At 40.0% G+C, this 72,089-nt stretch overlaps 1 protein-coding gene across 1 annotated transcript; it reads left to right on the top strand.

Moving 5' to 3' along the window:
* The first annotated feature begins 27,289 nt into the window (after window positions 1-27,289).
* Window positions 27,290-71,174, top strand: LOC121950991 (dynein axonemal heavy chain 11-like). Its single transcript, XM_042497145.1, is given in 89 exon segments — window positions 27,290-27,397; window positions 28,247-28,346; window positions 28,935-29,146; window positions 29,235-29,468; window positions 29,777-29,944; window positions 30,472-30,588; window positions 30,818-30,955; window positions 31,215-31,339; window positions 31,600-31,795; window positions 32,598-32,702; window positions 33,271-33,462; window positions 33,831-34,031; window positions 34,582-34,917; window positions 35,033-35,110; window positions 35,182-35,237; window positions 35,351-35,471; window positions 35,632-35,801; window positions 36,344-36,566; window positions 36,668-36,784; window positions 37,006-37,092; window positions 37,224-37,382; window positions 37,595-37,678; window positions 38,564-38,722; window positions 39,001-39,123; window positions 39,533-39,655; window positions 40,492-40,716; window positions 40,820-41,038; window positions 41,284-41,451; window positions 41,672-41,797; window positions 42,185-42,292; window positions 42,369-42,500; window positions 43,095-43,255; window positions 43,793-43,949; window positions 44,092-44,237; window positions 44,355-44,471; window positions 44,561-44,699; window positions 46,059-46,151; window positions 46,316-46,510; window positions 46,835-46,912; window positions 47,232-47,364; window positions 47,685-47,812; window positions 48,038-48,186; window positions 48,294-48,444; window positions 48,711-48,842; window positions 48,960-49,133; window positions 49,238-49,442; window positions 50,231-50,396; window positions 50,524-50,626; window positions 51,028-51,165; window positions 51,339-51,440; window positions 51,641-51,802; window positions 52,688-52,771; window positions 53,176-53,285; window positions 53,437-53,599; window positions 53,927-54,050; window positions 54,552-54,694; window positions 54,817-54,978; window positions 55,270-55,329; window positions 55,418-55,591; window positions 55,683-55,829; window positions 56,750-56,863; window positions 57,107-57,250; window positions 57,767-57,955; window positions 58,768-58,869; window positions 59,667-59,801; window positions 59,944-60,117; window positions 60,320-60,452; window positions 61,042-61,144; window positions 61,286-61,408; window positions 61,527-61,731; window positions 62,337-62,501; window positions 62,648-62,788; window positions 63,153-63,323; window positions 63,407-63,529; window positions 63,643-63,836; window positions 63,933-64,081; window positions 64,558-64,685; window positions 64,876-65,013; window positions 66,060-66,149; window positions 66,231-66,422; window positions 66,554-66,673; window positions 67,080-67,139; window positions 67,868-68,050; window positions 68,246-68,428; window positions 68,697-68,812; window positions 68,988-69,100; window positions 70,505-70,645; window positions 70,926-70,963; window positions 70,965-71,174. Coding segments are annotated over 89 exon segments (12,768 nt in total). The 5' UTR covers window positions 27,290-27,304.
* The last annotated feature ends 915 nt before the right edge of the window (window positions 71,175-72,089 follow it).

Here is a 72,089-nt window from a genome sequence, read left to right as displayed (position 1 = left end):
AATTTATTCTCCAGCCGAGATAAAAATTTAAATTAATTCATTATCATCTTTTAAAAAATCTAAATGGTCTGCAAAATAATCTCAATAAGGAATCGACTAAGGTGGATGCATGGTTTAAATGCATAAATGATCCTTAAATATAGAAAAGACAAACTTCACTATTTTTCATTCAAATAAAAATCAACAGAATGTTAAACATGTTTGTATCAAAATAATCGATCAGATTAATGAGTCCGCAAAATTCCTGAGGCTACACACTGATGAATATCTAAACTTAAAGGGTCATATTGATGAACTGATGAAAAAAAATCATATAAATATGTTTGCTTTTTTCTCTAATTGAGGCTTTTTCTTCCACTTACGTACTTTTAACCTTGTTTCTGTTTGAGCCTCATATAAATTACTGTAATGTTATATGGTGCAATATTTATCCTTGTTATCTTGTGAAATAACAGATTTTACAGTATCAAGTTACATGTGCCATCATGGTCCAGGGCAAAAGCTCCCACTGACCCTATTCTCCACAGCTACAGTCTTCTCAAGCTCACTACATGTAATATCTTTCACAATGCATGCTTGTATAATGTTAAATGTCATATGCACAGCAACAGACTTTGTCAGCGTATTGATTTACCTTCACTCGCATACATATAAGACAAGGAAAAAGCATTTTAGAAAGGGTAAAAAAATTGTAAGCTTAGATGTACAAGCTTTACTGTGATTTGCAGAGATTCACATGTATGAGGTGGCACTGGTAACAATGCAAAATTATTATCTGTGTTTTAGAAAGAACTTAAGGCAGCAGTTACTACTAAAATATGTTCTTCTAAACAAGTTACTCTACTTTGGAATTGCATATTTCCACTTGCCATATGTCTCTATTTGTTGTATCTATTAAATGTTTGGAAAGATCAAATAATCATTTTGGGATCATTTTGTAGTTAGCCCTTAAGGTCCTTGTTTAGTTTTAGGTGTTTTGTACATTGTAAATGTATAATATGTACACTTTTTCAAACAAAGACGTGCTAGTACACATATTTTAAATACTATATGCTGACGGTCAAGGGGGCAGAAAACAGATGGGAGACCTTGCAAAGCAAATATGGCAACATATTACAGCAGCACCGGAAGCATCATCCTCCAACAGAAAAAGCCTTGGCAATAGGAAAGGGGTACCCACACAGGAAGGGTGGATTCACCAAAGGCACTTCATGACTATAGGACCCAATCAGGAAGCGCACAGAAAGTCATCGTTTTCAAAAGTCTCTGTCACTGCCTGTCAAGACCAAAATGCACATCTGGAGTTTTCAAACTGACATGGAGTCAGCAGGGTTTTCAAAGGTGTTTGTTTTAGGGACTCCAAAAAGCTGACGTAGTGTGGATGCTTTGTTGTCATAATGCCTTGTTGTGAAAATGATGGTTTTCCTTGAACACCGTTGCCATCATGATGCAGTATGAGTGCCAAATTTCATAGGTGTGATCAGGCTGCAGACTTGAAAACATCACCATGTCAACTGCCTGTCATACTCACTGCGCCACCTACTGGCAACAGGAAGTAAGCATTGCAGGACAATTATCTTTAAATTTACATGAAATTTTCATGCTCTGGTCGACAAATGATGTACACCAAGATGACGCAGAATTTATGTGCCCTCCAGTGCCACCTAGTGGCCACTGGAAATACTACATCACGTGAAATATCTCACTCCAGAGTCCAAATTCTCTGCGCTTTCATCGCTGCTTGCAGCTTTAATGATTTTACTTATATTTCAACTGTCCTGCAAACGAGCCGAACTAAAGCCATTCTAAAGTTAGACCACTCTCTGGCCGAAGTTACGTGTTCTCGGTATTCTAATAGCTGATGTGACAATGACATATGTCAGAGTGTGACAATGTGTTAAAACTCACTAAATGAATAGCATGCAGTGACATAAAATAAATGGTATGACCTAGGAATTAAAACAGACAATTCACAGGTACTCCTACCTATGAGCCCCTTTTGAGAACAACAGACATAATAAAAAAGATATAATAATAAATAATGGATGACTCATATCTCATTCAACATGAAGCCTGAAGGCGAGACAAAGGCTCCCCTGGAGACCTTTATATTTTAACATCATCTCTATATTAGACATGCAGAAACTGTCTCATATATTTTACCTGCGCCCCTTTCAGACTGTGTACACCAAGTATGTGTGTCTGTGTGTGTGTGTCTGTGTGTGTGTGTGTGTGTGTGTGTGCGTGTGCGTGTGTGTAAAGGCTGATTCTTTTAACTAACTCAATTCTTTCATGCTGTCCAGCCGTACCAAAATCAATTCAGGTTCTTTTGATTCACCTTTCCAAAAATGTCAATTTTGTAGCTACAGTAACAGCGATTTAGTCTCAGACAAAATACGAAATGAAGAGCTGCAGCATCACTAAAAAAGAGAAATGCTGTACAGTATAAAGGAATTCATTTGAAAAGGGCACACAGGCCCAGCAGCTATTAGTGTAATCTAAGTGAAACTAGTTTAATTTTCCTTCTGCTTCCAAGTAACAAAAGGCATATTGGATATTTTTAAATGATGATGAATGAAGACACAGTTAGCCTGTTTGTACAATCAATGACAGATTGTAGCAACTGCAAAACAAGCTGAGAAATAATGGATGGCATTGTGACTTAAATCATATATGCTATTGGGGCATCTGTTCATGCTTTTCAGGATAACAATAAACTAGTCAGTGTGATAGAGTGTTAACACAGACTGTATAAAATAATGCACACAGCTACAGTGATGTCACCTAGTTAACTGCCATTTTGAAGCCTCCAGTTTGGCATTTTGGCTGTTGCCATCTTGGTTTTGTGGAGCCAGAAGTAACAATATTTGGATAGGAAGGTAAAGCTGGGGAGTACTGAGGGGTGGATCCAACTTGGAAGCTCAAGAAGCAACTTCTCACGAGGTAGCCACGCCCTAAACAATACCCTGTTTTTTTTTAACTTCATGCTGTATTGACAAAGACTTGAAACTATCGATTGAGACTATTCACTGATAAGGAAAATGATTACTGAGGTATTTAATCAAGTGAGAAGCAGGGTCATTTTTGCATACACTTGTATAAGTAGAGTTGGGGGCCTGTTTATTCCTATGAAAGTTGCTCAGTGCTGCATGAAGTCAAAAAACTGCTTTGTATAAAATCATGCTAATGGTTGGCACATCTTCCACACTGTGTAGCCCACAGAGCAGCGCTCTAGAGACGTCCGAAAACCAAGGCTATATCCTGGTTAGCACTCCACTAACTTGAATGAGGGTAAAATGATTCAATCATGCAGCTCTTCTAGACTTTCCATATGTTATTGGGCTGAATGGACCAAATCTCAATAGCAAAACAAGTTAATTCACTACAGTTGTGAAGCTAAAAAAAATGTACCTCTTTCACAATGTAAGTTTTAGGGAAAAAGGTGTTTTGGGGCCACATGGCATCATGTGACATGCATAATTCCACTATTATTCTGCTACAAAAGTTGGCTACAAAGCCCAGTGCACTTCCAAGGGGCCTGACTTTTATACACTGTCTTCTTTTTGCAACCAGTGGAGTCACACCCTGCTGGCCAATAGAAAGAACACAGGTTTAAGGTTCCTCCACACTGGCTTCACTTTTCAGACCTGGAGATAATCACTTTGTTTTAAATTATGTTTATTGACCTATCTTGGGTGTGCAGCTGCAGACACAGCCAAAGTAAGGCTCAAAAATACAATAAGTGACAATGACAGCTAAAACGGTCATTACCGTAGGGCATCTAAAACTATTTTTCCAAGATTTGAATTAAATTTGCATTGTAGTAAAATAAGGACAACACAATTTTTTAACTTCTCCCAGAGTAGGAAACTTCTTAGCTTGGGTTTAAAATAAAACTTAAAGGCAAATTTTTGTGACCAGCCACTATTTCAAAACCACAACCCAAACTTCCCCCAGCATTATTTCAATGTCAAATTCCAACCTGTTTATAGATATGTCTCCTTCATGAAACACTTTCAAGGAGGGCAGAATGTATTTCTCGCGCTTTTTGTGCATGAAGCACATATTTGCATTTTAGGACATTGTGCTCGTTTCACAAAATCTCAGGAGGCCAGGCTGTAAAGTAGAGTGACAGATTGTCCTTTTCTGCCTCATGGATTGCTTTGGCAAAGGTAGCCCGCTGACAAGAAACACTCTGTGCAATAATTATTAAATGAACGGAAGTATTGATAGTTATTTATGAGACAGGTCTCACATTAAACAGTCTCATAGATTAGGCGTAAATGTATCCAGTCTAAATGGTGTAATATAGCGTTTCTGCAATATTGCTTTTTCACAGACTTACTCCAACCCATAAGGGATAATAATTCATGGGGAGGGAGAAAGAGAGAGAAAGAGAGAGAGAGAGAATGAAAAATGTACAATGTACAGACTGAGTGGACACAGCCTGGCCGTAGAAACAGGCCGTCACAGGCAGAACAGACTGCCCACGGAGGCCAGGCTGTGTTCACACTCTCACCAAAGAGTAGTCGAGACTGAATCTCTCTTCCTACTACACTACGACAAATACAACGATTTAAGAGAACATTTCTTTGAAAAAATTAACAACATATATCCTGAGTTTATCCATTCACCAAATCTTCAGAAACTGCCTTATATATGTGGGGAGAAAAGTCAGTGTGCAGTTTTAGCAGGAAAAATATATGGAATACTGTCATAAACGAAGAGTACGCAAGCTCTACACTAAATGTTTCTATGTTATTTTGCTTTGGCAACAACGTGACAAACATTCATGCCAATAAAGCTGATTTGAATTCGAATTTAAGAGAGAGAGAGAGAGAGAGAGAGAGAGGGAGTCTGAGTATAGCTGCTTGTTAAGTAGTTGAGCTCTTTATAAAGGTCACATGCATCCTCTTTTAATAAACAACAGGGGTTAAATCCAGAGCACCTGTGCAAGCACGCACGCAAACACCAACATGTTTACAGACACAGTCCATCAATAAACTCATCACTTAGAGTAGAAACAAAGATTCAGTAATAGAGGAAATGTGCGGAGAAAGAAAAGAGCAGTGTGTAATTTTATGTAACTCCGTGTTGGCGCTTTGAGGGAGGAAAGACTCAACAAGTGTTCTATTGTTGCTATTGTTTGTTCCCAGGAAGGCTTAACAAGAGAGTCTAATACTCTCTTATTGTTCTCTCCAAACGCCAAACAGCATGATGAACTTCAAAGCACTTAGCTCCTGACAGCTATGCACACAGTCACACTACAGCATGCACTCCCACACACATGTGGCGACGGTGCCCAACACAGCCACAAAGGAAACTGCCTACACATTATAATGTGCCACAAACAAAAGCAGTAGACTTGGTGTGTAAAGATCCAACTAATGAATCAATATGCTAAGAGAACAGTGGCGCCCAAATAAAGCCAAGGAAAGTGTTTTAATGTGACACTGCTGACTCATTTCCAAAACCCCAAAAGAAGAAAACATGTTCCTCTCGCAAACACACATTACGGGAGAGAACGAAGCAGTGAGTTTATTAGGAAGATTAAAGCTCTTGAGGCCTTGGCCGCACGTTGCAAATGTTGACAGATCTGCAGTAACAATCTAACAGAGAGATGAAGAAGAGGGAGGAAGATAGGTGTGAGAGGAGAGCAAATATGATGAAATGTGGTAATAAAGAAGAAAAATCCAAGGACACAAGACGCCTGCAAACCTGAGAGAGGAGTCAAAAGAGACAAATGGGACATGAATGGATGCAGATGAGATGCAAAGAGGCATGACATCAGAGAAGGAATAGCAGGAGAGAGATGGAGAGACGACGGCATCAAAGGATGAGTAATGCTAAATTTATTCCTGTCCGCCATCTACTCCATCTAACTTCTCTCCATTCTCGCAGAGTGCAAACAGCCCTCCATCAACATGAGACGAGATTTTTTGCCTTTCCCTGCGTCACTTAAAACAGATATACTGTTATAGCTTCATCAATAGCAAACGGTATTTAGATCAAACACAACCACAGTTCGATTCATATTTCTCCACCAGACACACACGCACTCTGACTAGTCATTTCACAGGGTTACTCTCTCTTGCTCAATTTCATAAAACAAAATTAGCTGTTTTCGCTCAGCTCTGGGTGGGTTCACTGAGACTGATATGGATTTCTTATTTTATTCTATTCCTGATGGGGATGTCAATAGTTGAATGTTAGGCAGCAAACCACCAAGAGTATTTCTCACTGGTTAGACATGGTCTCAGTCTATAGGTTAAATATGATGAAAAACAGCAATGCGCACAACTACAAAAATCTGACAAAATAGAGCTGCATGGCCAAAATCAAAACAATTACAAGCATCTGCACCCACAGAAAATTTCACTTTTTAATATGGGAAATTTTTGATAGAAATGGATGCGTTTCAGCTAAAGAAACATGGTGGCAGTCCTATCTGTCCCAAGATCGCCCCAGTGAATAAGTGGCTCAATTTTGAGTTGCAAACCCTGTTTGGCATGTTAACTCTGTTAGTGCCACTGGCAGTGTCAGCATAGCTAATAGTGCTCACATAGCTGACATTGCTAAAGAGATTTCGCTTCTCAAAATGAAATCACTTGCTTATCAAGGCGACCTTCAGGGACCATGTGTCCGCTGCAATTTCATGCCAGCAGGGCGGTGTTACCAGCGGTAATCGCCAAACAAGCAGCGCCGCTTGCTCCTAACCAACCAGGGTGGTACACAGTGAGAGCGGCCAAGGCTAACCTTAACTAACCAGTGGAAACCATAGGTTTGGCAGTGGGCACTATGTTTCTGCATATTAAAGCAGCTAACAGACTGTCAAGAAAGCCTAAAGAAAATAAAGTCAAAGGCAAGATATTTACATCACAAAACATTAAAATTCCAATCTCTCTAAATGAGTAAATGAGTAGCACTTTGAAATGCGTTGCTAAATCTGACTATTTCATGTCAACTTGTGTTTTTGTTTGTTTATTTTTTGTTATTTGGTGTTAACCGGTTAGTTTCGGTCTACCAAAAGCAAATTTAACGGTAACTGACATCCCTAATTCCTGCTGTTCCTTTAAGTCTAACCAGGTTGACAGTGATGAAGATGTCCACTGCCCAACACTCCCAACCAGTTGTGAGGACACAATACAGCAGCCTCACACAGCTATGGAGAAGAAAAGAAGACATTACTCCCATTCTGTTTCTTTCTCACCCAGAAAAAATGTCTTTACATAGTCGTTCTTCTTCAATCCAGTCTGCTGCCCACCTTTCTTCCTGCATATCCAGACATCATGTGTGACAGAAAGCATTGTAAAGCTTTGTGCATGAATGAGCTCTGCACCACTTTGAGCTTGAGTGTTATTCTCCTCATTAGTGACACAATGACGTGTCAATTGTGTTTTTGTGTCTCAGTGGCATTCGTCAAACTGGCTCACACTTCAAACTCAACTATTACAACGATAAAAGGGCTTGGTTTGAAATCCTGCCTCTTTCCGCCTCAGCTGTTTCTCCTCTGCTCTTCATAGTGTACGGCACCATACCCATCAGTCTTCCTGTCGAATAAAGTGTTGATAAAAAAAAGAAAAACGCTCTCCAAGTCTGATTCCAAAACTAAGATCTACACTTGACAAAGAGAAGGAAAATAATTTGAGACAAAGAATGGAGTAACAGCAGAAAAGACCAACATGTGTGTTGAGAAAAAAGGGGAAGATGATGAAAGGAAGTTCAGGAAAAAGAGGGGGGGGGTGTCTCGGAGGTCTCGGTGCTTTGTAGATGCTGACATGCTCACCATTGCCTAACAGCAGCCAAATGTAATGCCAAACCAGCCAGTAGTTGTTGAGCTATTTCAGTCTGGAACAAATTGGTAGACCAACAGGCCCTAGCACCATGCAGCTAACGTGGCTAAAAACATCAGACATACCGTCTTTTATAAGATCATTGTAATCTTGCGCATGCCTTTACAAGCAATGCAACCTTTTCACTCTCAACTGAGCAGTGTAAAATTGTTACAGAAATATTACTAGGTTCTAAATAGACAGACTGCCGGAGTGACTTTTACAGGAAAATGGCTCAAGGTCCTTTTCAAATTTGACACCAGTGTATTAAATTGACAGAGATTTTATGAATTACATATGGTGTGAGAGGCTTAAGATAGAGAGACAGACTAATGTAAAGTGGAGGGGGGAGTCATAGAGAGGAGAGAGAGAGAGAGGGAGAGAGGGAGAGAGAGAGAGAGAGCACCGTGCTCCTACAGTAAATCAGGTCTGACGGAGTGACCTTTGATAGCCCCAGACAGAAAAGGTTACATGAACGGTGGAGAAAATGGGTCTATCTGTCATTTACCAGCTAGCTATAAATGATGCTATGTGTGTATTTGTGTGTCTGTGTGTGTGTGTGTGTGTGTGTGTGTGTGTTTGAGGTCAAAGGAACAAAGAAAACTATGTGCATCTTTCTTCCATCCATAAATGGAACAATAAATTAACAATAAATTGTTTTCTGTAAAAATCCCTTTATATACTTTCTCCTTCATGCTTACTGAAGGATAGTGAGAATGTTTTGTGTGGTGCTGCACATAAGCACAGGTGATCTGTTATATAGCCTGTAATGCATAGGTCATCATATATAAAAGCAATTTTTTTGCCAGGGAATGTAAGTTAACCTACAGTGTATAAGGAGGTTGTATGCAGGTTTGAAAGGCAAAATATGCATCACTTTCAAATAAATAAATATCCACTTTGCTTTTGTGGTTTCTCTTAAGAATACAACAAAAGAGTAATTCTATATATTCGCAAAAGCTGCACCAGTGGATTTTTTAGAACAGAAGTACCACGAACATAAAGTTATATGCAAGAAAGAAAATGCATCTCAATGTTGTTGACCCTGTATGAATGCACAGTGACCTCTGAGAGGTGCATCAAAAAAGATTTTTTTTTATAAAAGTACTTTACCAACTTTAAAGGGATACTTCGGATAGTCAGTGTATTACCTACGGTAGATGGCAGTCTGCACACCACCTGTGTAGAGAAGCAGGCATGAGTACCGCCATGGGAGATAAGTCATGTGCTGCTGTGGACGGAGGCAGTGGCAAAACATATACAGCCAACTAAAATAAAAACACCTGAAATTATTAATATGACTTTAAGTATATGTCATATTTAGAATATTTGCACTTTGCCGTCAGACAGACCTTTACAAAAGGGAACTAAGGCCATTATATCCATCTATGCTGTCTTCCAAGCAACCAGACTCCTTTGACAGAAGCAGTAGTTTAACCCTGCAGGGTATGGGAGCTGCTGATCTACTTGCTGACTCTATCTGTTAGTTTGTTTGCATTATTGTGTGATTCTGATGAATCCAAAGTAACCCTTTTAAACAACAAAGTCAAACAATAACACAAACTGCTGGTGCAGTGGTGCACCAGCAGCTCCTGTGTTGAGTGAGGTAAAATTACTTTTTTAGTCAATGGAGTCTGGTGGCTTTGAAGAGAGCATAGATAACAGCTTCAGATCGCTGATGGAATGGTGAAAATATTCTAAATATAGTATAAAATTGAACCGATTATTTAACCGAGTATTTTTCCACCTTTTTGGTGGAAAAATACTGACCCCCCCAACAGCTGCATAGCTTCTGTGTTGGTACTCCTGCCTGGTTCTCAAAACTGGTGGCGGGCCTACAGACATCTACTGAATGTTATATTCTAACTATGGAAAAGTACCTCAAACAACCCCACTTAAAAAAAATCCCAACTATCCCTTTAATGCAGCAGCATAAAATTAAGTAGCATTTGTCAGGAGGTTCAAATCCCAGTTACACATAATTATATTCACAGTGATCAGCACCTCTAAGGCAGTTTAATAAGTAAAAGCATTGTTGGAGGGCATCATGGTTGTGCTGAACAGCTCACCTATTACTGCTGGCAACACTAATTTACATCCCAAGCTATGCCAGTTGTCCATGCCCTTGATACTCCCTTAAGTCCCCTATGCTCCCGTAGTGCCAAATGTGCTAAATTAAGCTTACTGTATTTTACAAACCTCAGCGACCCATGCTATCTAATAAACTACTAATGGAGGGAAACACAGGCATCTCATTAGGAGGCTGCCAAAACACACACACAAACACACACAACTTGAAGTAACTTTCCTCTGGCTCAGAGCCAGACATTAATGATGTTCCAGCTGGTTTTAACAACTATTTATTTATTGGGGGAGTAATTTTGCAGTGTAGGGAACCTGATGAAGGTGTTTGGGGAATTCTTATGTATTAATCAACCTGCAGTGTTTGTCTTTTTCTGAGGAGAGGAGAGGAGAGGAGAGCTTTTACATTATTCACTCATGTACACACATGCATGCACACGCGCACATATTTCTTGAGTAAACAGAGGAAAACGGGGCTATTTAAATGGCGACTTGGTGACAATGTGCCGTGATTGACAGCAGAAGGAGGGGGGTTGATGGGAGGATTCTGTCAGCAACTGATAACAGCTGTCTGCTTCACTCACGAGAGAGACACAGACAGTAAGTGAGAGACAGAAAGAGATGCACACACAAACCTAAACAGATGCACAGTAACGCACCCTTGCATATATTTCTAATTAAAGTTGTTGCTTGCGTCATTCGCGAGTTACGTAATGCATATGGAAAAAGGCAGATTACAGAGTCCATCATGTAAATTTCCATCAGCACAAACAATCCATCGTTGCCTGACACTGCTCTGTACCCCAGATGATAAACAGAGATGTGAAGTCTCACACACTATCACACACACACACACACACACACACACACACACACACACACACACACTGACTTATTAAACATTCATCGGAGTGAGTTTGGGGTAATGAACGGGAGTCAACAATGAATTATGGATCATATTCTAATGGTTGACTTACCCCTCTCATTACTGGCATGCTAATGTGATTGGGAAACAAATGATTATCAGCTTTATTAGAAACGGGAAAAGCGTAGGAGAGGAGCAGAGGCTCCTAAACCCCAAGACACCACCTGATGGTTTCACCTGGAGGAATGAACGAGGTGGGAAGACAGAAGAAAATTGAGACACATGTCAGGAAAGAGAGATCATTTAAAAACTTTGGACACAATCCAAGGTCTTAAAACTATTCTCGTATTTGTAATAATAATAACATTCTCACACATAGCTATATACATATAGCACTTGTCAATAACAGTGCACAGCTCATTACTAATGATCATTTTGAACTGTTTTGTATTCAGTTTGGATTTCTTCCCCTAAAAAGATACTTTTTCCCGCAAATGTGCTGAAAATGGTAACTATCACATAATGAATTCCTCTCTGCATCACGAAATGCATCTAATAACAGTAGTTCTGCACCAATCTGCACAGACCTACAGCTCCCAACTGATGTAATACATTGGAGTGCATGCATACACACCCTCAGGCATTTATCACAGCACTGGTCAAGGTGGAGACATCTCTGGCAATCCATCTCTCAGGTTATTGGCACCAAAAGACCTGCTTTTATGTTTTGCCCAGAGATTTATGAGCGACTAAAGGCGCGTGTGTGTATGTGTGTGTGCGTGCATGAGTGAATACATTAGCAGCATATGCACACCTCGCAGTCTGAAAGGGATCAGGTTGATGTGCTTATTGACACCTCACCTCCCTCTCACTTCTTCCCCTCGCCATGTCCCTTCTCCCCTCCCAACATCCATCTATCCCTCAATCCATCACCTTCCTTTAAAAGCCTGTTAGGAAACCCAATACCTTTCATTAGCACAAAAAGATTAGCTTTTTAGCAGGAGGGGTGTGTATGTGTTTGTTTGTGTGTGTGTTTGTGTGTGCGTGTGGTTGTGTGTGTGTGTGTGTGTGTGTGTGTGTGTGTGTGTGTGTGCGCGCGTGTGTCTGGAGAAACCGTGGGTGGGAGGGATAAATAAAGATAATCAAAGATGCCTGTGCCAGACAGCCACTTAGCTTAACCTACAGTGAGCTGAGCGCGCTCAAACACAAGCGCACAGTTATTCACGCGGTTGCGAGACATCACACACCTCACCACTTAGATATCGAAGGATTTGGAACAGTTTAAAGAGTTTCATTCCAAAATAAAATATCCACCATTAGAGAGAACTGACACTGACTGTTACAAAAATCATTGGCAGCATGAAAGTAAAGCCGGTTATAGATTATAATTAAAGTTATGAGTCATCTTAATCCCTTTGCCTGCAAACTACTCACGGTTTTGATGATAAAATCATTTAAGTGATTGAAATGTTAACTGATGAATTTTAGATTGCATTAAATTGGAATGAAATAGCATGAAAGACATCCTAAAGTCATTGATTGAAGAGGAAGTAATATTTTTTTGTGAATTACATACACTGTGTGAAAAACCAGCTGTACTTCAGTATTCCACAGGAGCATGAACTCTTATGTTTGAGGTGCTTTATTGACTGCCAGCAGAACAGTTTGTCTGAATGTCAGCGAACACAAAGACAGAGCTTTGCCATATTATTTCAATAAGGGTAGCTGTATATTGCTAGAAACACTCTTCAATTCAGGTCTGTATTTATTGTATCAAGTGTGATTGGCCAATGTACAATCCTGCAAGTCCAATATACAATCTATTTTAAGCTCTATGTTTGGTGTTTAACAACCCCTGAGAAAAGTATCTTACTCTTTAATTGCTAAATGATCCACTTTGTTCTTTAGCTGGTCGCCAGCATTGTCTTTCTGACATTTGTTGCTTAGCAAAAACTTTGCAGTGGGTCTATCAGAGCTTTTGTGCTATTAATAGCTGCCTGCTGTGGAAATGCGGTTAAGGGCAATGCTAAGACTGAAGTAAAGAAGTTAAGTTGTGAGCAGTAATACAGAACAAAACAATTAAATGAAAGATATTAACACCCTCTGCAGAGCTGAAGGCAAGTTCTCAATTCTCTTTAGGTACATCACTATGAGCACGCCTTCAGTATTATACAATCATTAGACTCATTGAAAATATGAAAGTACTGATTAGTGCAGCTTTAACTTTTCATAATTTATTGAAGCAGTGTGCCTCAAATTTTTTGATGCACTTAATTTGTTTGATTTGTAATCAAAACTGAATTGAAGCTGAATTTAAGATATAAATAATGGTCAATTTACAATATGGCTGTTATATGTAAAATGGTTGAAGGGATTTCAAGAGGCCCCTGGGGAGCAATAAAGGTTTTCATTCATTCAAGTGTGAGGTAAAATCACACCAACCCACAGACACAGACAGACACACACACACACACACACACACACACACACACACACACACACACACACACACACACACTCTAATTAGGCACATTTCGAGTCATCTTGAAGGACCTGCCATCAGTAAAAACAATACCAATGCATTTCCCCTGGGATAGGACAGCAGTCCTATTAATCTATCAGACAAACACACCTTAGAGAAAACACATACACACACATAAGCAAAAAAAGACATAGTTATTTAACCCACTATTTCCCTGGAGAGAAGGTCTTTAAAAGTAACAAAGCAGCATTAAGTCTCGTGCTTTTTCCCTGGTGCCTCCTCTTTTCATAGAAAACAATCTGGAGAACAAGATTACGTCCATACACACAAGCATACATGCACACACTCATTCACTCACACACACACACACATATATACCTTCACCTAATACCCATCAGCTTTTGGGACAGAGGAAAATCTATATTTCATCTGAGAGGCTGAGGTGTTTGTGCACATGCTGAGTTTGTTTGTCATTAGGCCTAACCCCTGTGGCTCACCTAATCAGGTTGCTGTGTATGTGTTTAATTCTGTTTGCAAGGGTTTGAGCAAAGGGAGAATATGACTGTGTGTGTGCATGTACGGTTGACAAGTGTAGAGGAGTGAGGGGTGCGCGAGACGGAATCGTGCAAACACACACTTGAGGCCGAATTAAAGTTATCGATCGACCATGGCATGCTCTCACACAGTGATCAAAGCTTAACCCTGATCAATGACTAATCTATTTGTTTGTTTGTTTGTTCATGTGTTTGTTTGTGTGTGTGTGTGTGTGTGTGTGTGTGTGTGTGTGTGTATTTATGCTCAATATCTCAATTTCCATCTTTCTAGACAGCGGCATTAATATTCTTAGACTTCACATGTTTTATAAGCAGGCCCGATCTTCCCCATTAAGCTTTGATGTAACAAGTCTGCAGTCATGCTGGGGGCTCTATGAGGCTCTGCTTTTGCACAACCGTGCTTTGCGGCTGTAAGCTAACATCAGCTAATGTGCTGATAATGACAATGTTAACATGCTGATGTTTAGCATGTTTAATGTTTATCATCTTCACCATCTTAATTTAGAGTGTCGGCATGCTAACATTAGCAGTAAACACAAAGTCAAGCTGGGGTTTTGCAGGTATTTAGTCATGAACAATAAGCCTGATGATGGTAGATTACAAGTTCAGGGATCACCAAAGGTATTACAATTCATCCAGAGTGGACATAGATGTCTGAACCAAATATCAAGACTATAGAGTGGCAAAGTCCCTGCCCTTACAGTGTCCCCCATGGGACCTTATTTCGGAAAAAAATATGTACAGTTGTCAATAATGAGGGAAAATTAATGTTTTAATCCTGTCTGAATTGTGCCATGATTTAATCAGGTTTTTGTCAATATTAATGATAAATTGCCAGTCAAGAAAGTTGCAGTTTGTTGCAGGTTTGTCACAGAGACATTTATTTGTGTGTGAAAACGCTGAGTGAACTACATCTCTTGTCTTGCACATTATATGTCACTAACATGGTGACAAATGTAACATTATCTTATCTGATGTGTTTTATCCAGTGACTCCAGGTCTTTCTCTGGGCCAGAAAGCAAAGTAGAGTACAGAGGTGCTGTAGTTTCATGGAGACAGTAAACTATGATGTCACTTACACGACTTGTGTAGCCTTTCGAATTATGTATTTTCAGTCTTGTGCTTCAATGATTTTATGACAACTGCGACTTTCTTGACTTGCAAAACTTTCTTTTAAATTGACAAAAATCATGGGTCTTACAGCCGGTGCAAAGCAGCACAAAGTGCAGCGCAACTGTTACTACTAGTTTCAGACTGACGCCATTTTCATTTTCATAGCCAGCTCTCACATTGTGTAAGTTAATAGCAAATGGACTTGCAACCATCTGTGCCCCAATGGTTGTGTAGGTTTTTTTAAAAGGAGGTGCGGTCAGATGCATAGAAGGCAGATTTCGATTTTAAGGCAACTGAAAGCAACTGCATCATTAAACAACAAAAACCTGGTGTAAAGTCAGAAGCGTGAATGAATAGGTGGGTTCATAATGCATGTACCCTCTCCTTGTTTTATATATACGGGGACATGTGGGTGTGTTGCAGGTGGGTGACTTAATACATTATTAATGAGAAAAATATTAACTATATTCTCAGAAAACCGCTTGCATTTCCAATTTCCTGAATAAGCCATGTAAATAGCAGTGCGCCAGGTGCAGGCACACCTGGCTTTTAAAGGGAATGGGAGATGACACCGATATGCTAAATACATATTACACTCATAACACACTTATGATTAATTAAGGAGTAAATGCAATCCATTTGAATTTGCACTTACTTTGCACACAGATTATGTACCATTAATTAGCAGAAATGGTTGGACACTCCCCACATGCAGTTGCACCATGCACTTTAGGCCATGTGCCATAGATAATTTAAATAGGGCAATGTATGTGTAATCCATGGCACACTTTGAAACAGTATCAATAAATTATTTGTCTCTTGCCACTGACTACCATATCCCATGTTGGTCCACTGGAAGGGGAGGGACTTCATCTGTATATAGTCCCCAAAGTAATCTGGATTCATCCTCTGGACACCATTGATATCTGCACTACATTTCAAGGTAATCCATCTAAAAGTTGTAAAGGCATTTATCTAAAAAATAAAAACATGAACCTCATAATGGTGGTACTAGGGGAAAAGTCAGGGGGATAGGATACGTCCTCTAGTCACCATAAATGTCTGTACAAAATGTCATGGCGATCCATCCAACATTGATTAGCAAGTTGGAGCAGCAAGCAGGGAGAGCATCCTTCACCCAGAGAAATTCAAGCCTGTGTTACAACAAGCATCCATTTTGCTGAAGTGTCCTTGAGCAAGACATTCAGTTCTTACAAAAGATGTTGCTCTGTGGCAGATAAAGTTCCTCTTTAGTAGTCAAGCATCAAAAAAATCTAACAACATCCAAGAGGACCCTGCAGGGGATGACAAACACCACATGATAACTGTGTGGAGGTCAGCTTGAAGCCTCATTCTCCTGACCAGCCAACCCTGCATGCAACCCTGTTGCCTAAACTTTGCACTCACCTAACAATTACTCAGAGTTTCCCAAACAATTTTCAGCACAAAGCTGCCCACTTTCCATACGATAACAATGGAAGAACAAGTGTCTTTTTGCTAGTAAGGACATCGGACGGCACCGCAGTTAACCTATATGCAACATTAAACTAATTGTTGCCCGATGCAATAATTGCAAATGAATGGCAGCAAAATGACGACAATCAGGCTCTGTGCCCAGCGATTTTATTCATCAGAGCGAAAGCTCAGTCTATCATTTCCCCTCGGTCTACCTTCATTAGCACATCTTCGCATGTAATGGCCGAGCACCGTGGCAGCCAATCAGACAAAGTAATGTAGTCGTTTGAAAGGAGGGTGGTGGCACAGTTAGTGTGTCAGTATGTCTAATTCCCTGCTTTGTTCTCAGACACATTTTAATGGAACCATGGAAACGTACGGCTCCTTTCATGTCATTTGGCACAATCACGAAGCATGAAAAAAATATAGGCTACAGGATGGTATTACTCTTTATCTAATCACATAATGGGGTAAGGTAAATGTCTCTGAGTTGAGACAGCTCTGCTCATGAGCTTTACTAATCTTGCTTTTCTGAAAAGTTAAAGAAACAAAGTGGAAACTGAAAATTTCTGCAGCTCCGAATGCTCTGAAAATGTGTTCCACTGCTGAAAACTACCAGGTATGTGTAATTTGTATCTGTTGAGAGGTTACCCAAGTGTATTTCACTCCGCCTTTATTGTTTTATGGTCTTAATATCTCTGAGGTGAGCAGATGATGATAAATCAATAAAGACAATACTTTCGCTTCTTGTCAAAGACCAAGGGAACACTTTGAATCTGTACAAACACACGTCTGCTGGTTTGTGTGCTCTAGTATCTGTGTGAATACCTAGCATAGCAATATGTTTGCTATATGCCCACAGTGGTGGAGTTAAGCCAAATCCAATTCAGCTATTGACAAGGAGCACACATAATACATATCTCCCCAGAGCTTATATGGGTATTCATAAGCAACAAGAGGATGAGGCATGGGAGAAATTCTGAATTAAACCATAGAGGGGACATTCTCTGGAGCCTGATGGAGAAACAGCCCCATCTAGAGGATTTAAGTGTGACAAAATCAACACAAAACTTCCCCTCTCATACAGGGAAGGTTTTGTACCTAACTTTCAATTTCAGCACATCTCTTTGGCTCAGCAAAGCTTAATGAGCCTCCTGAGATGCACGCCCAGGTGAACTTGCTGTAAGAGGAAACTACCTGCGTCTACCACAGCACAGAACAATGCTAGCCTTTTTTTTTTAACAGAAAATACTGTATCTGCAGATTTTGGAGGGTACGCTGCAGTACTTTGCCAGTGAAATAAGGGTGTTCTCTTACACAGTGTTGACTTAGTGAACAATATCCTGGAAGTGGTCAGCATGGACTCAGCGTTTCCGAACACAAGTTGCTGGGTCCCCTCAACTAGAAAGCACAAACGCGCGCACACACACTTGATATACTCAGAGGAGAGCAAGCTCAGGACTTAAATTCACAAACACATACATCCTGAGAGATTGGCCATGCTCTCTAACCCCTTCCTGTGAACACAGACCTGCCTCTCAAATATCACTGAGTCCAGACAGAAGGGGAAAGACCTTTGCAGAACAAAGGAGAGGTTTGATAAGGAAGAGCTTGCTGGTGGCCTTTCCCCCCCCAACTACAAAGAGACTGTCTGCCCATGGTGGCTTGTCCGAATTGTCTCCATCTCTTAACTCATTTCTGGTTGGAGAAAAACACCAAAGACGCAGAAACAGCAAAAAAAATGGATGGACAAGAAGTGGATCAGATTATAGCGATGAAAGGCAAGAGAGGAGAGTTACAGAGTGGGGGGGGGGGGGGGGTAAAGAGACAGACAGATGAATACTAACAGAGCAAGAAACTGAAGGACTAAAGGGTCAGTGTGTAGGATTTAGTGGCTTATACTGGCAGAAATAGAAAATAATACAAAAAATATGTTTTCTTTGGTGCATAATCATAGGAAAATAAGAACTGTGGTGGTTTTGTTACCTTAGAGTGAGCCTAAATTACGGAGAGTGCCATGTTGCACCACCATGTTTCAACAGTATCCCAGAACAAATTAAACACTGGCTCTAGAGGGGGCTGTTCATGTTTTCGCATTGGCCACCAGAGGCCCCTCAGCATCAAGAGCCTCGGAAAAACACAGAATCTTTAAGTTGAAACTGCTTTATTTAGTGTTTCGTTCAAATCACCAGATCAGTTTCATTTGGAGAGGCTGAGTCCTCTGCGGATGATTCTGCTCATGTAAAAACCTCCTGAATATCTGGATCTTAAGTTATTAGTGGAAAAAAAGTGGGCACACATTAGCAGGTGCTGGGCTAGCAGCCCATCTCTCACATGCCAAACAGCAGAAGAGAAACTGATTTATAACAGGAATCTGCTTTATTCACTGTTAACTGGTTTAAATCACCAATCAACTCAGCTCCCAGTAAAAACCTCTTGGACAATGAACACTTAAGGAATTCTAACCAGGAGAAGTTTCAGCTGGTTGCAATATGTTACCCTGTTAGATGCCACTAAATCCCCCTAAATCTTACACACTGCTCCTTTAAGTAGAGTCACCTTGACAAGATGGGTCACATTTCATCCAAACTGAATCTCTATGTAAGATGCCTGAGGTGTCAACTAGCTGCTTACATTTTCACAGTATTACTGCCCACAATAAAATAACAAACTGCAAAACTGTAAAAAAAAAAAAAAAAAAATAGCATCAGATAAAATGAGCATTATAATGGGCTTTGCTTTCTCTAACCGACTCCACAACTCTCAGCCAATAGTGCTTGTGTTTATGCTTGTGTGTGTGTGTGTGTGTGTGTGTGTGTGTGTGTGTGTGTGTGTGTGTCCAAAAGAGCTGGCAGCCATGCAGAGGTATGAGACAGATGTGTGTGTCGGTCATTACTGTAATCGCTCCATTTAGTTCATCTACCCTGGGAGGGACGGCTGGTCAGCACCATCTGGACGCACACGCACACAAAGCACATACATGGCAATCTCCAGCAATGGTCGGGTTTTCATGGGTAGTCAGCCAGCAACAGGAGGCAAGCTTTGAAATGATCATTACGTGTGTGTGTGTGTCTATGACAGTGTGCATGGATTTGCCATCTTTGTCACTGTCTCTATTTTTTTCTCTTTCCCTGGTGACATTTTTCTCTCTGCTTTTCTCTTCTTGCCTTTTTCCCACCACCTTGTCTCTATCCTCCTTTTTCATCCATTTCTCTGCCTCCCATGAGTCCAGCTGCTTCAGTAATACATGAATTTGTCGTGTTCCCTGGAGACTACAAGGCAAAATGAAAAAGGCCGTGGTGAATGGTACCAAAGTGCAGACTTGTTCGAAACTCCCTGTGCCGGAGGAGACGATGGTCGCCAGTGTGTGTGTGTGTGTGTGTGTGTGTGTGTGTGTGTGTGTGTGTGTGTGTGTGTGTGTGTGTGTGTGTGTGTGTGTGCAGTTGAAAGATCAGAGACCTCGAGCTCATCTACATGTAATTTCCTCCCCTGACTGAGGACAGGCAGAGGGTGATGAGGAGAAGAGCAGAGGAGCGGTTGAGGGGGAGAGTCGGAGAGTGAGCCAGGCTGAAGCTCTGGACTCAAGAGCGGCAACCTGATCGTCAAGCAACACGTAGTCATGGCAACGGCAAATGGAGGGAGCGAAGAGGAGAGGTGGAAGAACACGAGGAGGAGAAAAGAAATGAGGGAGACGCTTCAGGTTAGAACTACACTGCTGGGAGATTAAAAAAGATTTTAGCTGGTGCTTTGCTATGCTACATTGGAGCAGAATATTACATCCACTTACAGGTGATATTTCACAAACAGTCAAGAGCTGGGAGTTTAAATATTGCCTGAGGATACGTTTTTTTTCCATCTGCCCTCTTACTCCTCCTGTTTACATTACTCAGCAATGACTCTGCTCTGAACTACTCTTGAATATTTATCACCGATAGCCAAGTGCATATCTCTATTCTGCTGTTGCTCTTCTGCTCCTTCATCACTCTATTCTCTGTCTCATTTGTATTCTGGAAGCTTGCTGCCCCTCCTCATTCTCCAAACCAGCATACACCCTCTCTTTTTTCTTTTTTTTCCCCCCTTTTGTCTCTCCATTGGTTCCCTCTCCTGCTCCTCTTGTCCCCCGTTTTCCTAGGATCTCTTTTTCTGGCCTCCATCCTTCTATCCCTACAGAGCACAGCTGACATTGGGCATGAGGTCAGAGAGATGGGCAGTCATGCTCCTGCTGTCAGCAGGCTCAAATGGGCTTAGATACAGTGTATGTGTGGAGACACCCAAGGGACACCCTCACTAGCCTTGGGCTGGACAGGCATGCACACACAAGCCCCACACGCTCAATCACACACCTCTGCAGGCATGTAATAATAGAAACACATACATACATTAATACCATATGAAAACTGCAGCCCTACATACCACATAGAGGACATTCATTTAAGCTGTGCACACACACACACACAGACAAAAACGAAGTGTGTAAAGAGCATGCACACACATGTGTTCACTTATGCAAACAGAGTGAGGCATGGAATTACAGATTTCAGAAAGGACAAATTCCCTTGGAAAACTGCCATGGATTATTGGCTGGTTTGACCAGTGTTGTGAACAATGGAAATGTTCACTGCTGAACACTTATGTTAAAAATAAAGACAGAAACCTCCGAAGGTCATATGCATCCATTAGGCATATATGCGTCATGTGAAGTGAAAAGTCGCTTTCATGAATTGTGTCTAATGTTTAAAGCAGACATTAAGCCCAAAGAGGAGTGCCTACAGAAAATGAAGTGGCTGTATGAACAAGGAAATTTTGTATAATCTAATGGGGAATGGCTCAACTGCATTTAGACACCATGACAGAGGAATACTAGAGATAGGAACATTTTGCAGCTGTTAAATCATTAGGTTTTGACAAGCCCTCTATTACAGGGTTGCTTTTATTATCAATTTGTAGTAACTGCATAACCTTACATATGGATCATACATATGACCAGGAGTTTAGCAATACACTCAAATGTCAGACATCTCAGAAAAGCTCTGCCTTCTACAGTCAGCCCATTTTAAATTGGGATGTGATTATATTTATGTATTAAGGTTAAACTCAGAAAGTGAAGGATCTTTAAAAGGGTAATCATTGCTGTGGTATTTTAAGTAACGCAGTTAGAGAAATGTCCCATTTTCCATGTTTTTATATAAATGGTATAATATGTGTAATAGGATGTCATGGCTAGGGTCACTTTGGATTACAGCTGGAGGATGCCATCAGAAACACTGTACCACACTGTCCCCGTGTGGTAATAAAAGACACTGCATAGTAAGGAGAAGCGTGAGAAGGGACTCCAAAGACCTCTTCTACTGTATTTTAGATGAATTTGAAACATTCTTCTACATATTAAAATACAAAACTTCCCACAATGCAAAAATTATGAAACCAATGTTTTGCCCTCTGGCATACATACACAGACACACAATGAGTACCATTTGTTAAAAATGTACAGGGTGTCTGACAGATATGAGACACTTAAATTTAGTGCTTTTCAAAACCTTTTCAAAAGTATTTCAGACTGATTTTGGTGATCGTTTTCTGACTTAAGTATTGCAGGAGAATATAAAGTTAAGTTATACAGTATGTGATCCCCTGAAGAGATACGTTTTAAGTAGGAAAATAGCTATTTGAGTGAGTTAGGTTAATCTAACTTTTGTCTACAAGTAAGCTCAAGTATAAAGTAAAAGACAGTGTTAGAAATAAAATCATAAATTTGCTTGATTCATTTTGACAAATAGAAATTGAAAAAAAAAAAGATAACTTAGATCAATGTTTATGGCAATTCAGACCTCACAAATTCAAAATCTACGACTATTTCATGACTTTTAATATTATTATTTGCAATTTAATTTGAGACATTTTAAGACTCTTTAAGGGCCTGCAGATACCCTGACTGACACATTGCTACATTACTGAAAACCTTTTCCAGTGCATCATATGTAATGTTCTTACCTGTCCTGGAGGTGTCACTGTAGTTAGGCCTCTTCTCACCGCTCATGTTACAGGATAGGGTTGCAGACCATATGGGCTACACAAACAGCCTCCACCATGCAGGATAATGAAGCCAGTCCATGCTGCGTTGTCACTGTGACAAGCTAACCTATCCACCAAGGTGTGTATCATTTTTCCAGCTGATAGCCCTCAGAGCTGGAGAAGAGAAAAGGGGGCATCATTGTTATGACCTGGGCAACATTAATTTATAGTGTCTAATCTTGACTAGGATTGAGGTGAGTTTATACCTTTTATTTCACTCAACATAGATTCTCTTCTCTGGTTTCACATCCACGACGCACCAAACCAAGTAGTAGTAGCACTATTTCTTCTTTCCGCCAGCTGAGCCTTCATGGCTGAGGCCACAGGCACGAGCAGTAACAGTGGAGGTTTAAGCAGTGGAGGGGCTGGAGGGGTGCGTGTCCCCCAGGAGCCCTCTCTCAAAGCTGGGGTGGTGTTGTCAGATGAAAGGGTGGACTTCCTCCGGGAGCAGGCCTTCTGTGTGCTGCGAGTGAAGACGGATAAGTGGAACCGCTTCATCGGAGCCGAGGAGAACCAGAAGATTATACTGGATTTCCTGGACCACATCTGGACCAACAGACTGCTGCTCTTCACTGGACCTGGAGGGACACTGCATGCAGGGATGCTCAGGTAAGAAAAACACAAAGGTAAATAAACAGAGGCAGACACTATAAAAACTTCAGGCACCTGCTGTCATAAGTATATGTGATTTTCATTTTCACCTCCCCATCTCCCCAAAGTCAATTTTGTAGGCAAATTCAATTATGGCTGTAGCCTTGAGTAAATATTTAATGGTGTAGTTCATCTATTGTTTTCTGTATGCACTGTATGCTAGAAAGTCTGTATACTAATATCCCTGAGGTAAAGATACTGTGTATACATACAGAGTGGCTGTTGATGAGGCACATTTCACAAATTGTCTGACGATGACACAATTTATTGAAAAAGACAGCAACAAAATTCCTTACACACCCAGAATTTTCATGTAAACACCGTCATGCACACACAACACTCTAGAAAACGTATATACCCCTTTAAAATCTGGTCCAACATCAGTTTTCTTGTGCTACATTCAGACACCTCTCACAAGCTATTTACAGCTTTGAGAACTGAGCAAATTGGTTTGATTTCTTTCAAAAACATGGGGGAAAAGGCACTGAGCAACTTGGAAAGACACAAACAAGAAATCATTACAAGTTGATGAAGAAAATGACCTGAAAATTATTCTGAAAAACGGGGGCAGAAAACTGTATATGAAAAAACATTTTCTGGAAAAATGTCCAGAAAATATATTTTAAGTTATTATTATTAATACATTTAAAATCATGTTACAATGAAGAAAAAAAAACACATATTTTTAATATCCCTCGCTTTTTGGGGTCATTTTTTTTTGTTTGTTTGTTTGCTTTTTATTTACTTTTTTTTGCTGCTTATTTTCAGATGATTTCCTTCTTTTTACTAATTTCTAGCTGTATTGGAGAGCTAGGTGTTGTTAAGTTTCTCATTTACTTCTCTCCATGATTTGAAAGGAATCAAACCCAAGTTGCCCAGGTTTCAAATGGTTAAACAAGACAATAAGCTGACATGCAAGTCTTAAACACAATCTTCCCAGGCTTGCAATCTACACTTCATCTAACAAACACATCTTTTGAAATAAGTCACTACTTATTTCTAGTGCTTTCAATGCTGTTGAAAGCATTCCTACTGTTTTTGCATCTGCAAAGATGTCCCCACCATGGAAGACCAAGCTACTGTGTGTGCTAAAAAAGGGTGTAAAGAGAGTCTCCCGCCAAGGATTCAGACACCAACTCTGGCTGGGGGAAGTGCCTGGATACCCCATGGAGCACCTGCCTGTTGTCATCTCTGAGGTGAGCTATAGTGGGTGTGTGTGTCTCAGTGTGAATTGTCCACCTTGTCATACACTAATACAGGTGTGTGTAGGTATGAAATAGCAGTGTTGTTAGGCCTCGGCATCAAAGGCTTCAGCCACTAATGTTTAATGAAAAGTCTCAGATCTAAATATCTAAATAGGTTATACATATATTTCAAAAACAAGCATAGGCTAAGCAGCAACAGTACAGTGTAAAAATTTTCAGTCAAAAGTAAAAGTCATGCATTCAAAACGTTACTTCAGTTAAAGTTAAGGATGCACGATAATATCAGTACATCATTTGTATCGGCAGATATTGGCTTTAAAATGAAATATCAGAATCTGCCAACATACTGCTTTCTGTCCATATCAGAAACCGATTTTTTGTTTTGTTTTGTATTGTTTTGGACAACGTGAACATGTGCAAAACATGAGCCCTAAGTTTAAGGTTTCATCTTATTTTGAACAATGAATGAATACTTCATGCATTGAAAAGCACTGTATTTTATGTCTCCATCTGCTGGTGGGCAATCATGATAAGAGTTAAAATGTTAATTCCTCTACACAAAAGACATGATGATGATTAAAATTAGCAAGGGGAAAAGTGGATATATCAGTATTGGTATCAGTTATCGGCCAAGTGAGCTGTTATACATCGGTATGCAGATATCAGCCAAAAAAAAATCCAATATTATGCATCCCTAATTAAAGTTAAGTATTAGCACCCAAATATACTTGAAATACTCAAGTGCAAGTACATCAAAACTGCACTTAAAAATACTTTAATTTATGTACTTTGTGAGTCCACCATTGCTAATATGTTACATTTAAATATTCAATATTTTCTCTAATAGCAGTTGCTGAGCATTCTGTTACACCACAAACCTAATTTCTAACAAGTAGTAATATTTTAAAAATCACAATTCATAACTAGTCTGGATAATAACAGTTTTTAATGGTAAATCAGATGCCAGAGTGCATAAAAAGCAACAATAGAAAAGCTTGGTCATTAAAAAAAAAAACCTCAAATCCTAGAGATGTCCCTGGTATGAAGCATAGCAAGAATGAATTGTCATTTTCCCCCTATGATATGATTATTTGGGTTTTCATACAGAATATTGGTGGCAAAACAAAGAAGGAAAGCATGGTAGGTTAGTAGCACAGTGTGTTTGTCCACTTACAGCTTGCGTGTACTGCACAGGTACTGGTGTGTGTCCTGTCCAACGGTCTGAACTATGAGGACTGGCCGCGGGTGGTGTCCGATGACATCCACAGGCACCTGGAGAAGCTGAGGAGCAGGGTGGTGACTCTGAGAGGCCGCGCTGAGGGCCGGACTCTGCTGCCGCTGCCGCTGTGCGTGGAGAGGGCACGGCCACAGGACATGGCGCACAGGTCAGCGCGTACGCGTAGCCAACAGCCTAGCTAGCTAGCTAGCTCGCGTTAAAGTGCATTTTCCGTTGCACATTTCTGACGATATACGTAGCCGTTACTATATAGCTGACAACAAAATAAAACTTTTCTCTTCTCTTTTTTTGAAAAACGCCACAGGCCATTTGACAACGTTTAGCGTATTTCGGGTACTTCCCGTGGACGTACATACGGCTTCTCTCTCGTTTTCAACTTTACCGGAAGTGACATATTTGTTGTCTCACATGACTCAGCAGTAAAATAAATATGATAAATACAATGAAATTAAAATTAATAAATAAATAAAAATTATTGTATTCTTGATACTTCATACGATTTCAAGAGTTTTACTGGGAGGAAAAAAAAAAACACTGGCAAGGATTTGGAAAGAAAAGAAGGCTGATTGACATTTTTGCCATCTTAGTTTACTTTTTTTTTTATGTAAACTTTATTCAACACAATAAAATATACCGAACAAGGCAGCAAAGATGGCGATTAGCAGTAATGGAGGAAATTATACTACAACACAGTCAGATACAACAACATCAAAAAAACACTAGAGGTAACATTATATTGGAATATCAAAAGAGACAATGTTTTTTTTTTTTAAACAAAAAGGCAGTAAAAAAGAGAAACAAGCGAGTAAACGCAGGAGTAGCACAAAAGAGCAGGGTAAGAGGCATTAAAAGAGCAGCGACCTAGATATACATACCATGTTTTTGGTTTTACTATTGAATTTTTCCATGTTTTAGGGACTTGAAGTAGTAGTAGTAGTAGTAGTAGTATTTAGCAAAGTGATTAATGATCACAGTGAAAGAGGGAGTATATCCTTTACACTTAAAGGTATGAATGTGTTATTAACCTAAAATAGTCACAAGATTAACAGTATCTGAAGTGTTTGCATCCAGGTCCTCCATGAAATATCTTTGTTTACGATAGCTTTACTTAACTTGTGGCTGAAACAGAATCACAATCTGGAGTTTTGATGAATCTTGAAAGGATATATTTGTCTTGAGGCACTACCTTGAAAAGTAAACATCTTTAAAACAGCAGTAAATGTTGTCAGTGACCTGCAGGGTTTTAGAGTTTAACTAAACAGGGGCGCAAGCATTAGCTTTGATAATGTCATAAACACAGCAGTCTCAAATTCATGTGTTCCTGGTGTAGCTTTTATAAAAGTAACATGCACCTTGTGGAGAAGCACACACTGGGCTACTGCCAATTGCTATTGCATAATATATATTTAATCCAATGTATGGTCATATACTACTACAATTTTCAAATGGGTATGTTGCTAACATGCAAACTGGGCAGTGATGGCTTATTTCAGGAAATGTTGGTTGTGTCAAACTAACTGAAAAGATTAAAGCTGGTTGTGGTGACACTTTTATCAAAGGAATATTTTAATCCTATTTGTAGTTTGCAAACTTTACTTTCATCTTTCAAAGCCCATATTGCCATTTTTTACCCACCCCCTCTGTGTCCCTCAGCCCCACTGGTTGGCCACTGGACCGTGGCTTGTTATACTCTATAGAAACTTTGATAGTTCAGTGGTCTGGACAGATATGGAACATTCTGAAGAAAGACTCTGGTATGGTGCTGCTCCGGGGAGACCATCCAGGCCCCAACGTGGAGCTCCAGTTTTGGACCACTCAGAGGGAAAACCTGCTGGGCATCCAGTCACAAGTATGACAGTAGTTCTGTTAAAGTTGGCAGGGTGCAGTCAGTTCAAAGTGTAAACTTAAACTGCAGTTCTTAATGTTTCAGTATTTGAGGTGTGTTTAATCCATATAGACTGGATATGAGACTGTTATTATTCCCAAAGAACAGAGTTTGAGTCCACAGCTTGAAAGGCGAGAATTATTAAATGCCAACAGACCCCAAATGCATTTTCATGACATGATATTCACTTTACTAATGACCCTCAAAATAAACATAGAATTTCATTTACACATTTTAGAGCAGCGGTTCCCAACTGATCTCACCAAGGGGTCCAGATTTCTCCTTAGTCATTAGTTCAGGGTCCACACATAAGATAAATGACCATATATTCAATTTTATTTGACAAAATGTAAATAAAACTTGGGCTCAGAACACAATAAAATGAAACAAACTGCAAAAAGAAATTTCAATTACTTAAAGCTTAGTAAACAAATAGCATAGAACAGGGTATTAAAATAGTTGCTGTACTCAGAAAAAATCTCACTCTACCACAGGAAACTGCACTTTGAAATAAAAGCTCTGTACTCGAAATTCACTGTACTTCAAACTTTAGCGGGTTTTTTACAACCTTAACATGTTTGCAAGTCACTTTCTGTCAATTCAGAATGGACCTGCAACCCACTTTTGTAACACAGCCCACCAGTTGTGAACCACTGTTTTAGAGAATGTCAACAAAAATTGAATGTTAGAAATTTGCAAGTATTTGCAAGTAGAATTTATGGCAGAGGCGTTGCACTGAATTGCATCACATTGTAAAGGTATACTTGAAGTGTCCACTGAGAGTACATCCTACTTTGATTTCCTTGTTTCCAGATCCAGAGCCCGAAAGTGGGGCACATCATGGAGATCCTTAAAAGAGCCAAGAGCAGTTACTACTCCTCCTTCATGGACATCTGCCGCAAAGTCGATGAGGGTAGATCAGCAATACTCATCATTTATCAGTTCCAGTTAATGTAACTATGCTGTTCTATATTTGTGTCATCACTCTTATTTAGCAGTGGTGGCAGTTCTAGATATTGTCAGTCTAAGAACACAACAGCATGATTTGTATTCTGTTAATCTTTTTAAACCTGGAGTTACAGCATTTTCCTTGTGCTGTATTTCAGACACCTTTCACGAGTATTTAAGCCTTGAACCTTTGAATGTATTGCAAGAAATTAGTAGAAAGAAAATATTTTTTAAAAGCTGGGAAAAAATGAGTAGGGTAAAACTATTTTTAATGATCCAAATTACATTACATTTAAAGCACTTTTTTCTAAGTTGTGTTTGCCTTGTTTTTTGTTGAGGTTTTTTTTTACTTAAAAAACAAATAATACCCTTAGTAATTTTCTTGTACTTTTTACTAATTTCTTGCTCGTTTTTGGGTCATTTTCTGTTTTGTTGCTCATTGCCTTCTTGTTTTTGAAAGAAATCTAGCCAATTTGATCAGGTTTTAATGGGTTAAATTACCCCCTATTAGGATCATGTTTTCCATTACAAATGCTGTATGTGATTATCATAGCGGTGCTGGAAGCGGAGGACATAGATCTGTATCTACGCCCTCTGAGGAGAATGATCAGCAGCTTAGAAGAGAGGAGTTTTCCACAGGTAGACGCTCTACTGCCTCCTCTTTTCCACACACTTTGTCTCATCTGGAGCCGCTCACAATACTACTGCACTCCACAACGAATGGTGGTCCTCCTGCAGGAGTTCTGCAACCTGATCATTGAAAAGGTACCGTGATGCATCTCTTTGTGTGAAAGAGAGAGAGACTGAATATCTGTCTGTGATCCTCTTGATATGATTGTGTGTTTGTTTCCAGGCCGTTGCCTACCTTATCCCCGAAGAGCTTTTTAAGATGGAGCTTGAAGAGGGGGTGGAGAGAGTCCAGATAACCATCTCAGTTCTTCGCACCTTAAAGCAATTGTTTCACACTCACCGCCAGCGGATCCCCAAGTACTACAGACACAGCCAGGACGTCAAGCTATGGGACTTTCCTGCTACACTTGTGTTCAAGCGTACAGACCGTATCATGGAGAGGCTGCTTATGATCGAGGTGCATTGGTCGGCGCACATAGCTCTGTTTGTGTTGGTTTTAGAGGAAGATTAATTGTGTCCAAGGCTTTGGCAATACTGTTTTACAAACATCCAATGTGCACATCTGGCTGTTATTCCTAAAATAAAATGCCAGAACAATTTACTTTAAGAACTCATTTTTCCCATCCATTTTTCCATAAACTGCTGTATATTCATTTTTAAAGTGCATATTATTGTTGTGAAAAGCAAAACTTCCACAACACAGAAAGTGTTTTGTTAATTATGATAACCTCCATCCTGTCACCTTAACCCTCCTCTCATCTGCAGGAACTTTTTGCAACAGCACTTGACTTTCTAAAGCTGGAAAAGGTTGAACTGGGTGGATCCAGAGGAAAAGTCCTCAATGAGATGATCTTCAGTATGAGCGAGGAGTTTCATGACCGCTGGCGGTCCCTCAGAGAGAGCAAATATGACCCCCTGGATTATACTAACGATGTGAGGCCTAGTAAGATTGTTTCTTACAGTCGTCTTTGATATCACACTGCTGTGTAATTAATAAGCCCCAAAGGGCTGGGATTCACAGCAATTTATAAATGGCATTGACAGGCACAGCCAAATAATAAAAAATAACAATTAGATGTTATTTTTCTGCCCAGCAGTACAGTAATTGAAAAGTAACAAAGCGGAGTAGTTGCTAAGCAACACGCCAGAAGCAGTAACAGCAGTCATTATTAGTCAGTGCATCAATTTTATTTAATTTACTACATATTTTACAGCTATTTTACAACAGCTTCCACTGTGACTCAGCCAATTAAAACTGGAACTGAATCATAAATTAATCTGTGTTACATTTTTTTTGCGAGTGCTTGTTATTCCAGCCAATACTGATGAGCAAAGGAGAAGTTGAACAGCTGCACTGAAAATGTAATGGAATAAAATTGCCAAATGATAACTCAAAGCTTTTTAAACGGAGAAGGGACTGAAAATACCTATCATTCTGTCTAATGCTATCTTGTGTGCAGGATTTTGTGCATCACTACAGTCGTTTCATCGAGCAGAACAGAGATTTTGACCAGAGGCTGGGAACTGTCCTCAATCTGGCCTTCCAGCACTCCAAAAACCTGAAGTCAACATTTAAGGTATGTCCCTGAAATCTTGGCGCCTTAAGTAATCCCATTATTGTATTCAGTAGTTCAGTGCCTGTGTGAAAAGAGCGAGTGGAAAATGTAAAGCACGTTAGAATCACATTGATCTTAGCTGAGAAATATATGGCCATCATTTGGGATTTCAATTTAGATTAAAAGCCAGATAATTTTCAAAATATCAGAACACTGTTCCAAAACTGTGTTGGTTTTGTGTCTCATCTAGTTGTTGAAGATCTTCAGCACTCTACTTGAGAGACCCAGGATCCACCAACTGTTCTCTCCCAACTACAACGTGTTGCTGGACATGTTTAACGAGGAAGTAGACCACTGTCAGTTTATACTTGATCGACACAGAGATGGGGTAAGAGAGGCTTAACACTGACAAAAAATCATGGATGACATTTGAATATTGACACGCTTACTTCAGAATATAGAAAAGTGCAGTCATATCATCAGCTACCACACTGAATTATACAATAGCAGGGATTTCTCAGTTTAATATGACACATATGGTGTTATAATTCACAGATTTAGCTAACCGTGTGATACAAACTTAAAGTATTAAAGTCTTAAGGTATTAACTTTAAGTCAGCCAAATTAATTCAGCCTATGTGTTTCAGCTGCGGTCAGGCTCTACTGTCCTGGGGAAGAATATGCCATTAGTGGCCGGCAACCTCAAATGGTCTCAGGAGCTTCGGAATCGCATCCTCACCAACAGGAGCAACCTCTGCCAGCTGACCCATATGTACTGTTCAACTGTACTTATTACACGCAGACACAATCATTTCATGCAACAACTGTCATCAGGCAGACCTAAAATGCAGATTTGATATCAGTATTAAATGAATCATTTCGCCAAATCAACCAGTACTGAAATCTTCGAGATTGCCACTTTAAATAAAGCTGGCGTTAGGTTTTGGAAATGTTGTTAATCTGGAAACATTTACAAAATAGAGATAAAAATTTATAGTTTACTCTTTTCTTAATTTTCCTCTTCTCTTCCAGGCCTCTGGGGTGTGCTGAAGCAGACGATGTCCTCGCAAAGTGTGAGCATGTTCTGGAGGTTCTGGACCAACATGATGAGGAGCTGTTCTCAGAGTGGACTGAGGGCCTGGAGGAAATCTGTCAAACCCACCTGAAGAACCCATTGCTCACACTGGACACTGACACAGGCCTGTTCCAGGTCAACTTCAGTCCTGCAGTAAGCACAAAAAAATACTTTTTAATATAACTGTAATAACTGAATAGTTTTCTATCCATTGGAATTGATGCAGAAGTGTACCTGCAGTTGTACCTGTTAACACATAATTTGGATTTTACATTAAGTGAAAAACGATGGAACATTTATGACAGATATGCAACTATACAAGTCATTAAACAATTAAGCATGCTAAGGTTGTGTTTACACTGTAGATAAGTGGATAATCATATTAATACAAACAGTACACATAATTTTCTGCTGCAATATATCAGCGATAACTACAGTATGACATTAATTAAAACTGCACTAATTTCATGAAAGCTTTAATGTTAGCCTCATTTTCTTTCCTCAGCATCCTTTAGCTGGTGTGTCTGAAATTACCAGAAGTGGCAACAGTGGTTTGTTTACTCTAAACAGTTTTGCATTAGCAGCAATAACCACAGTATGTGCCTGGATAAAGGAAATCACAAAATGCACTCAACATCAAATCAAAGAAACAAGACAAAGTGAAAAGTGCAGCGGCAATGAATGTGTATTACCAGGAGCGACAGAATCAGGCACTTTAATCCAGGGATAAACAACTTATCTGATGCACATTTTTGTAATGTACTGTGTATGTGTGTGTGCACTTTGTTCCGACACTAATGAGATCTCCGCTTTAAGATGCAGATCCTATCTATTCAGGTTTTCGCTGTCACGGTAAAAGGAAACAAAACAATGAGCTGCAACTTAAGATTCAACAAATTGTTTACTGCATTCCCCTCCTCCCTCTCTCTATTTCTGTCCCCGTCTCTGTCCCCAGTTGACATCAGTGCTAAGGGAGGTGAAGTATCTGAGCATATTGAAGAACCAAAACATTCCTAAAGCAGCTCTCCATCTCTACTCCAAACGGGAGACACTCTACATGGTGGGTAACTAAGTGCTTTCTGTTGAATTGGATGTAATGTCAGACAGCTGTATTAGGTGAGATATGTGGCTGTAATTTTTTTGACCTGTGAAATATGTTGACAATTTTCCAGAATGAAAGTGTTTTCCATTGACTCTATAAAAATAATATACAAAGCCACTGTGGCATCACCCATTGGCTTGTGAACTCAAAGTTTAAAGTTTGACACTTTGTCCAGGTGGATCTGACTGTGGTGACACCTCACAGACAGCCTGTTACTCAAAGTGGCCACGCCCCTAAATAACTTTAATCCTTTATAAAATTTAAAGGGGTGTGCTATATAAAAATGATCTCCCAGTTCAGTTGTCATGAATCGGATAACTAAATATAGAGACCCAAACTGTTTTTTGTACCAGCCTGTAAACATGTTTATTTCTACTGTAAAGCTGGGCATTTGGGGGTCTGACTTGCTTAAAGAAACGGCTTCAAGTGGATTTTTAAGGAACTGCAGTTTTTGTTACTTTGTGTGGCTTCATTTTTTTTCCCCAGAGGTTTCTGCTTTGTGTTAACCCTGCATTGTATCATATAGTACACACAGACACTGACTATGGTGACCCAGTGGTACAACCAGCTCCGCAGTACCATCCTGGCTGTGGAGCTGGGATTGGTGAAAGATGAGATGGATGGGACGAGACAGCAGCTGGATCCAGCCCTCCGGGAGCTGACCTGGGCTCACGACGACCTGTGGGACTACATCCAGAGCACAAGGGACCTGGTCAAGGTGCTGAATATTTCTTGTGTATTTTTTAGAAAATGTTTTGACTGCAGTGAGTTTTTTTCAGGACTCATGTTGATGTTTTTTGCAGCATATTCACACTGTGCTCCTCTATTTTAAAACATCTGTATCAGCTGCATATTTTGCTCAAATATAAATAATTTATTTTAGAGTTTGTTCAATATCAAAATCAAAAGCTGCTATGAAACTGCTGCTTGCCAAAGTAGCATGATTCCTGGCATTCTCATTGTGTAGTCTAGGCCAGCTTTCCTCAATTATAACAAATAGTCCTAAAACAAAAATCAACATGCAGTTGTCAACCAAAGAGAATGTGACTGCTGGTTGTAATAGTCTCCCTCTTTTGCTGTTGCCAGAGCATTTCTAGTCGTGTCCAAAAGAGTAAAGCTAACGTGGAGGCCATCCAAGCCCTTATGGGGAAATTCAGCCATCGTGCCTTCATCACCAGAAAGAGCCGTGGTTCTACTCTCCTCATCTTCTCTGACATTGAAGAGAGTGTTTCCAAACAGCACGCTCTCATAAGCAGCACAGGGGAGGAAATACACAAACTGCTGCAGGTATACTCTCTCATCTTAGTCTCAATGCTTAAGCAAAGGGTTTGTTCACTACAGATCTCTTTCATAGTCATATGCAAGACGGGATCCCCGCAGATCCTTTAAAAGTCTTAAAGGGCATTCAGTTAATTAATCTAAAAAAATAAGGCCTTAAATGGGATTAAAATAAATCTTTCAAAAGTCTTAAAAATGCTCAAACATGGGAAATGTGATTTCATGATTTTTTTTCTTATAGTTGCATTATAAAATTAAATATTTTTAAAGTCATTGTTATTATTATCTTAGATTTATAAAATCAGCCGAATTCCCTTTGCCTGAACATCACCAAAAACTTGTTTTATGTTACAATAAATATTTGGACAAAATTTTCCCCAAACAATTGATTGCCCATATTTGTTTTTGTAAAATTAGTCTTAGATTTTATTCCAGGTGACATTAAAAAAATCTTAAATCCAATGTGCTTTATGCTTTAGGAACCTTGTATGATTATCAAATGTTTTTTTTTTCCTCCCCTTAACTCACTCTAACACATCACTTTTCCACTCTACTCCAGGAGAGCCGGTCTCTGCTCGGTGTTACAGACCTGGACAGCAGTGAGTGGCAGGCCTACACAGACTATGTGGACCGCATGATCCTGACAGGCTTCTCCAGTGCAGTACGCTGCTCCCTGCAGTACTTTATGGACAACACAGATGCAGCCCAGCGCATAACACCACTGTTTGAGGTCCAGCTGGTGCTCAACAGTAATGAGATGATGTTTGACCCCTCATTGGACTTCAGCCACAGTGGTAATTTCTATGATATTGTGGATAAGATGGTAACCAACATCACCAACATGGCGTCCTTCATTCCCAGAGTGGCAACGCATAAACAGCTGGATAACTATCAGGTGCAAATTAGATTCTAGGTTTGAATACACAGTGTGCGTACATTCACCTATAGAGCAATATATCTGCACACACAGACATCTTTGTCATATGCTATTTTGTTTCTTCTTCCTGTAGAATGACATAAATCAAATGGAGGATTTGGCAGAGATGTGCCATATAATCCGCTCACGGGCACGTGCAGCCATTGCTAAGGTAAGCGTGTTTCTACGCCACACATAAAGCTCATTTATGATGCTTACAGTAAAAATTGTGTTGATTTTCAGGCCAGAGAATATCAGGGATCGTTTGCCAGCTACCGCTACCTCTGGACTGATGACAGGTCAGAAGTGTTTGGATCTGTTTTGTTTTTTTTAACTTTTAACAATATCAATTTTCATTACTTGAAAAGCGTCCTTAAAAAGAAGAGTTGTCTTTTTTTCTCAATTTCCACAGGTCCGAATTCATGAGACAGTTCCTGCTTTACGGCCACGTGTTAAGTACAGAGGAAGCTGAGCTATATGCAGACTATGAGCTGAAGAAGAACCCACCCACCCTGGATAACTTCAAAGAGCAGGTGTGCCTCAAGTTTGTAGTTAAAACAGCCTTTAACCTAAATCATTTTGACCACAATTGAGTGTTTTGTGGGGGTTTTTTTTTTTTGTGGAGCTGGTCACTGTCACCAAAGTCCTCCTCTTTGATCAATGTCTTTGAGTCACTGTCGTTCTTTATTCCAGATCAACCTGTTTGAGTCTCTATATGTACGAGTGAGCAAGATGGAGGACAGAAGGGTGTTTTTCGGCTGGTTACAGCTCGATATCAGACCCTTCAAGCACACACTGATGAATGTCATTAAGAGATGGAGCTGGATGTTCAAGGAGCACCTGCTCAACCATGTGAATCAGAGGTCAGGCACACATTTGTTTATCACACTAAGGCTGGGTTGCACCAACAAACCCGATTAAATCATTGTTTAACTTTAAATCATGTTGCACCAAAAAACTAGCTCAAAATTAAAAAACAGATTAATTGTAACCCTTCTCTTTAAGCATCAGTTTAGTTTTTATTCTAAACTCTGATTAAATTGAATTCCGCTACACCAAAACTTTAAACTACATGAAGACATTGGCCATTTTAAACTTACACTTGAGGAGGGTTAACAGTTAAAATGGCTGCCTTTTTTAGATGGACTGAGCAAAATGAGAAAGTTCCTAAAGAAAATAGGAGACAGCGACCATTGAGTCATATAATACTGCTGAATATCTCTGTCGTTTTCAATAAGTACAAAAACATATAAGAATTACTTCAAAATATGGAATACAGCACACCAAATAAGCAATCGGTTTTAATTGTTCAACTAAGGGGGTGACGGGTGATATGATTGATTTTATTATTTTTATATCATGTGTTTAAACCCTTACATCATTCTCTTCCTTCTCTATCCTGCAGCGTGAGGGAATTATCCTCTTTTGTCCAGGACACGGCCCACGGCCTTTCTAACAAGGTGTCAGATGGCGACTACGCAGGCCTCGTGGACATCATGGGACACCTCATGGCCATACGAGATCGGCAGATCAGCAATGAACAGCACTTCAAACCTCTGAAGTCAACTGCTGAGCTCCTCAAGACCTACGGACAGCAGCTGCCAGAGAGCGTCTACACACAGCTAGAAGTGTGTGCCAATGCACAAATACACACATCTCCATACATGCTGGCAAAATTTGAAGATTTATCATAACATCATATTCTTTACTTTGTTATTCTAAAACACAGGAGCTGCCTGAGAAGTGGAAGAGTCTGAGGAAAATTGCATTCACAGTTAAACATGAAGTGGCACCACTACAGTCAAATGAAGTTTCCGTAATACGCAGGAAATGTGTCCGGTTTGAGGTGAGGCTGTGTGCGTGTGAGGTAGGATATCAGTGTGGCAACCCCTTACAAAGAGCTCAATATCGGACACATAAAGCCTCTCCTTTTCTTTCCTGCATTATAAATGACTGACGCCACAGCCCCCGGTGTGCACAGTGATAGATGGAGAGATGAAGACAGATATGCATAGGACCTGCAGCTTCAAAGAATTCTGATTTTTGTAGTTTCTTTTCACATTTTAGGTCAAACAGCATGAGTTTAGAGAACAGTTTCGCACTGAGTCAATCTTTAAGATCACTGTGGAGGAGCCATATAAACTCATGGATAAGGTGAGCACAGGGAGGCGAAATGTACCTCCTATTCAACAAGAAAAGTTTAAAAGTCACACTTTCGGTTACATGCAATATAACAAACCATACAATTTTAAGCCACAGCATGTGAAAAGATTTTTTTTCTCCAGTCCAACCGAGCAGTAGCAGTTATGGAGGCAGAGATGAAGAAGCTGCAGGACACAGCCGATCTGTTTGAGGTCAGTTTCCCAGACTACAAGCAACTGCGCCAGTGTCGCTCTGACATCATCCTGGTCAAAGCAGTCTGGGACATGGTCATCTTTGTGAAGGTAAATCAGCAAAATACAGATATGCTGACATTTTGATTACATAGTAATGTCTGAGCTCCAAAAATAAACCATTAAGACAAGGCAGAAGGGCCTGCATATTGAGGCTCAGCTTTTATGTGCGAGTCTCCACACTGCACGTACCCACAAGCTATAAAATTCATGTCAAACCTATATATGACCTTTACCTGCTTTCATCCTCCTGTCCGTTTCAGACCAGTATAGAAGATTGGACCAAGACTCCATGGAAAGAGATCAATGTTGAGCAGATGGACATGGAGCTCAGACGATTCGCCAAAGTATGAAAAGCTTCCACAGAAAAACATTAGAGGGGATCTATTCTGTTTTTTCTTATTTTCTGTCATATACATATATATACATATATAATTACAATGTTAGATGTTTCTATGTTTAAAATCTTTAATTGAGAAAAACACTACATTTTTCTCCAGGGAGTCTGCAGAGTAAAAAAAGTCTAAAAAAAAGTTCAATCTAACTTTTATTTTAACTTTTTCTCCGCCATTGATGACTTTTTCCGTCATTTACAACTCAATACTTCCCCGCCATCGATTCCATAAATCAGTGTTCTCACTGTTATAGTGTTGGGTACACTGTTACAGATGTTTTGTAATAAAACAACATTTCCACATACAAAAACAAACAAACAAGACGGTCTAAGGTCCCAGGGTGAGGGAAATAGAGAACTAGGCCTACTAATGTGCTGTCTTTATCGCTATTTAGTGGCTTTTCAGACCCTCTCAGCAGCGTTACATCGTACTTAGAAAAATGACCCCCAATGTTATTTGCAGTTATGGCCATACAATGGGCAAGTGCAAGTTTAATTATAGATGGTTAGAGAACAGCGAATTCAGTGTGTGGTTGAAACTTGCTGAAAACCAACTTAAAGCCCGCCGTACCTTGTATAAAGGAAGGCTGCAACATGGGACATTGGTTACAAAATCATTACAATTGCATGCGAAGTCTGACAAACACAAAGCAGCTGTAGAAGGGCAGCAGCAAACGCCTGCTATCAACAAATATTGTCACACATCAGGAGCGTGAGTTTCAAAGTAAAATGGGTTAGATTCATGGTGGTCTTGAAAATAAGTCTTAAATTTAACTTGTTGAAAGCTGCAGATACCCTGTTTCTCATAGTTTATGACCATTTCTGTTACATGTTAAAGGAGATGAAGATGCTGGATAAGGAGGTGCGGGTGTGGGACGTCTACATGGGTCTGGAGTCCACTGTGAAGAACCTGTTGACCTCGCTGAGAGCCGTTAACGAACTGCAAAACTCCGCTGTCAGAGAAAGACACTGGCAACAGCTTATGAACACCACCGGGGTACGAGACTGTCACAGCTACTGCATCACAGTGTCTCTGATTCAATAATGTTTCACCAGTGATCACATTCTGCTCTGTATGTGATACTTCTCCCTCTAGTATGAGCCTAGAATTGTTCTTTTTTTTAAAAGCTAGTCTTCTCGTACTCTGCCTTCATTCAACTATCCTGCCGACTCATGTTCAGGTCTGTCATGACCAGCACAGTTCAGTGAACCCAATTATCCCAGTCTGAAATCTGATCACACTCATGGTGGCTGTGTATCCCTTTTGGTCCTCAGGTCAGGTTTGTAATGGGCGAGGGCACCACCCTGGGGGACCTTTTGGAATTACAGCTTCACCGTGTGGAGGATGAGGTCAAAAACATTGTGGACAAGTCTGTAAAAGAAATGGCCATAGAAAAAGTAAGTATCATCAAGACCAACCGCTAGTAGAGTATTGTACTGTGTATCAGTGCAGCAGTCATAAGGGTCATGGCTATTTAAGACAATACTTTGTTGAGATTGTCACAATACTGCATTTATAGAAACAGTTCAAAGAGTAGTTTACAGGATGCTAGTTGTTAGAAACGTTAATTTTCAATCTCAAAAAATATTTCTGGCAAATACTAACCCAAATAACTTTTATCTTGTTCTTAAAATGACTACTACAAAAAATCATAAACTAGATTCACAATGGACAAGAAAGATGAAATTACAAATAATATTAATATAAAAGAGACAATTAGCATACTTAGAAACATCCTTACCAGTTTGAGTCACAGTTTATATGTTTTTCCTTGTCTTTTAAGAAACTTTTTCTACATTTACTTAGGTTTTGGCAGAGATAACCCAGACGTGGAGTGTTATGTCATTGTCATATGAGACTCATACCAGCACAGGAACCCCTCTGCTCAAAGCTGATGAGAATCTGATAGAAACACTTGAGGACAACCAGGTGAGCGATACCTCACTGACTCTCCCAAACATGCGGTCTTTAGTTTTTTTCAGTAGTTTAATTGTTTTTAATGCTGAATTGTTTCTGATGCAGAAATGAGGCTCAGATTAAATATTTTAGTTTCTTGTGTTCTTTTATGCTTCTGTAGCTGTGTTTCCATAGATGTGTTTTTCTGTGCATTTTGAAGTATTGCATTAGAAAAGCAATATGAAAACAATTACGATTGCACACAAGGTTTTATGCTTACTTGAGAGTTGATGTACTAAATGAGATATGTAAACACCTTCACTATATTAAATCTGACATAGTTGACATTGAACTCACATGACTGATCAGCTGTTTCTGTTGATCTTTTTTGTGCATTAGAATCATGCAATTAATTTATATTTGTCTCTGTACAGCATGAAACATAGTCAAATACTAGTTGACATGAAAAAACAATTAAAAAATGCCCCAACTAAAACAAAGTTCTGAACTCTTCAAGGTTTTCCTCTCGTAGATAGGTTAGATGGGCATGGTGACTTGTTTACGGTTTGCAGCCTCAGTTTTTAGTCTGCTCACTGGCAGAGTACTGCCATGCATAAAGCTTAGACTTATTGATTTGCTCTAAACTGTTTGATGACAATACAATTAATTCACAATTATTTTATGCAATATTTCACAACTTTGGAAACACAACTTGTATGGGGCTCACTGTCGGTCTGACTCCCTGACATTAGGGAGGTATCTGGTCAGCACAAAAATGTGCTTAATTATAATTCTGTTTATCTGAACATATATTCAACACGATTCTTACAGATCACCAAGTAAAACTCCAAATTTTATTTTCTCTTCAGGTGCAGCTGCAGAACATCTTGATGAGTAAGTACGTAGAGTATTTCCAGGCGGAGGTGAGTGGATGGCAGAGGAAGCTGATGGTGGCCGATCTGGTCATCTCCTCCTGGATGTCTGTCCAGAGGACATGGGCCCACCTCAACAGCATCTTCACCAACAGCCAAGACATCCGCTGCCAGCTGGCCAAGGACGCAGAGCGCTTCCAGGGAATTCACACTGACTTCCAGGTAACATATAATACATAACAGCACCAGCCTACATATATCCATCTCACCGTATCATTTTGTTTATATTTTTTCCTGTAATTTTACTCCTTCCTCCCTCACACAGAGCCTGATGACTGAGGTGGTGCAGAACAGTAACGTGGTCGAGGTGACTAACCGGCCTGGCTTCCTGGAGAACCTGGAGACCTTGCAGCAGAGGCTGTCTGTGTGCGAGAAGGCCCTGGCCGAGTACCTGGAGACCAAGAGACTCACATTCCCCAGATTTTACTTTGTGTCTGCCTCAGACCTGCTGGAGATTGTCTCCAAGGGAACACAGCCCAAACAGGTGACAGATTAAATGCTGACTATGTTTTCCAAAAGAGCACATATATAGAGATAGTCAGCACATTGTAGTTATCAGTTCAATATATTCTTCAAACAGTGTCTTGGTGTTGTTGAGAATGTTAATAAAGATAAGGATGAAAGAAAATTTTCTTTTTTCATTTTCTGTAATTCCAGTCTAGAGATTACGGTCTGTAAACAACATAACCTTTGAAATAAAAACAGTCCATCTTTATATGTTTTTTCCAGGTGACCAGACACTTGCTGAAGCTGTTTGACAACATAGCAGATTTAAACTTCAAGGACTCAGACAGCGGTGGAGGAGGAGAGGAGGATGGGGCGGCAGTTGCTATAGGGATGTACAGCCGAGAGGGCGAATATGTTCCATTCTCTGAGCCGTGTGTCTGTGAAGGACAGGTGATAAAAAATGAAATTTGATTTGTGTGCGTGCAAATACTAGTAGAGTCAGATTAAGTTATTGGTCTATTCATTGATTGCATTGCTATGGTATGCTGGTGCTTTAATGAATAACTTTTTCTATGTTGTTTATTGTTTTAATGTCTTTTTCAGATAATTTCTGACATGTAATTCTATTGGTACTTTTATTTATGTTTTGACATTTTGTGTATTTCTTCAGGCAGAGTGTTGGTTGAGTTCCTTAGAGAGCACCATGCGCTGCACAGTCCGAAAGGAGATCCAGGAGGCCGTAGCTGCCTATGAGGACAAACCACGAGACCAGTGGTTGTTTGACTACCCTGCACAGGTCTGATATTGTACACTCTGTAAAATAATCACCTGAGATGGTTTGGAAGTTTGGTACCTTTCAACCTGGACTCTAAATTTTACAATACCATAAGTTGTTAGACATGGAAAATAACAATCTGAACATGTCAGTGGTAAAAACAAGCACTTTTAGTGAATGTACATTGATGGTGCAAATATGCCCTAGCCTTAACGATTACATTGCATCCTGTTTTACCACTTCCAGCTGCAGAAGCCTCCTCACTACTAGACCAATTTAAAAAATGTTGCTCCCTTCAGTCACTTATACACAAAAACATGGAAAAATAAGATCCAGATTGTAAAATACCAAAACTTAACTATTAATTTCATCAACATGCAAAATGACAGTTCTCTTTTCCCTCCACAGGTTGGTTTGACTGGTAGTCAGGTGTGGTGGGCCACAGATGTGGGCATTGCCTTTGAGAGGGTGGAGGAGGGATTTGAGACTGCTCTCAAAGACTACAACAAGAAACAGGTAGTGCTAAAAATCCAAAATAATGTATTGGGGAGTTGCTGTATTCAGTGATTAATTCTATTTATGCTTTGTTTAGATCACACAGCTGAACTCACTGATCCACATGCTGCTCGGAGATTTAACTCCTGGAGACAGACAGAAAATTATGACTGTTTGCACCATCGATGTCCATGCTCGAGACGTGGTCGCCAATCTCATAACTCAGAAGGTATGAAGCAAGAAATGCATTTGTTGAATGAGCCATTAAACAAGCAAGAGGACATTTAGATATTTAGATATTTATTTGTCCTTTTGGAAATTCTTGTGTGCCGTAAAGCAATAATCAGATAAATAAACACCTATAATAACACCAAAAGACAAAAACATCAACTCATTACAGTGCTCTACACATCATAAGGCATCTCATCCTCTCACACAGAGGTTCAGTTTTTTTTCACAATTAGTTCACAGTTTGTTCAACAGAGCAATACGGGTAGGCACGAATGATCTGCAAGCCCGATTGGTGCGGAGGGCTGGCACCCTGTACCTTCTGCCTGATGGTAATAGATTGTATACTTGTATACACTAAACAGGGGGCGTGAAACCTCTCCAGTAATCACCTGCCCTTTTCTCACCACTCAGGACTCACAGGTTACCATTATGTTATGCTGCTGTCCAACAATATTACTGGATATATGACTATCTTATGCAGTTTCTGTTTATTGCTTACTGACAATGAAATTACCAGGCAGTAGAACAGAAAGTTAAAAATCGTTGAGTTACAAAGATCTTCCCTTTGGTGTTACTGTATATTTCTTCTCAGGTGACAACAGGCCAGGCCTTTGCATGGCTGTCGCAGTTACGCCACCGCTGGGATGACGAAACAAGACACTGTTACGTCAACATCTGCGATGCCCAGTTCCAGTTCAGCTATGAATACCTGGGGAACACTAACAGACTGGTCATCACTCCTCTCACTGACAGGTACATGTACTGTATGCTACACCGATACACATGCACACAGTGATTCCGTGGGCCATTTGCAAGGACTGCACCTAAAGAAAATACCGGAGCGCACAATTTGCTTAAATGTTTAATAAGGTCCACACGACTAACATGCCAATGTGCACTGCGTCTTCATCACAGTGAAACAGTCATGGTACAGATTGAAACATTTAAATAACCTCTCCATACAGAGAACAATGTCTCATTGGATAATCAGAGTGGGAGGTACACAGTCCATAGGCGAATGACAGCACTCAATGAAAAGGAAAGTGTGAAACAAGAATAAAATGTAATTTTGCTATAACAGGGTATAATAATATAGAATCTTCTTAAATAATTTATGGATCATCAATAACACAAGAGGCTCAGTTCTTCATTAAGCGTGCTGTGTTTAATGTATATATCCCAAGGCTTCGAAGACACATGCTCAAAGATTGTACATATTATTAAAGATAAGTACTTTAAAAAGAGAGGTGACCTTTTCAGGATTTAATATCTGAACCCTTCCTCTGTTAGGTGTTACATCACCCTCACTCAGTCCCTACATCTGACTATGAGTGGTGCCCCCTCAGGCCCAGCTGGCACCGGTAAGACAGAGACGACCAAAGACCTTGGGCGCTCCCTGGGCATCATGGTGTACGTGTTCAACTGCTCAGAACAGATGGACTACAAGGTAGCACTGACAGCACAGATGTTCTCTTTACTAATTATTTATGTCATATTTACTTAATTCATGTTGTTTATATTCATTTCACCACTTAGCGTACTCTCTCTCTCTCTCTCTCTCTCTCTCTCTCTCTGTCACATGTCTTCAGTCCATAGGTAACATTTATAAGGGTCTGGCTCAGACGGGGGTGTGGGGATGTTTTGATGAGTTCAACAGAATATCAGTGGAAGTTCTGTCTGTGGTAGCTGTGCAGGTCAAGACTATACAGGATGCTGTACGCAACAAGAAGCAAAGGTGGATGTTAAAATAATTACATTTAATCCAAATATTTATTCATTAATTTGTCTGCTAATCCAGTCTGAAGTTTCTCTAGATGTCCCTCAATCTGTGATTGTCGCTGTGTGTTTGTAGGTTCCTCTTCCTGGGAGAGGAGATTGAGCTGAAGCCCACAGTGGGGATCTTCATCACTCTAAACCCAGGTTATGCTGGCAGGGCCGAGCTCCCAGAGAACCTTAAAGCTCTTTTCAGGTCTGATATAAACAAAGAAATAAAGAGCGATTAAGAGTTAACAAATGATCACAGATGACTGATTAATGGCAGGTTTGCTAACTGTGCAGGCCCTGTGCCATGGTGATCCCAGACTTTGAGCTGATCTGTGAGATCATGCTGGTAGCAGAAGGCTTCATAGACGCTCGTCTGCTGGCACGCAAGTTCATCAGCCTCTACACTCTTTGTAAGGAGCTCCTGTCAAAACAGGTACATAAAACCGCTCTCTGCTTAAAGGTTGAGTCAGAGTCAGCGACTGTGGGGAAAGGACGTTGATATTTGAACATCACCTAAACAATTACACCCCTCACATCAGTGCTCCCTCAGAAGCTCCAATGATATCTGCAATGCTATTTGCGTTTCATTACTGTCATGGTGTAGCTCCGTTCCTTGTGGGCTACGGCATGAAAGAGGGAGGGCAGTGACCAAAGTGTTGTGTGGCTGTTTGTTTGTTTTCCATATACAGAGCCACGGTTATATATGAACACCAGATTTTTTTTTCAGCGCACACAGAACAGACAGCTAGCAGACCATGAGGAGATCTGTGTATTGTGTATTGGATAAGAATCGCCAACTGCACCTTTAACATACAGGACACTAAACGCTGTTACTACTCATTGTGCTATTTTAGGGATGAGCACCATTTACAAGAATATGAATGTTAATTGAATTCAAAGCAGGTTCTTTTATGCCAAAACTAAGCTCTATAATCAAATATTTGCATATGTATGGAGAATTTGCAGGTAGTGGGACAAGATTTGGATATCAGAGGCATTCTGGTTTCCGTTTGTGGTCTGAATAGTACTGACCAATCACATTTGAGAAACAGGTAAACAGTCTGTATGGAAAGCTGAAGAGGAGGAGTGCACTGGGCAAAATGCAATCTTTGAACCCATTAATGATTGTCTGACTACTATTTAGCTTTTTAGCTTTCCAATTTTTTTTTTTATTATCTGCATTCATATGCAGATACGTGTTTATTGCAATGATGACCACCACACAAGAGGAAGACTTGCCCTGGATTAATTTAACTGGCCTTAATTACTAGCCATTGTTCCTAGAGGTTTATTGTCGTTAGTCTGATAGCCACTGGGTTATGAGATTGTCCTGGAACAGGTTTTCTTGCCAACAGTCATTGGGAAGACTGTATGTATTTAGCAACGACGCCTGCATCAGTTCCAAAGGCTAAACCATCTCGTGGATCTTAACTTTGATGGTGCAAGTATGGCTACAACATTGAAACGTAGTATGCTCCTTCATCACATGTTGGCCTTGCTGGCTCAGAAAAAAAAGAATCACCACACCCCTCCTTTTTTGCTTTACTCTTTTGGCCATAGTGAACATATTTTGAACAAAAATATCAGAAGCTACTAAATTTTCTCCCATCTTTTTTTCAAGTTATATGTTTTGTCTTTGTACTGATCATTATATTTGCACTGTTGAAAATGCTATTTGGCTGCTTTAAATACCCTCTGCTGTACTGAAGGACAAAATTAAACAAATGAAAAAAGTGACATATTAGAGTCCTTGCTTTCTTTGTTTGATCAGTTCATTCTCTTTCATGGTTAGGATCATTATGATTGGGGTTTGAGGGCAATCAAATCAGTGCTGGTTGTGGCCGGATCTCTGAAGAGAGAGGACCGGAGCAGACCAGAGGAACAGGTACGCAGCAGTCTGTTGTCACAGGTTAATGATGTCATTCACACTGAAGCCTCTCATATGTAATGGGTATGGCAAAGAACAGTTTTGTGCAATTATGTGGCTGTTGGTTTCCACAAATCTCACTTCAACAGTGCATCTAAATCATGACATCATTTCTTGCCCAGGTGCTGATGAGAGCACTGAGGGACTTCAACCTGCCAAAGATAGTGACCAGTGATGTGCCGATTTTCCTCGGGCTCATCAGTGACCTATTTCCTCAGCTGGACGTGCCCAGGAAGAAAGACCCTGAGCTGGAGAATGCTGTTCGACAGTCTGTTAGTGAGCTGCGCCTGCAGCCTGAGGAGAACTTCATACTTAAGGTCTGTGAAATATTAAGATCCCAAGGTTTCATTTGCTGAAAAAGAAAAGGAACTGCCGCAGGATTTCAGGCCATTGTGCATTTATATAACTTTGAAACAGAATTTATCTCTGTGTTTACAGTTATTCATATTTATAGTATGATTATAGTTCTGAATTACAAGTTTTAACTCAGGAGGACGTACAGTACTGAATTCATTTGGGAAAATGAATGAAGACATGCATATATTCGGTCTGTAATTTTTAGTAAGAAATTTAATTTGTAGTTAATAGTAGTATTTCTATTATCAGGATTCTAGTATGATTTATTGTTTGTGTGTCTGCAGGTGACCCAACTGGAGGAGCTGCTGGCTGTCAGACACTCTGTGTTCGTCGTAGGAGGACCAGGAACTGGAAAGAGCCAGGTTAACTTCTGTATAACTACTGTGTCCATTAAATCTCACACAAAATAGTATTTACCCTTTTATTTCAAAGCCACTTTGTATCAGAGGTGGCTGATAACCATTGTCCTCATACCCAAACATACAGGTTGTTAGTATACTGTAAATAATCCCAGAACAGTCTTGGGTTTAAAAAGCAAAGTCTCCCATAGTTAAAGTCAAGGAAGAGTTGAGTTTCATCGTTCTCATATCTATGGACTACTTAAAGTGACAATTAGTGATTTACTTTTTTGAAAAGAGATAGTGTGCAATGTGACATATATTTCTAATGTTTATTCATCAGATCTTGAAGACTCTCCATAGAACTTATGCAAACTTGAAGATGAAGCCTGTTTGGAACGACATCAACCCTAAAGCTGTGACTACAGACGAGCTGTTTGGATACCTGCATCCTGCTACCAGAGAGTGGAAAGATGGTGAGGGGGCTCGAGGATCTTACAAGCTGTAAATGATCAGGGGAACCAGTGTTTTCTCCAGATTTTGGGTCGCTGTCAAGTTATTTTGGTGCCAAGACCATAATTTATTCCCAGGCCTCTTCACAGAATTAATTGGAATTTGTTAAAGCACTTTTTCTGGTTCAGAGTTTGCTCTTGTTAGAATAGTTTTGATATGGATTAATTTAAATGTGATCCCATTACATTAATTTGCTTTAGCACTACAAGAAATAATGCCTCAGCGATGGTCTGCTACTCATGTTAATATACCATCCTATGTTTTATTTTTTACTTTACTTTAGGTTTGTTCTCTTCTACCATGAGAGAGCTGACCTCAGTGGGCCATGACGGGCCCAAATGGATTGTTCTGGATGGAGATATTGACCCGATGTGGATTGAGTCACTCAACACAGTTATGGATGACAATAAGGTCAGTGTGCATCTTTGTTCTCTGGTATTGTTTTCACCCTCTAATGCTGGATTTTGTACTTTTTTTAAGAGTATAAATATATTTTGGCTTAATTTTTACATCAGCCAAAAAGACCCAAAGCCCAAACTGCAAATACAGTTTTGTCAGTGCCGGCCACTTGATCTATATATTTAAACATATCCTAAAGCTCAACAAAATCTATTTTTTTTCTTCTTCTCTCTCCAGGTTCTGACTCTTGCCAGTAATGAGAGGATCAGTTTGTCCTCTTCCATGCGTTTGCTCTTTGAGATCTCTCATCTAAAGGCTGCTACACCAGCCACTGTATCCAGGGCAGGAATACTCTACGTCAACCCACAGGACCTCGGCTGGAGCTCGTAAGACACACACAAGTACAAAAACACATGTAAAATTACAGATTTCTACTTCTTCACTTTTCTTAAATTGCACATTGGCTACAGTGCGATCTTTAATGTGTTCCCAGGAATGTGACAAGTTGGATCGATACCCGACAGGCTCAATCAGAGCGAGCCAACCTCACCATTCTGTTTGATAAGTATGTACCGTACTGCCTGGAGCAGGTCCGCTGCAACCTGAAAACCATCACTCCCATACCAGAAAACAGTATGGTGCAGGTGAGAGCACACTACATGCTCATTGTGTATCTCACAGATATGACAGAGAAGGCAGAGCTGCAGAAGGAGGCTGTATTTCCAAATTTGTTTTTTATTTATTTTATTTATTTTCCTTTTCCCAGAAAACAGCTTGCTCCAGTTTTAATCGCTGTGTCACATACCGTGACATCATGTCATCTTAGTTACTATGTTGTGTTTTTGCATATTTTCAGAGAGAATATGTGATATCTTATCTGATGTTACAATTATGTATTTTCACCAATCAGACGCTGTGCTCCTTGTTGGACTGCCTGCTGACAGAGGACAACACTCCTGCTGACTCTCCCCGAGAACTTTATGAGATCTACTTTGTTTTCGCTTGTGTCTGGGCCTTTGGAGGGGCCCTCTTCCAGGATCATGTATGTGGTGACTAAATGCTTGTTTGAAGAACTAACATGTTTTTATTGCTGTATTTTACAAGTAGATGTTTCATATTATTATATCACATTATGATGTTGCCTTCTCCCAACAACCAGCTGAATGATTACCGTGCTGAATTCAGCCGCTGGTGGTCTAAAGAGATGAGAGCTGTGAAGTTTCCCTCCCAGGGCACCGTCTTTGACTATTTCATTGACTCTGAGACCAAAAAATTTACCCCCTGGAGTGAGAAAATGGTGCCATTTGAGCTGGAGCCCGATGTACCGCTACAGGTAATAATGTGTGTGGTGGTGTACAAAAAATGACTTGTTTATACTCATTATTGACCACATTTTGGACCAGCCTATTCAGTTCAGTCATGTAATGTGTGTTTCAGACAGTGTTGGTTCACACTCCAGAAACCATTTGTCTGACCTACTTCATGGACCTGCTGCTCCAGAGAGGAAAACCCATCATGTTGGTTGGCAACGCCGGAGTGGGCAAGACCATCCTGGTGTCTGATAAAGTCGTCAAGGTGAAGGAGGACTACATGGTTGCTAAAGTCCCCTTCAACTACTACACCACATCAGCCATGCTGCAGCGTAAGTATCACCGCAATGAGAACAAATATTTTGCAAAGGGGTGGTTATTAATAAAAATAGATTCTATGACATTTTTCATGGCATAGTGGCGTTTTGCCATGTATAAGTGCTGATTTATAGATAAACCAGAAAACTACAAGCATCATACATAAAAGATCGAATACAATTTATTTGGGATTGTGAAATTTTTTCACAATGACAGAACGCCCCTATATAACTGGTAAGTGTTTTGTTTGGTAAATAAGCGACATGTTTTACAGAGAAGTGCTCATAACTGTCACATGTAGAAAAAGATGTAGCGTTGTTTTGGATTTATCTCTTGACACTGCTGTGTCTCACTCATTTTTGAAAAAGGACAGTGCTTTAGTTTATGTAGAATTGTTTTTTTTTTTTCTGAAGTCTGAAAAACTAATTTATTGAATAAATTCTGTACACTGTGTGAATGGGGAAAGTCCCAGCTACACATAAGATTATGACCCTGCCTTGTATCACCGTGTATTGACATCTCATTATTATAATACTGCACCGCATTTGCCCTACAAACGGACAGTTTACTTAAAATCAAAGTATATCAAACTAGTATTTCTTTTTACCTGAATTGTTATTTGTCAGTCTATATGGTTTTGGTGTGAGATGCTGATTGTTGTTGAACTTTGAAAATTGAGTGATACTTGTACTTTTGATTCTCTTTTCCCGGCCTGGATTACATTTGGAGATCCATAAGTCATAATCTAATTGTTGTGAGCATTACCCACAGTTTTTTTGGTTCATTTCTTCAACTGTCCCAGGTGTTCTGGAGAAACCCCTTGAGAAGAAAGCCGGCCGTAAATTTGCTCCTCCCACCGCTAAGAGACTCATCTACTTCATAGATGACCTCAACATGCCCGAGGTGGACGTTTACGGCACCGTCCAACCGCACACACTCATACGCCAGCACCTTGACTACAACCACTGGTAAGACACACACAATTATCAAATTTTGCATAATTAACAGTCCAGTCACATTCCCAGATCTCTATATAAACATATGGACTATGCAGTAAATACTGGTCATACTGAATTTAATCTAAAAATCTTTGAGGTATGACAGACAACGACTGGTACTGAAGGAAATACACAACTGCCAGTACATCACCTGTATGAACCCAACAGCTGGAAGCTTCTCTATCAACCCCAGATTGCAGGTACAGATGTTCGTGCATACGGGCATGTGGCACATGCACACATAAGTGCATATGTAAAAGTACTATTATCTTCCTTGCTCTTCCCACTACAGTTACTTTAACTGATTAGCTTTTTGAAAACATTTTTACAAAGTAAATCATCAAGGTGTTAATCATCACAGAGGGAATTTATTCAGCAGTAAAAGCAAGAGGTAATTAATTTAAAAAGAAATAATAAAAACAAGAAAAAAGGTGATATTGAAGTTAGAATGTCCTCGAGAGCGAATAAGTAATGATAACATGAAATGATCTAATTAACAGTTACATTTAGCTAGCAGTTTGAGAGGTACTTATTGTTTTTTGAGTCATTCTGCAGCGTCTTAATGGAGCGTCATTTTTACATCTCTCACTTCTCCTTACAGAGGCATTTCTCGGTGTTTGCGGTGCATTTCCCTGGTGCAGATGCATTAGCCACCATCTTCTCCAGCATCCTGTCAGCTCACTTCCTTCAGGGAGGCTTTAGCTACGGCGTCTCACGCTCAGTCGGGACTCTCATACAGGTGCACCTACAGTATCATGGCTGCATTAAAACTTAATTTCTTTGTTCTAATCCATGCAAATATTGGTCTGTCAATTTATCACTCAATCTATAATAATGCCCATCTCTTCTGTCTGCTCCAATATCTATCCAACCATCTCATCAATTGTCCATCTTTTGCTCCTGTTTTTCCAGGCAGCAATCTGTCTGCACCAAAAAATCAGTCAGAACTTCCTCCCTACAGCAATACGCTTCCACTACATCTTCAACCTGCGAGACCTCTCTAACATTTTCCAGGTAACACACACAGTCATTCAAATAAAAAACAAAACCCTCAAATGTGCGTAACTGAATCCATGTCACCTCTTTCACGTTAAAGGCTGCGGGCACTGTACACACGGTCCAGAAAATTTGCTGTTCTTTCATGAATTCAATTCATTTATTTAGCAGATTCAAACATTTTAGAAACATTTGATTTCATGTTTGTTGGTGTGTAGGGTATCCTGTTTGCCCTGCCGGAGAGTATTCGTTACCCCATGGACCTGGTGCACCTGTGGCTGCATGAGAGCTCCAGGGTGTACTCCGACAAACTGATGGAAGAAAAGGATGTGGAACTCTTCAACAAAATCTTGCTGGACACTGGCAAGAGATATTTTGAGGTAAGAAAAAAGGTGCATGCAGAAACTCCTTTATCTTTAAAAAGTACAGTATTTGGTGATGAATTTCTCTTTCCAGTCAACACAGCAACAACCCTTGTGGTAGATCCAGAAATGTCAAAACACAGATGATGTTTCAAGGCAATGTGAAGAACAGTATTTTTTACTCTACAGTGTTTCCCACAGGTCTGAAATATACTTGTGAGGGTAGCTGACAGAAAGGGCTGGCATTAGCTGCAAAAATAACAACGGTCTACGACACGTGACAGAATAGTAGTTTGAGCTTTTACCCAATATTTTTGATGTATTGAATATTTCCATTAATTTCATAATAATTACATCATTATGCTATTTTACAGGTACTGCTTATCTTTACCATCTCTCTGTGTCTGTCTGCTTGTCTTTCTCACTCTGTATAGACACAAGTGACAAATATGTGGAATAAGTACATAATTTAAAAAACAATCACAGCAGGAACACCGGTCTGTTTACAGTAAATTTTATTGCCTGTAATGGACGGGATGGTGTGTGGGAGGGGGGGGGGGGGGGGCACATGCAGCAAAGGGCCGAGGCCGAAATCGAACCCGCAGCCACTGCGGCGAGGAAATGTGCACATGGGGTACTGCTCTATCCACTAAACCACCAGGTGCCCCCTCTCTGATGGAACAAAAAGGAAAAAAATGCACAAATGGGTCACTAAATACATAATAATATGATATTTGGCAGCAGTTAATATACCTGGGTGGTCCGCCTAAGTGAAGGTTACGTGTGGGAAAGACAGCTGTGTAACTGAAATAATTGGTGTGTTTCTAGCTATTGAAGAGCAGCTCAGCCGTGGCATGGTCAGTATTCTCTTTTCATATCTCTGTTTCTGCCAATTTTCTCCAGGGAATAGATGAGTCCATTTTTATCCACCAGCCTTTGGTGTATTGTCACTTTGCCCAGGGAGTGGGGGAGCCTCGCTATCACCAGGTTCGACACATTCATGTACACACACAAGCTACCTCTGATTTCAACTCCATGTTGCTCCTTTCAAGCACTTTTTTTTATTAACTGTGGTAGTAAAATAGGTGAGTTTAATTGTTTCTTATTTAAATCAATTTAGCATGTGGATAATCTGTGGCTCACATATTCAAAAACCTTATGGCATAATTTTTGCTGTCATGTTTAATCTGTCAGAAAACAAATGAGGATGAATGGACTGTCATTCGCAAACTAATTACCTCTCATTTCTGAATGGGGTTTGAACTGAAAGTTAATTGACTCAGGTCTTGATAAGAACTTTAATTACATCTCTGGAAGTTACCGCATAGTTACTTGGACACTGCCGCTTTTACTCAAGAGAGCCAGGTTTGTTTATTTGCCCGTCTTGTCAGGCGTCAGACTGGGAGAAACTCCAGAAGACACTGGCTGATGCTTTGGAGCATTATAATGAGCTGCATGCTGTCATGGACCTCGTACTGTTTGAAGAAGCTATCCAGCATGTGTAAGACACACACAGGCAGACACACTTGCATGCCAATTGCAGTTGCTCACATACCGTCTGCTCGTATGCACAAGGGGGGGATTTACACAGATTAGCACATATGTAAAGCACAGAGCATATACACACTGTTAATTCTGGTGTTTGCGCTTAGGTGTCGTATCAGTCGTATCCTGGAGGCCCCCTATGGAAACGCTCTGCTGATGGGGGTTGGAGGAAGTGGAAAGCAGAGTCTGTGCCGGCTGGCTGCCTTCCTCAGCCTGCTGGAAGTTTTCCAGATCACTCTGCGTAAAGGCTACGGCATCAGTGACCTCAAGGTAAATGTGTATTTCTACCCACATGCATTTTGGAAAACAGTACATTCAGTGGTCAATACCAAATTTACAAATAAAAAATCACACACAGAGGTTTACCTAATTAGTTATATAATAAAGCTGTAAGATGTGCCAAAATTAATCGTTTTGGTTAGTATTTTATTACATGTTTTTAAGTTTGATATTGTTTTAAGGTATGTGTCTAGATCAGATTTTTTAAAGTGGTATATGAGGGCAATGTCTTTATACATTTTATTTTATTTTATGAATTTAAAATTAAGCTAAAATTTACATATTCTTTGTCTCTTTTCTGCAACACCTCATCTCCAGAGTGATATAGCAGCGCTGTATATAAAGGTGGGGGTGAAGAATATTGGGACAGTGTTCCTTCATACAGACGCCCAGATACCAGATGAACGTTTCCTGGTGCTCATCAACGACATGCTGGCCTCAGGTTTGGCTACACTAACTTAAGATGGGCGCCTTTTCTTTTAATGAGCAAAAAAATGTCTCAATTGTTATAAAAAAAAGTGGGTTCTTTCTTAGTGGTTCCAGTATGTTTCAGTGCCATTTTAGAGTTTAAAGCATATTTTGATGATTACTGGACTGAAATCATGTATTGCACTTATTTTGGCCACGATAATCATGCCTAGATTCAGTTTCAAGTTACACGGGCTGGTCTAAGTGCTGTAATCTGGTTTTAATTCACTTTAAATTATTATTATTATTTATCTACATGAAATAAAATCTAAATAAGTGTGTTTTTATAAACTTTCTGAGTATTATGACTGTCAATGGGCAATAGATCTGAGCCTGTACCCTAAAAGGTGAAACTGGAAATCATCAAAAACCAACTTCACTGAACATTGCTGAGTTCTGCATTCACATAAAGTGAAACATTTATAGATAGATTGTGACACATACACATTTTGAGCATGTAATGTTTGTTATTCAGGGGATGTTCCAGACCTGTTTAATGATGAAGAAGTGGATATGATTGTGACGTCAATCCGGATGGAGTTGAGAGGATTAGGACTGATAGACAGCAGAGACAACTGTTGGAGCTTCTTTATTGAGAGGATACGAAGACAGCTGAAGGTCTGAAACATTATTATATGTGACATACCGCCAACATGCAATATGATACCTGCTTTATTCAAACTCATTTTCCCATATCATTTATTATAAATTATGTCTGCCACTGCCTCTGTGTCCTCCAGGTTGTCTTGTGTTTCTCCCCGGTCGGGTTCACATTGCGGACACGTGCACGGAAGTTTCCTGCTCTGGTGAATTGTACAGCCATAGACTGGTTCCACCCCTGGCCTCAGCTGGCCCTGCAGTCTGTCAGCTCCACTTTCATAGAGAAGATACCTGGACTGGAGGTGACAGCACATTCCTCGAGCATTCATGTCTACTTTGTTTCAAATATTAACGACTCCCTCTGCTCTTAGGGAGTTTAAGAATAAAAAAGTTTATTTTTAACGGTGGAAACATGATGTGGAAGTGTAGACTTAAGTCAGTTATACCCATAAATATGAAACAAAACGATTAGAAAAATTGAACTATTATTAGATTTCTCAATGTTATTAAGTCCAGAGAAGAAATGTAGTTACTCTAACCGGTGCCTGCGTTTCTTATAAATCCCTAAATCTCTACATGTTTATCCTTTGCAGCCAAATGTGCGGGCTTCTATCAGTGAGTTCATCTCCTATGCCCACACTAGCGTCAATGAGGTGAGTTGTTGCACAGCACCATTGGTGATGGGTGATAACCAGTCCTGACACCTCCTCTAACATCATCTCTTGGTTTCTTGTTTAACAGGTCAGTGTCAAGTACCAGCAGAATGAGAAACACTTTAACTACACCACCCCGAAGAGTTTCCTAGAGTTTATGAAACTGTATGGGAACCTGCTGGGGAAAAAGCGCACAGAGCTGACCCAGAAGATGGAAAGGTTAGAGAACGGCCTACAGAAACTGCAGACGACTGCGTCACAGGTCAGACGATATGTCTACTTAATATCCTCCCAATCTGTCCTGTCATTATCATGTTTTTATATCCCGGGTTCTTCTTGTCTGTCTTGCTCAGGTAGAAGATCTGAAAGCCAAGCTAGCAGTGCAGGAGGTGGAGCTGTGGCAGAGGAACACAGATATTGAGGCTCTCTTAGATAAAATAGGACAACAGACGGACAGGCTCAACCAAGAGAGAGCTGTGGCCGATGCAGAGGAGCAAAGGGTAAGACTTGACACAAATTCAGCACAAATTTGAGTTTAATTTCATGCCACTTCTTCTGTTTACAGTATATTCATGCTGAGGGACAGAAATCATTAAACATGCAACAATCCATCGAAAGTGCATAGTTGACGTCGTAGTAGGGATGATCCCAGCAACTTATTTCCCTGATATTTGAGCGAAGGTTAAACTTAAACGAGTCGACTAGTCTAAAAATAAGAAAACACTCAGACAAAGGCCAAAACTGAGCATAATTTTCCCCAAAAATATGAGCCTTTTAAAATAGTGCACATTTTTCAATAATGGAATCATTTTTTAAATGCCGCTGAAATATGTGGCACTTTGCACCTTGCATTGTGAACATTGCACATTATACTACAAAACATCACAACTGAATCAAAGTTAGAATTATATTTATTTACTGTGTATTTAACACCCCAACTCATCTCCATTCAAAAACACACACACTCGCACAGTGCCTTTCACATACCTGAGTCTGCACACAAATTGACACACACACAAACACACACTGAGACTTTTCAGCATCTTTTGTGGGCCTAAAAGCACCTCTCTTTCAGCCTACCGAGAAGACACTCGGCCAGTGCGAGCGTGTGTAGTTTGAACATACTTTCCTCACATAGATCTGCAGACAGCTTCAGACTTGTACGAGTCGTGGGGACACACACGGTTCCATCCATTAAGTCTGAGAGCACGTGTGTGTTTGAAAGAGGGAGAGATGTCAATTATCAGATGTTGCTGGTCAGTCTTGCATATGAAGATCCAAACTCTTCCTGTTTTCCTTGGTATTTTAAAAGGTTTAACTGACTAGTATTTCTGGTGTCAATGAGGCTAGAAATGTTTAATCAACTAGTCGCACACATCCCTACTTCAGACATTTTTGTGTCTTTGTTGTGTTTTTTCAGGTGGCAGCAATCCAAGCCAAAGTGACCAAACAGCAGCAGGAGACTGAGGACGACCTTGCGAAGGCTGAACCTGCCCTGCAGGCAGCCAACGCAGCCCTCAATACACTAAACAGGGTGAATCAATTGTGTACACATAAAGACAGAGACCTGTCACCACAACTGATTTATCTTATTGGTTTTATTTTATTTCATTCAATTTATTTTATAGAAACGGATCGCTACCGGTGCCAGTGTACAAAAAAAATAAATAAAACATGTTGCAAGGTTGGCTTCATCCCAGCCCACCAAATAAAAAAAATCATTGTGTCTATGTGTGTGTGTGTGTGTGTGTGTGTGTGTGTGTGTGCGCTCATCCAGTTGAACCTGACAGAGCTGAGGACGTTCCCTAACCCTCCAGCTATTGTCACTAACGTCTCAGCAGCTGTTCTGGTGCTGCTGTCTCCCCAAGGCCGAATCCCCAAAGATCGCAGCTGGAAAGCTTCCAAGATGGTCATGAGCAAGGTGATATTTTACAGCGAAGCCTCATAGTGTTTCCTAGATTAATGGCTGGCTACAACAAAGCCAAAAAGTACATCACAAATAAATTTCCTAAAACAATGTTGCATCACACTTAAAATTATTTATTGCCATTTTATTTCTTGTCCTTTATTGTGTATCTATTGACTGCTTTATTGATCTTTGACTGTTCTCTTTGTCTTGTACTTTAAGTCTGTGTTATAACTAAATGTGCTAAAACTCTATATTTTATGTTCTGTGTACTTTGGCCTCTTGTAAAAGAGATTTTTAATCTCAGCGAGGCACTTTCCTGACTAAAGAAATGCACATATAAAACCGAAAAAGAGATTTTAGCAAACACAGTTGCCAATATGGTGTGTAGCTTTGTGTATATTTTATTTCACTTCTCAAGCTCATGATTTAGAGTCCAAAAAGCTTGCAAAAGAATTATACATGGAGATCATGAGGTGATACCATTTTATCTAAATCCATACACACCTCTGCACATGGATGCACATGCAGGTGGATGACTTCCTGCAGGCTCTGGTGAACTTTGACAAAGAGCACATCCCGGAGGCCACGGTGAGGTGCGTGAGAGAGGAGCACCTCAGTGACCCAGAGTTCAACCCAGAGTTTGTGCGACAGAAATCCTCGGCTGCTGCGGGGCTCTGTGCCTGGGTGATCAACATTATACGCTTCCACGAGGTACACGCATGTACAGCTGCTGTCATACATATTTAGTGTCACCCCAGCTAAGCCAACATGTGACATTTTTCATTGTGTTCTTGTCTGATGGATTATTTTCTGTTTCCCCGACTACTGTGCTGCCCTGGGTAGATTTTTGTAAGTACAATTCTACATATACAATGTGTGCATGACATTTTATGTTACCGTATCAACAGAGTGTTTTAATGCCTATGCGCTGGCCATAGCCGAGGCCAGAGGCAATATGTTTTCACGTTGCCTGTCCACCTGTTCTAGCCAATTCTTGTGAACGCGATATCTCAAGAACACCTGGAGGGCATTTGTTCAGATTTTACACAAATCTTCAAGTAGTCTCAAGAATGAGCTGATTTGATTTTGGTGTTCAAAGGTCAAGGTCACTGTGACCTTGCATTTGTCTTATTCTTGTGAATGTGATATCTTAAGAACACTTTGAGGAAATGTCTTCAAATTTGACACAAACATTCACGTGGACTCAATGATGAGCTGAATAGAATCTGACGTTCAAAGGTCAAGGTTATGGTGACCGCAAAAAACATGTTTTTGGCCATAACTCCAAATACTGGTTGTATAGATCTTCTGTGCTCCCATGGTAAAGATGTGTATAAAGCATCCATGGTTTTACAGACATGAGTCTTGGTTATGGTTTTGTCTGCATCCCTGAAAGAATTACCGGTACATGGTATTTTATGGATTATACTATGCATACACCTCTAAATTAAGCTCACTGTATTTCCTGTCAGAATAATGGGTCAAACTGCTCTGTGTGTATATGTGTGTATGTTTGCTGTGTCCCCAAGGTATCATGCGAGGTTGAGATGAAGAGGATGTGTCTGTCTCAGGCCAATGCTGATCTGGCTGAGGCTGCTGAGAAACTAGAGGCCATCAGGAAGAAACTTGCAGTATGCCTGATAAGATCATTCTCTCCTTTCTTTTTTCATTTTCCTTTTTCTTATTTTCTTTCTTTATTTTTCATTTTCTTGCTTCATTTCCTTTCTGTCTTTTGTGTGCATTCATTCAATTTCTTTTTCAGTTTGTTCTTAGTTTTATTGATTCATTTTCCTTCTGTCTGTCTTTCTTCTTCTTTCATGTTTGTCTTTTATATTCTTTTTTTATTTTCTTTCTGATGTCTCATTTTCATTCCTTTATTGTTCTTCTTTCTTTTGTCTTTCTTTTGCTTTTTTCTTTATTTTTTTCTTTTGTTTCCTTTTTTGTGTTCTGTCTTTTCATTTATAAATAAATTTAGATAGCAGATTAACTGTTGAAAAAGAAAATTCATTGTTTACTTGCTTCTTGCAAACATGGCAAGCTCCCACATTTTACTCTTGTGACAGTCAATAAGGGGCTGCAGGCTTTTCATACTGGCTCTGCATAATTTCACTCCTGTCTGCAGTGACTTTTATAGACCATCTGATAATCCACTGCCACCACACTACTGCTTCTTCTTTCTCTAGTCTGGTAGCCCCTGGATGTGTTTTATTATCTTGTTGGCAATAATAGAACTTCCTAAGCACAATCTAGACAGGGGTTAAGGTGTGGTTTCACCTTGATATTATTGCTTTATTCCATGAATTTTCAGGTCATTAACAGATTGTACATATTGGGGGTTTTTTTTGTTTGTTTTTTCAAATGTTTTGTCAAGCAAGATATTTTATTCAAGAACACTTGTGGCCACAAGTTATCTTTTTTTCTCTCTTAGGAGCTGGACAGTAGCCTGGAAACTCTGACGACAGCATTTGAAAAAGCCACATCAGAGAAACTGCGATTTCAGGAAGAGGTCAACCGCACCAACAAGACAATAGAGCTCGCCAATCGGCTGGTCAAAGGACTGGAGGTGGGCACAGCAAAGACGAATGGAAGATCAGTATATTTTATGTGTCTTACTGTTGAATTGAGACTTTTTTTATATATTTAGACTTTTTTTGTATAATATCTAAGTGTCTCATTGTATGTACACTAACATGTGCATGTTTCAGAGTGAGAACGTACGCTGGGCCCACTCAGTGGCTCAGTACCACGAACAGGAGGAAACTCTAAGTGGGGACGTCCTCCTGACTGCAGCTTTCATCTCCTATGCTGGATCCTTCTCCAAAAAGTACAGGAGAGAGCTGCAGGACAACATGTGGATGCCCTTCCTGCGCAGCCAGAAGGTCACAATCTTACAATAGATAAATGTTTTCTGAAACCATATGATTATCTTTATATATGATATGGAAATCGGTCACTCATTCTGTTTCCATATACCTCTTCCTTCCTCTGTCATTTGTACTGCTGCCCTTCCCTACAACAGGAAGTTATGTTAAGATTTCCATGATTTTTTTCTTTTTTTTAAAATTTATATCTTTTCATCAGGTGCCTGTCCCCATGACAGATGGCTTAGATCCAGTGTTGATGCTGACTGATGATGCGATGGTGGCCCAGTGGAACAATGAAGGCTTACCAGGAGACAAAATGTCAACTCAGAATGCAACTATCCTCACAAATTGTGAGTTGGGACAGTAAATATACATCTAACTAAAATGAAAGCAGTGTCTGTATGACTGTCTTTAGATTTTCTTGGCAACCATTTATCTGATCGACCTCACACTTGGCAGGTGTATTGCTGAGGAGCCACGGAAGTGCCCTGTCGAGCACAAGCTCTTTACACCCGTGGGATACATTTATTAGCAGTGTATTACTACAGCTAGAAATACAACTGTGATATGTATTAAAAGCAAAAAAGAAGAGGCACCTTAAGTAAAAGCCAAGCTAAAAAACATCTTTCAGTTTCTATTAAAAATGTCTACAGAGTTGGTGTCCCTCAGATGCTCAGACAGGCTGTTTCATAGACTTTGGCCACTGTGGCTTTACTATGACACAGCAGGTGTATTCCTCAGTACCTAAAAAAGAGTAGTGTCAAATATAAAGTTATCAACAAGTTTTCAACAAGCACCGCACTAGTATACTACAATACTAATGTCACATCACCACATTGATGATAGTCCTTCTCTGACAGGCAGTACAAACTGTGCAGTGCTAATATGGTTAAGACTCCATTTGTGGGTCACATGTGGGTTGTGTGTGTATTGCTTCAGGTGAGCGCTGGCCTCTCCTCATTGACCCTCAGCTGCAAGGCATTAAGTGGATCAAAAGTCGCTATGGCAGCAGCCTCAAGGTTGTCAGTTTGGGACAGAGGGGGTGAGTGTTTTCCATTTTTATCCTCACATAGAGATAAAGACTTTCATGTCTGATGTTCTCGTTCTCAAAACTATTATTTTCTCCTTAGGAATGACAAAATTTGTTTAAATATTCTTATTTCATAAATCAATGTTGTTCCAGGTATGTAGATGTGATAGAACAGGCTGTCGTGGCGGGGGATACTGTCCTCATAGAGAACCTCGAGGAGACCATTGACCCCGTTATTGACCCTCTCCTGGGACGTCACACCATCAAGAAGGGAAGGTAGGACATTACCTTTTATCATGTGTACGGTACATGCAAAACCACCATTTGTTCCTCAGTTTTCTGCCCTCTCTTCTTGTTCTTTATGCTTTCCTCTCTCTGCACTGCTCTCTCACAGCTGTATAAAGGTCGGGGACAAGGAGTGTTTCTTCCACCCGGGATTCAGACTGATCCTTCACACTAAGTTAGCTAATCCTCACTACAAGCCAGAGATTCAAGCCCAGACCACTCTCATCAATTTCACTGTGACCAGGGACGGTCTGGAGGACCAGCTCCTGGCACAGGTGGTGAATCAGGAAAGACCTGACCTCGAGCACCTCAAGGTGGGTCATTTTGTTATTAGTTATGTTCTCATTGGGCACATTCAGAGGGATTTTATATAATTTGGAAGCAGGTGAATCTGGCTACAGATGTTTTGAATGTTAAAAAACTTTTTTGATGTCTTATAATTCTGTTATTAGTTTTTGTTTTCATTTTAAATTGTGATATGTTTGTTTTGTTACTTCAACCATGTTTTAGTGCTGCTGCCTGTCTTGATCAGGACATTCTTGAAAAGGATATTTTTAAGCTTAGTAAATCTTTTACTCCAGGTTAAATAAGGGGTTAAATCAGATTTAATAACTAATAAATCATCTTTGATGATCTTCAATCATCCTCTTTCCCTCCCTTATATAACAGTCTGTCACATAACATAACATAATACTTTTTTCCAATTGCAAATTACTGTATTATTATAGTAGTTGAGGCAAATAATATTTTTTATATTAGATGATAAACCGCTTTTTCCTGTTAACAGTTGTTGGGTTTTTGGGTTGTTTTTTTTTTAATTAGGTTTTTTAACATAAAATAGATAAACTAGGGAAAATACTTCTGTATATAATAAGCAATTCCCCAAATGATCTGTGCTGTTTATGTAAACTCCCTGCAGAGTGAACTGACCAAACAGCAGAACATGTTCAAGATTGAGCTGAAGCTCCTGGAGGACGAGCTGCTGACCAGGCTGTCTGCTGCGGAGAGTAACTTCCTGGGTGACAACGTGCTGGTGGAGAAGCTTGAGACCACAAAGCACACTGCTGCTGAGATAGAGATGAAGGTAACAGTGTGGATATGTTTGCTTTGCTGTTAACGCCTGACTTGAATACAACAGTAAGTTCACTTGGTTTGCACTTTTATATACCTGGACACTTTCGTCATCTCTTCTACTTCTTCTGTCTTCTTCCTCCGTTCCTCCGTTCTTAGGTTCTGGAAGCTAAAGTTAACGAGGTGAAGATCAACGAGGCCAGAGAACACTATCGTCCTGTCGCTGTCAGAGCTTCTCTGCTCTACTTCATCATGAATGATCTCAACAAGATCAACCCTATGTATCAATTCAGCCTCAAGGTAACCAGAAGAGAAATTTAAAGCAATACTTCAACCCCCGAAATTACCTTTTTTGAATCAATTACTCATCCTGTGTTAGGTTGATTTTGTGATGAAAACTTTGTTTGCTATTATTAAATGTGGAACCCTACAACTTCAATTCATCAAACATTTTCTCTGTTATCATAAGACGGTGTGAGTGATTAAAATACAAATGGTCATTTTTGGGGTGTAATATCTCCCAAGAACATACTGACAGTCTAGGAACTGAAAAAATGGCTTTACGAAAAAGCAGGCACTCATGTTCTAACTTGTGAGAAACGTGTCACAAATTTATGCAACAATCAGAACAAGCTATGCTAAACTTTCTCCCTCGTGTTCTCAGGCCTTTAACGTGGTTTTCCACAAGGCGGTGGAGATGGCGGAGGCATGTGAGGATGTGCAGAGCAGAGTAAACACTCTCATAGACTGTGTTACCTACTCAACCTTCAACTACATCAGCAGGGGACTGTTTGAGAGAGACAAGCTCACCTTTACTGCTCAGCTAGCCTTCCAGGTGTGTATGTGTCTGTCTTGGCGTTAGAGAGAGAGAGAGAGTGAGTGAGTGTTTCATCCCTGATTGTGTTTTTTTTCTTTCAGTTGCTCCTGATGAGTAAGGAGATAGATGTGCGAGAGCTAGACTTCCTGCTGCGGTTTAACATTGACCACAACTACGTCAGCCCCCTCGACTTTCTTTCCAACTCAGCATGGAGCGCCATCAAGGTGCACACACACACACACAGGACTTTTTTTTGTTGTTGTTGTTCTTGTTTTGCTGGCACACATTCATAAAAAAAATTGTCAAACACCACCTGCTGTCTGTCGTCTTTGCCCAGGTGATGAGTTTCACTGATGAGTTTCGTGGTCTGGACCGGGACATTGAAGGCTCCCCTAAACGCTGGAAGAAGATGGTGGAGTCAGAGTGTCCAGAGAAGGAGAAGTTTCCTCAGGAGTGGAAAGGGAAAAGTTCCCTGCAGAAACTCATAATGATGAGAGCCCTGAGACCCGACCGCATGACCTATGCTCTCAGGTGAGGAGAGTTTTTTTTCCCCTCTCTTTAAGGACATGGGTTTTTTTTGTTTAGATTATCCACTTTTAAATCAATTTTCCTTTTGCTTTTCTGTAGGAACTTTGTGGAGGAGAAGCTCGGGGTGAAGTACACAGAAGGCCGAAAGACTGAATTTGCAAAGTCCTTCAGAGAAAGTGGTCCAGCCTCACCTGTGTTCTTCATCCTGTCCCCTGGCGTGGACCCACTTAAAGATGTGGAATCACTGGGTACTGTAAACAGAGAAGCACTGACTGCATGCACTCACACACAGACTCATACTCTCTTACTGTGTGTCTTCCTGCAAGATGTTACTTAGCCTATCAAGTCTGACCATTACAATAAGCATTGGGACTCGAGTGAGCGAGATATACACACAGGAGAAACAAGAGATAACAAGACAACAGTCGGAAAAGTAATTTCACATGGCGAATTCTAAAGAGAGAAAAGTAGACAACAAATATAAAGCTTTTAATTAGGAATGTATAGACTCTTACATGTTTATTCTTCCTCTGTGCAGTTCAAAACTAGTATGACTCGCAATTATTAAAGGTGTCAATGTGAAGCGCCACTATGAGACAAAGCACAGAGCATCTTTTGAACAAACAAATCCACTGAAATCAAAACTGAGGGCATTGAATATAAAAAAAAATTAAATGGCTCTAAGACCTAGACAGACTTTATATTCAGTCTTGTGTGTTCCCAGGAAGGAAGTTGGGTTTCACTATCGACCTTGGGAAGCTTCACAACGTGTCCTTGGGTCAGGGCCAGGAAGCTGTGGCCGAGGTTGCAATGGAGAAGGCTGCCAAGGAGGGTCACTGGGTTATACTGCAGGTCTGACTGCATGTTTATTCTGAATATGTGGGTGGATAGAAATGAAGTTTCATCTAAGGATAAAAATATTTGACAGAACAGTTACAGATACTAAAACTCTAAGTACTCAATTTGCAGTGCCTCACCATTCACACTCGCCCTCTGTGCTATACTAGACTTTGATGGTGTGTTTTCTTTCACCTCCCTGTAGAACATCCACCTGGTTGCTCGCTGGCTGGGTTCACTCGAGAAGCTGCTGGAGCACTGCTGTGAAGGCAGTCATCCGGACTACAGAGTGTTTATGAGCGCTGAGCCGGCACCGACACCTCAGGAACACATTATCCCACAGGTAGAGACGCAGTTCGCGTGCAGCAAGGTTATCTTAATGCGTGGAGCATATATACATAGAGTGAATGTAGACTCTAAGGTGTCTTTGATGTAACAAGTTCCTCACTCTATTAGCGGGACAGGTTACCTGTGTTCACCGTTTCGACGATATCTCCTGTAGAGATGTATGCCTTTTCTACAATTTCGATGTTTTAGATTTTATTATTTTTGCACATAAAAAAATAACAAAGTATACAGTGCAGAGAGAGGCAAATTACCAGGTGGGCTTATTTAAAGCCTCTAAAAAAAAGTCATTAAAAGTAGAAAAATGTAAATGTGTAATTTGTAAATTAAAATATATGTAAGTTTGTGTAGATGTGTCTGTGTGCATGTATGTGTACGTATGCAGGTCTTTATGAGAAGGAGACTCAGTCCGCAACAATAACATTGATTGGCTACATGTTGCTGAGAGATAAAAACAAACATGAAGATAAGACATTAGAGATATTTAGAGAACAGTACTAACAAAACAGCAGTTAAATAGTCTTGTAAACATCTGATGCACCCTTAGAAAGAGACTGAGATGACTGGTTGCTCTGTATGATAAAAAGTGGGTCAAAAACTTCTCATGGAAAACAGGAAATGACAGGATAAACAGGAAGGAAATCCAGGCGTTCCAAAAATGTACCATAATGGCAAAACAAAGAAAAGAAGCGAACATGAAATGAGATAACCCCCCTGAAATATATTTATTTATTTATTTACACATTGACTGTGAAAACATTAGAGACAAATCACATATGTTTTAAAAGCCCCGACAAAGAGTGGCGGTGGAAAATCATGTTGGCTTTAATAATTTAACCACTACAATAAAGGCTTGTTTTTCTGCCAGGTGAGAAAAAACATTCCATAATTTGGTAGCCCTGAATCTTATATAGTGGATCTAGATGGCACACAGCTCGTGGTACTCATAGCACCAAAAAACTGCATTTGAAAAACTCAGCAGCAGTGTCTCTCTCCAGAAATCATTGTCATGTTTACGTGGCAGATATTAATCTTTTTCCTCAGGGCATTTTGGAAAACGCTATCAAGATTACCAACGAACCTCCCACAGGCATGCATGCCAATCTGCATGCTGCTCTGGATAACTTTGACCAGGTGAGCATCTACTGCTCTTCTGCTTTGTGCTCATTGTGCTTATTTATTGATTTATTTATTAACTCACTGTTTTGTCTCTAGGACATCCTCGATCAGTGCAGCCGTGAGCAGGAGTTTAAGACCATCCTCTTCTCTCTGTGTTACTTCCACGCCTGTGTGGCAGAGAGGAGGAAGTTTGGACCACAGGGGTGGAACAGAAAATATCCGTTTAACACTGGAGACTTGACAATATCGGTCAATGTCCTCTACAACTACCTGGAGGCTAATGCACAGGTGGGATGTGTTTTTGGTGCATGTGTGTCCGGGGTTTGTATTAGGCAGCATGCCACGGCACGATGAGGGGAATAATGGCGATAGTGATTGTGTTAGCAGCGATCATTTTTATGATAATTATAATGATGAAGGTGCCATGGGAGGACCTGAGGTATCTGTTTGGAGAGATCATGTATGGAGGACACATCACTGATGACTGGGACAGACGTCTCTGCAGGACATACCTGGAGGAATACATGCAGCCCAACCAGGTTTGTACATTAGTTCATAAGAGAGAGAGAGAGACAAAGGGAATTTAATCCTCCCAAGTCTGGCTGATTTGAGGCTGAGTGTTGGCACACTCAGCTGTGTTCTAGCGCAAGAGGACCAAATGTGAACTGGCTTCGGCACAGACCGTAAAAGACTGCCAGATTTAACTGAGTTTTTGGAGTGCAGACTTGGACCATTTCAGGCTGAGAATCAGCTCCAGTTAGCAGCAATTTGGCTAGTTTTGGGCCAGAGACTGCACATGCAAGCTAAAGAGTGTCTGGCAACCAGACGTGCCAGACGCTGTTTGAACGAGAAATTTTGGCCTCCTAATTTGGGACTGTTAAATGCTTTGTACTCTGTTAGAGATTTAAAGCTGAGAATTCTTCTGTCTTTTGTTTTATTTCTCAGTTTGACCGGAAGCTTGCTTTGGCTCCTGGATTTGTCGTCCCCTCCAACCTGGACTACCAGGTAACTAGAGATGGATTCAGTCTGAGGAGACATTTCTTTGAAATGGTTCAAATTTAATTGTTAATAATGAACATTTAACTGGTCTGAACAAAAGTGTAACTGAACTCTGCTGTGTCCTTCTTTCTGTGTCTGTCTACTTTGCTTTTTATTATCGGTCGTATGCTCAGAATTTCCTAAACAGACAGCCCTTTTCGATGGGAAACTGAACTTTGTGTTATTGTGAAACTTTGGTGAATCCTAACTATTAACACCAAAGTCAAACAATAAGACAAACTAATAGATGAGGGCGTGGTAGGCCTGCAGCTTCCTTGTTCAACAAGAGAGAGTTATTTTTTGTCAGTGGAGTTTGGCTATGAAGAGTGTGAATAAACTACACTTTCAGTTCAGTTTTAAAAAATGCACCCGTAAGGGAAGTACAGAGCATACAGTTGGATAAACTAGACTTGGATTATCCTGCACAAGATTTGTGAGAGTTTGTAAATGAATGATCTTAAATAGTTTGACTGTTGTTAAACACGGTCGCCTATGACATCACTTTATCAGGAATTCTATCTGTTTTTGGTCCACTGTGAAGGCATGCAAGAAAAACTAACTTTTCTTAGAAAAAAATACAACATTAGTTAGTAACAGTAATTTATACCCAAATGTTTATTTGTGTACTTGGGTGAAATATCCCTTTAAATGAATGTAACAGATACTTTCGCCATTTTCTCTTTCTACATCTCCAGGGCTATCATGATTTCATAGATGAGATGCTCCCCCATGAGAGCCCAGTGCATTATGGGTTGCACCCGAATGCAGAAATTGAGTTCTTGACAGTGACGTCAGATAACCTTTTTCACACTCTGCTGGAGCTGCAGTCTCCTGATGCTGTGATGGGGGAGGGAGCTTCACAGACCCTGGAGGAGAAGGTCGCTATACCTGTTCAATTATTATGGGATTAGTTTTTCTTGACAGGAATTAAATAACGTTACTGTTCATTCCCAACAGACTTAACCTGCCCTTAGCCTGGCAAACACACAAAAATATTAACACACCAATTTAGTGATGCAAGAAACAAAGTGGAGAGAACCACTTTAATAAATTCAGTAACTGCTCTCCCTCAGGTGAAAACGATTTTAGATGAGGTGCTGGAGAAGCTACCCGAGGAATACAACATGTCCGACATCACCGCTAAAACAACTGAGCGATCCCCGTACATCCTGGTCTGCTTCCAGGAGTGTGAGCGCATGAACATGCTCATCTCTGAGATGCGACGCTCACTCAAGGAGCTTGACCTGGGACTCAAGGTATGCTTTATTACTTTGCGTGTTTGTATGTCGCATATTGCATACAGTGTTGCCCTCAACTTTTTGACATTATCAAATAATTATTATCCCTTAGTCTGACACTCAAATTCATCCTGCAGATTTTCTTCAGATCAGGTGCAATATACTGTAGTGTGAAATGTGCAGTTGCAGTAATTGCACTGGTCTTTCAAATTAGATGGTAGTAGTGTGAAATTTCCACACGTAGCACCTTAGATTTCTATATTCATGTTAAATATATCTGTCAAAGGGTGAACTGGCTATCTCATCTGAGATGGAGAAACTGCAAACTGCCTTGTTCTTTGACAACGTCCCTGATACCTGGACCAAGCTGGCCTATCCCTCCACCTACAGCCTGGCTATATGGTGTGTGTGTGTGTATGTGTGTCACTGCCAGTATTTCCAAATGTGTTGTACTTTGCAGTATGCATTTTCTAATTAAGATAGACTGTTGATTAATCCATCTACAATAGGTGTAAGAAATACAACTGCAGTTTTCCTTGTCTTTGTGTGTTTACACGTGTGTCTGCGTCTGTATCAGGTATAATGATGTGTTGCAGCGCTGTAAGGAGCTGGACAGCTGGACTCAGGACCTGTCTCTGCCCAGTGTTGTTTGGCTGTCTGGACTTTTCAACCCACAGTCCTTCCTCACTGGTAAAATACATTTGTGCTCACAGATAAAAGTACTACTTAACTATTATATTATTTCCTACTTACTTGCTTACTATTATATATTTTCAAAATGGCATGAAAAAGTCATGCTATAGTATGTTGTCCAAAATACTACCAATGAGTCATACTATAGTATGTCGTCCAAAATAGCATAAAAATCTTATGCTTTAGTATGTCGTCTAAAATAGCACCAAAATGTCATACTATACTATGTCATCCAAAGTACCATAAAAAAGTCACACTATAGTATGTCGTCCAAAAAAGCATAAAAAGTATGACATCTAAATCAGCATTAAAAAAAAGTTATAAACTATATAATAAGTCACAAATAAGCAATAAGTCACAAACTATATAATGTCATTTTCAGTCATTTCAACATGCTATATTATGTCTTTTGGGTATTTTTTTCAACATGGCATACTATGAAGTGTCTCTGCAAGCTATTATATTTCGTTTTCAGCCATTCTTTCGACTTGTCAAAATTTGCAGTTTGTTGACATACTATACTATTTTTGTTTTTTAGCAATTTTTTTCAACATGCTATACAATGACGTTTTTGATATGCTATACTATGATGTGTCTCTACAAGCAAAAATATATGGTTTTCAGCCATTTTTTTGACATGTCAAAATGTGAGATTTTTCAACATACCTTTGTCGTTTTCAGACATTATTTTCAACATGGTATAATATCTCGTTTTTTAGCCATTTTTTCAGCATGTCAAAATGGGCCGTTTTTCAACATACCATATGATGTCGTTTTCAGACATTTTTTTTGACATGCCATATTATGACGTTTTTGGCCTTTTTTTCAACATGCTACATTGACGTGTCTCTAAAAGCTATAATATGCAGTTTTCAGCCATTTTTATGACATGCCAATATGTGAGATTTTTACGACATGCTATACTATGACGTGTCTCAACAAGTTACAGTTACTGTACTATGTCAGTTTCAGCTATTTTTTCAACATGATATACTGTGGAGTGTCTCTACAAGCCATAATATTTAGTTTTCAGCCATTTTTTCGACATGTCAGAATTTGCCGTTTTACATCATGCTTTACTATGACGTATCTCAACAAGTTACGTGTCTGCATACTGACGGTATTTCGTCAGTTCTGGTTTTCCCTTCTTTGTTTCTCCGTGTTTTCAGCAGCATTGCTGCTACACTTCAACCACAACTCCACTGTTTGTGTCTTAACGCCAGCAAGTGATTGATTGACGGGTGATATAATTTCATATCATATAATAAATACCTCTTCAGAGGTATGTTTGCTTATCTATTAGGCTTTATTCTCCTCTTTTTTCCTTAAAATGCTTGCCCCCGACCCGTTGCTGCACAGCAGGTATCATCTAGTTTTGTTTTGTTTGTTTTTTTGTTTCAGCGGTGATGCAGTCTCTGGCACGGAAGAACGAGTGGCCGTTGGATAAAGTGAACCTTACGGTTGATGTGACTAAGAAGTTTAAGGAAGAGTTCAACCAACCTGCTAGGGAGGGTGCATACGTATATGGACTCTATTTGGAAGGTAGAAAAACATTCTGCCATTTACTCTATTGTGGGACAACATGGAGGGTTCTAGTTTTCTCGCTGGTCTGAGATCACTTTTACTCATCTTTGTACACTTTGAGTAGAAGCTGAATTTGCCTCCACTGTGAATCAAATCACGTCAGACATGTTTAAAGGGAACTTTCGTGGGGGTTTTTCAACCCTCTTTAACCATACCCTTCTAGCTTCCCACCTGTTTTATAATGTCTAGATTCCCTCATTCTTTGAAAACATGTTAATCCCATTTTTGTTTCCCACAGGTGCAAGGTGGGACACTCAGGCTGGGGTGATCACTGAAAGCCCGTCTGAAGGAACTGACCCCACCCATGCCCGTTATCTCAGTCCGAGCTGTGCCCAATGACCGCCAGGAGACCAGGAATATCTACGAGTGTCCACTCTACAAGACCAAGGTCAGAGGACCTACATACGTTTGGACTTTTAGCCTCAAAACCAGGGAGCGGTCCGCCAAGTGGGTGCTGGCAGGAGTGGCTCTGCTGCTCAGTGTGTGAGAGCCAGTTTTAGGGATCTGGGATCAAGATTTGGAATTTGAGATGGATTTTATTTTATAGGGCCAGGTATATGTGTACCATATGTGATCGTAAACTTGTCATCCTTATTGTTAAATGTATAGAACTTTACATATACACATATACTGAAGACTTATTAAGCAAAATTACAGGAGTGGAATTAGAGTTTCTTTTCTTTTTATTGAAAAATGATAAAATATACCAAAAGAAATGCCAAAAAAATTCACACACTAGAATCACAGTTAGAACTGATAAAGTCAAAGCTTGTTTCGAACAAATCAAATCTATAAACTACAAGATAAGCAGGAAAAAAGTCAGCCAGTGCTGCCTCATTAGAGCTGCGATCAAGTGTGTTATTTTGTAACACTTGTACCTCTTACAGTATGTTATGCAGCAGTTTTAATAGCACATTAAATTACACAGGTGAAGTCATTCTGACATGACAAGACAACCTCGAATTGTCTTTTTGCTCCTTCCTACTTCACAGTACACATGGGTATAGTATCCATCTATTCAATAAAAAAATTAACAAAAGAAAAGTGTGTAACCAGCTCTTTTTTCAAAGTACCTTAAGAGACATGGGGGAGGAAAAAAAATAGATGGTTCGGGGAAAAAAATGACAAAGTGAAAAAAAATAGATGGTGAAATAAATAGCTAGTGAGGAAAAAAATAGATGGGGAAAAAGAAATCTTGCAAAAATTTCCTTACAAAAAGTTTATCAGAAAAGTGGATCCCATTTTCTTGGTATAACATGTTTTCACTATATAATTATTTTTTTTTTTAACCATCCAACTTTTTTTCTCCCCCTCGTTCCTTTAGGGGCTCCTTACATTTTCTACTGGAGATTCTAAAGCACATACTGTAGCTCAGATACAGTCTGTGCTTACAAGTCGAAAT

Source organism: Plectropomus leopardus, chromosome 12 (assembly GCF_008729295.1).
Source record: "Plectropomus leopardus isolate mb chromosome 12, YSFRI_Pleo_2.0, whole genome shotgun sequence".
Classification (NCBI taxonomy): domain Eukaryota; kingdom Metazoa; phylum Chordata; class Actinopteri; order Perciformes; family Serranidae; genus Plectropomus; species Plectropomus leopardus.
The sequence above is the reverse complement of the archived record's forward strand: the minus strand, read 5'-3'. Positions and strand labels throughout refer to the sequence as shown.